This window comes from Zootoca vivipara, chromosome 13 (assembly GCF_963506605.1).
Source record: "Zootoca vivipara chromosome 13, rZooViv1.1, whole genome shotgun sequence".
NCBI classification, from domain to species: domain Eukaryota; kingdom Metazoa; phylum Chordata; class Lepidosauria; order Squamata; family Lacertidae; genus Zootoca; species Zootoca vivipara.
Window position 1 is genome coordinate 27,577,502 of NC_083288.1, and position 67,972 is coordinate 27,645,473.

A 67,972-nucleotide genomic window follows, 5' to 3' on the forward strand; every position below is an offset into this window, starting at 1 on the left:
TCATTCATTCATTCATTCATGTCTAGGTACTTAGTTCAGTAAGTAACTAGGTACTTAGCTATAATTATGTGAACCAGTCAAGGCCTTGGCACTTACATGTACCAGCCACTTATTCACACCTGCCACTTTTTGCCTGAATTTTCAGAGTTGTGAGCTCATAGCTCCATGAATATTATGGAATAACCTGCAGAGTTTGAAATCTGTATCGTGGATAAGCACAGCTCATTGCACACATCGCTCATGGCCCCCAAGGAAAGCACAGGCAAAGGGTTATGGTTTGAGAAGTTGCCCACTCATTGCATCTGTGTCGGAGGTACCTTTACTATAGATGAGTGGACTTGATATGGGATGCTGATGGCATGTTAGTAGGACTTGTGCACTTGGCCCAGATCTCAAATCTTTTACATGGGCTCAATCCACTCACCACCTTTCATCAGCCTGCAAGGTGTTGGGTGTAGACATTTCCGATGCAGAAATGTGACAAACTGAAGACTTGGGGTGGGGGAAACTGAAATTGACAGATTTGTCCATCTGTAAGCAGTAGTAATATTGGTATGGCTTCTTAATAACTAACTTACTAACTAACTACTGTAGGCAGCAGATTTATATTGATTCCAAAGCTTTATATCGATGCTCTGTTTCACTTCATAGCGGATGTTGAATGTCCTGACTTGACAAGTAAACAGGTTGTCTCTCTGATTGATGCCGGCCTGCTGATAAACACTGCTTACCCATCACTTCTTCAGTCTCAGAGGAAAGTGAAGCTGATCCTCTCCTTTGACTTTAGTGCCGGAGATCCTTTTCTGGTAAATTCATTTAATTTAAAGGGGCAATCAAACATGGCTAAAATTCTGGTCAAAGGATAATTCTGTTAGGATTCATTAAGCAATATTACATAAACTTTGGTATCCATGTTTTAGGTTTAAATAAAATAAAATTTATTATGTTGTTATCTAAAACTTCCTTCTGAAGATACCTTACCAGTGTCGACCACAGCATTACTCCTTTTCATGCCACTCTGTGATATCAGAAGTGCCCTCCCATCAGATGTCAAGGAGATAAAGAACTGCACAACTTTTAGAAGACATCTGAAGGCAGCCCTGTACCAGGATGTTTTTTTAATGTTTGACATTTCATTATGTTTTTATATGTGCTGAAAGCCACCCAGAGTGGGACTTCCTAAAGCAGCTTAGGAGGGAGCCTAACTGTATCACTTCCCATGTCATGATGGTAATGTCTGAAGGGTCCCTAACTGCTACCCAGGAAGTAGCCATGAGTATTCTTTTCAGCCAACTGCTATTTACCCAAGTGGATATGACAATTAACTACAGACTTCCTCCTTCGGTTCAGACCATTAAGAAAGCCATTAAATACTGTGAGGAACATGGAATCCCGTTTCCCAAGATAGATGAGAAACAGCTGCAGGACACGGATGATTTGAAGGATTGCTATATCTTCAGAGGAGATGCAGAATGTGTCCCAACTGTCGTGCACTGTCCGCTGTTCAACAAAGTCAACTGTTCAGGTAATGTGTCGATGAGATCCATTTGGGAAGTGTGCAGTTGATCAGATAGTGGAGTTAAAAAATTACCAAGACAAAATAATTGGATACTTCTAGTGCTGAATTCCTTCCTTATGCTTAAACTGAACCAATCTCCCTGTAGTGTTTACTTCCTTTTGCTAGCAAGGTTTCTACAGTTCCAACATTTGAATTTCCCACACCATCTTCCTTTCTCCAGATTCATACAACTCTTTGACCCACCAAACAGATTTAATTTTATTTGGCTCAGCAAAACTCCAATTTTCATTAGTGATGGTGGGGAGCAAATTCAGAATTAGAATATGAACACTTCCTAGGATCACTGGAACCAGAAGAAGTCTTGCTCGGCGTTGTATTTTTCCCCTACAGTTAATGGGTTGTGTTTTCAATTCCTTCTAATTCATTAATACACAACAACTCTCATTTTCAGATAAAATTCATGAATACAGAGAACAGTTTTCTACATTCAAGATGAGCTATTCCAAGGAGGAGATTGAAAAGTTGCTCACTGCAGCAAAGCAAAATGTAGCAAATGTTCACGAAAAGATCTTGGAAGAGATCAAGAATGTTGTATGTCCTCCTTCATAAAAGGCTTAAGTAAAGTTTTTTTCCTCTTCAACATTTGCTTGAAAACAAAGTTCACATAACAAGGATTTTTCCTCTGCTAGAGTTCTAACTTTTGTTAGCATCATTGTTATTATCGGCTCAATTTGTATCCACTATTCTAAAAGTATCTGATCAGTATATATATTACTGATCAATAAAAACATAGCATATAACAATGGCCTCATTTGGACACAATGCTGAAGTTTGACTTGAAATTAAATTAACAAACGTTGGGATTTATTGCAGTTAGGAGGGGACCCAATATTGAACTAACTTCAGTTTATTATTTCTGAAACTACAAACTGTGGTTAGTACCTATACAGCTGTACCTCTGGTTATGAACTTAATCCATTCAGAACCGGAAACTGCTCATAACATGAGGCACGCTTCCGCTAATGTCGCCTCCCACTGCTGCCGCACCGCTGGAGCGTGATTTCCACTTGCATCATGGGGCAAAGTTTGCAACAAGGGACATCTACTTCCGTGTTAGCGGAGCGCGTAACCCGAAGAATTAATAAGGGGCACAGTTTGTAGCACGTGGTACCACTGTGGTTCAGGGAAAAAAGAACATCTCAAATTGCCATTTACGATCCATCTGTGGTCAGGAAATGGAAATCAATCAAATAAAATTGGCATTCATTTTTGTCTTTAAGTCCTCAAATGATGTGTAATGAAATACCTTTAACAAATTGTTTTGATGTATCCTTTCATTTAGTGTGATATAAGTTACATGAGTTACATAGTTACATGAAATAGTGATTGTGAGATGAGTAAATGAGTATTTGGTGGTAACTGAACCACAGCGAGATGGAAACACAGATTGTGATGAATACAGGTTGGAACGAAAATGACTGCCTTCTTACATCTCTAGTTCACAATGAAGGACTGGCAGTAGTGGACAGATACATTTGGACCAAAAGCTATACCTCAGTCTCACTCAGATATATAACATCACATGTGCTCTATTCACACATCACTCACATGTAGGGCTTTGCTGTGTTGAAGGAGCAGCAGGACCATGCTTTTAGCCTTGCCTTTACGTCAATACTGCAAGAACCATGTGCAGTGTGTGTTTGAGCTTTCTCTGCGATGTGTGAATACCTGCTCGTGACTCCCACATGACTGGGAGACCTGCATAACTGGTTGTCCTGATTGGGGGAAATATTCATATGCTACATAGGAGTAGCATGTGAATAAGGACTTTGCTATTCATGTATACCACTACATACACTCACCTCCCCCCATGAACTCAGGCTACCCCTTGCCATTCAAAAGTTAAGGACAATGTTTGCAAGGAAATATGCTCCTCATAACTCAAGCATGCACCCAGCCAGCATGTGACTGAGTTAGACAAAGACTCCTTGTGGTTACAGTTTTTTTTCTTGTCACACTCTTAATTTAGCACCAGTACTATAACAAAAAGCAAGCATTTTTAAACAAATAATTTGCCAAACGTTTAATGGGGGAGAGAAAGAGCAAAAAATGTGAAGAATCTTAAAGTTATGTTGTGGAACATATCAACATCAATTCATCCACAAACAAATGACATGCTGTTTAAGCAAAAAAGAAAAGAGTTCTTTGATGTACAAGTTTAACACGATCAAACATTGAACACATTTTCCACTGGAAAGTTGTGTTTTCACCACCATCCTGGGATATCTGAAACAACCAGCTGGAGTGGACCCTCAGGAGATATGGCAATTGATTTGATTAGTAATTTAATCAAACACATTTTCTAGGCACTGAAGTTTATTGTTGAGAGCTGCAAATTTGGACTGCACCTGGACTAAAAATTGTTGCCTAGGGCTTTCCCTCTGAAATTTGAGGGTTTCCATTAGTGGTGATGTCGAAAACCTAAGTTTGGGGAAAGGCTTGAAGATTTGGGATGGGGCAAACATTTTGGGGTGGGAGGATACTTACACAGTGATGAGCAGGAGCGGCCAGCAGGGAGGGATTGTGGTGTGCCCCTGTTTCCCCATACTGGAGTTGGTGTGGCTTACCAGGATGGAGAGAGGAATGGGTGAGACAGTGGGGAGGTCAATGCTGTATGGAGGCACAGGCAAAGTAAACCTGGCACTTTTGTTGACCTTTTCAAAGTGTGAGGAGCTCAGGATATGCTTAAATGGCTTTCAGGAGACTAGGCTGGGGTTGGACTTATAGCAAGGTCACCAGAAGGTTCAAGGTGGGGCATCTGTTGTCATATTAAAACTATGTTGATATCGTACACCCTAGGGACGCGGGTGGTGCTGTGGTCTAAACCACTGAGCCTCTTGGGCTTGCCAACCAGAAGGTTGGCGGGTCGAATCCCCGTGATGGGGTGAGCTCCCGTTGCTTGGTCCCAGCTCCTGCCAACCTAGCAGTTTGAAGGCACACCCCAAAAGTGCAAGTAGATAAATAGGTACCGCTCCAGCAGGAAGGTAAACAGCGTTTGCATGTGCTGCTCCGGTTTTGGTGTTCTGTTGCGCAAAAAGCAGCTTAGTCATGCTGGCCACATGACCTGGAAAAACTGTGGACAAACGCCGGCTCCCTCGGCCTATAAAGCGAGATGAGCACCACAACTCCAGAGTCATCTGCGACTGAACTTAACTGACCAGGGGTCCTTTTGATCCCCTACATATGTCATGATCTGCAGAGGTAAACCATATCATAAGTTCACATTCACAAACATCTGTCTACCTCCCTGCCGCTTCACTCTTTCACATAACAAGCCACAGCAATGCAGGAGCTGGAAGGCTAAGTGCATGCCGCTGTTCTTCCCCATTGGCGGTTCTTGGCACCAAGTGCTTTTCCCTCCATTTCCCCTTTCTGTTTTTATAAACTATAAAAACACAACTTCTCTTCAATACAGCAGCATATTGCTGCTGTAGCAAATTGTCAGAAGTGCCCCTATGACTCTCTGGTGCACAATGCCTCACCTTGCATGACTGCACAGAATCTTTCCTCAGAGCAATGCATTGTGGAGCAAGAAACTGCAGAAGTGTTGCAATCCTTTTGTCAAAGTCCCCAAACAACTCCCTCTGTTTTCCCTTCACAAGCCTACTCCCATCTAAGCAGAGCATGCCTCCTAACCTCTGCAGCCCAGGCGTGTGGATGAAATTTTGGAACAGCAGTTATCTACTTATTATTTATTTCATGAAAATTCATACACCACTTGATTGAAAAAGAAAATACCTCAAAGCTGTTTACAAAATAAAACATAAAACAATATTTAAAACAATTTACTTCCGTGAGAATGTGTGATGATTGCATCTGTATTTATTTGGTATGTAACCTCAGGTCAGAATTTAAAGAGCTGTATTGGTATGTTCAGAATTCAGAAGGGTATTTTAAAAATGAAGTCCTGCCCAAGAATTGATCGGGGATGTGTGGCCTGGGCAAGTTCAATTATAAATTTATAGGAGTCAAATTTCTCAAAGCAAATACTAACCTAAATCCTATTGATTTCAATGGGACTAGATCATGGGCGGCCAAACTGAAGTTGCTGTTCTCCCATCATCCCAGACCATTGATGGCTGGGGTTGATGGAAATTGGATTCCTGAAACATCTGGAAGTCCAGGCTCCTCACTCCTACACAATAAACAGATATTCTGTCTCCAATATATTCAAGTCTAATGTATTCTCCTGATCCATCCCATTATTTCTGGTCAACCATACTTAAGACCTTGTAGAAAATCACTCTTTTATGGCACACAGGTTTGGCTGATGTTCCCTTTGTTGCCTCTTAAACACTGAATAGTAGTTTATTTTATTTTATCTTATCAGGTCTTTAAATTGTGGATTTAAATATCCAGTTGTTGCTTTTTATGATGTTTGTACCAACTGCTACTTTTAAACTCCATTGTTCTTTTCATTATCTGCTTTTATTATGGTAAATTGTATTACACACAGAGAGAAACACATGCACACACACATTTAGTGTATTTCTACTGTAGGTTACCTAAGGAAAGTTTTTGAAGAGTAGCATATAAGAGTCTGAGATAAATATGCATATCATGGCTTTATACAATGCATTTTGCTAAGTACCTATCTCAGAGGTGTTTCTGCATAGACCAGGGGTGGCCAATAAGGTGTCCTCCATTGTCCCTGATCATTGGCCATTCTGGCTGAGGGCTAAATTGTATTCAAAAACATCTGGCTACCCCTGGTTTGAACAAATAATCTCCTAAAGGTGGTGTGTGTGTGTGTGTGTGTGTGTGTGTGTGTGTGTGTGTGTGTGTGTGTCACAGAGAGTAGCCCTGCCAGGAACCACAGGGGCAAAACCCTGATAAATACATTTTTGCATGGTCCTGTGACAAATCATGCATCAACAGAACAGTTAAATCTTTGTAAACACAGAGCTGTTTGTCTCTCTGACATCTACTTTTGCTGAATCATTCATTCAGATCCAATTTTCATCAACCCCTTAGATTTTCAGTTAGGCCATTTATTTTAAGCCACACCAGCCTTGGTACAGTAACTATTTAGGATGGCTACATGACATTAATCTACATTGACAGGCACACAATCCACATACAAAAGCTGTCTGGGTTAACAGCTGAAGCTTATTTCAACACTTGCAATGGAAAGGGTATCAGGAACAAATGGGTCTTCTTCCTCTTCTTTGGCGATCACTCGTAGCCAAGTAAGATTGTCTTCCATAAACACGGTTTTAACAATAAGTCTGTAAGTGACTGTGGAAGCCAATTCTGGATCCACATGTCCTTCCACAGTGGGGACATTGGTTTCTGGGCGGGAGTTGATCATGGTGTGGATTTGCCAAGAGTGCCTTCCTCTTAGCATGTTTCTCCCTTGCGTATTCTCCTGATCCATCCCATTATTTCTGGTCAACCATACTTAAGACCTTGTAGAAAATCACTCTTTTATGGCACACAGGTTTGGCTGATGTTCCCTTTGTTGCCTCTTAAACACTGAATAGTAGTTTATTTTATTTTATCTTATCAGTCTTATGAGTTTGAGTGTCTTCAAAGCCCATGACACCTTTGGTAAAGGCTATTCTCCAACTGGAGCGCTCACAGGCCAGTGTTTCCCAGTTGTCAGTGTTTATACTACATTTTTAAATATTTGCCTTGAGACAGTCTTTCAACCTCTTTTGTTGACCACCAGCATTACGCTTTCCATTTTTAAGTTCAGAATAAAGTAGTTGCTTTGGAAGATGATCACCAGGCATCCACACAACATGACCAGTCCAATGAAGTTGATGTTGAAGAATCATTGCTTCAACACTGGTGATCTTTGCTTCTTCCAATACACTAATACCGGTATTAGTTCGCCTGCCTTCCCAAGTGATGTGCAAATTTTTTTGGAGACACCGTTGATGGAATCTTTTGAGGAGCTGGAGAGTTGGAGATGGTGTTTATAAGTGGTCCATGTTTTACAAGCATATAGTAAGGTTGGTAGTACAATAGCTTTGTACAAGCGTTTTGGTTTCCCTGCGATTGTCCCGGTCCTCAAACACTCTGCACTTCAATCGGGAGAAAGCCTCACTTGCAGAGCTCAGGCGATGCTGGATTTCGGCATCAATGTTGGCCCTTGTCCTGCCTAGGTAGGAGAAGTGATCAACATTTTCCAATGTTACACCATTGAGTTGGATTTGTGGTGTATTAGGAACAGGTCAGCAATAACTCACACAGTATTAGTGAAGTTAACTCCCTTTATTCAAAGGAAGAAAACAGCTCCTGAGGCCAGGCCTAATGAGCACAACAATTCTTCCCAGCAGATCTTTCCCGAATTAGGCAACTGTGAGGAGTGAAACTCCCCATGTTCCTTCTGAATCAATTTGAGGCTCCTTCATCTTGCTTATCTTTACTCTGCCATCTTCATACCACTTCATGTTGTAGAAGACCAGGGAGGAGGGTAGCTGCCCATCACAGGATGGGGAGACAGCCTGGCTTCCTCATTAGCCTGACTCACTGCTGCCTCTTGGGCCCCCTTCTCTCAAGCCTCCTCTTCTGCCTCTGGTTCTGGACTGCTCTCTGCCACAAACTCTTCCTGCCCACTAAGCTCTTCCTGCCCTCTCCCATAGCAAAAATATGTGCTCATAGCATTACAGCAGCACATATGCTTGACACCAGTGCACAACAGGAGCGATGATCAATTGCGTTGGTAGAGTTTACCCCATGATTGCCCTTGTGACAGGGACTTAACTTTTTCTTGCCAACTTCTGTGTCCCCGCCCTCTATTAAAATTCCTTGGTTTTAAGCCCTTCAAGAGACACAACTGACAGAATCCTCTGTGCGTGGTTGAAGTTTTCTGTGGCTGGTCAATAAATGGGTAAGTTACATTTCAACTTGCTTTCTCTCTTGTCTCCACTCTCCACAGTTAGCTGCCCTTTCTAGTTCAGGCCCAACCTTCCATACCTCTGCAAAGTACCGGTAGTACTTCTTTTCTTTTTTTAAGAAGAGGATTCAGAATATCAGTGTTTCTACATCTCCACCTCCCAACGTTTTATGTTGGAATTTGTATTGGTGAAATAAGGAGTCCTGCACATCCTCTGAAACAAGTTAATATTTAGCAAAGTCTGGGGGTATTCTCCTGGTGATAGTGAGAGAGGTTCTGGGGTGAGGCTGGCACAAATTAAACTCTCTGCTCCGAACTCCTCCATCATATAAGCCCTTACCTTGAACCCTAGCCTGTTCTTAAGACAGCATGCCAAGCCAAACTGGGATCTCTGCACCAGCTGAAGTTTTTGAACAGTGCATTAAGCCATCTAGTTGTGAGATTCGAAAGCCAAGAACAGCAGAAATGCTTAAGGGATATTACCATAACTGCCAGGATGAAGCCCTCTTCCTTTTCTAGAGTCTCAGGGTAGTTCCATACAGCAGCTTATTGCGGATTCAGTGCCCCTTGTGCATGGAAAGCTTGTGAAGTGTCTACATTATACTATCGCCAACATGCCACCCTATATTATTTCCCCATTTAATTTACATTTATTGTTTCAATGAAAAATCCAGTAATTGAATGAATAAATACTTGCAGCAACAGTAAATCTGGATTAAATGGAGAGGGGGAAATGGCATTGTATTTTGATGAGGATGATTGTGTGTGGATGCTGGGAGAAATTAGCTAATAAATAATTTGAATCCACAATAAGATGCCATGGGAAAGTGCCCTCAGTCTCCCTTGAAGGGAACGACTTTGAAGGTGGGATTCAGCTGATGTTTGTGGGGGAAGGGAGTGTTTTTTACTGGGGTTTTGTGAGGTGATGAAGGGTCTTCTTTCTTCACTTCTATTTACATAAATATTAGAAAGCAAGGACAAGCCAGCTTTGTGTGACATTTGACAGCTCTGTTTCTATAGGCTTTGTCTCGTTATCTGCTCTGGAGAACGAAAGATAAATGTGAACATCGCCACCTCATAAAAAGCCAGTAAGATTCCACATCCCAAAGTGCCAACCCACCTGAACATTGCCCTCCCTCCTGATCTTCAGAAAGGTTTTCACCCACACCCACTCCTGAAATCTCTTAAATTGGGCTGGACTGAACATTCAGCCCAGCCCAACTTATAACCCAACAGCAGGTTCCTTCCTGCCCATTTGGCATCCAGTGCTATTTAGTAACAGGAGATGAGTTACTGAACGGTTTCCTCTTGTCTCACCAAGTAGCTGTTTGTTGCCCTAAAGTAACTGGAGAAAAGCATAAACAGCAGGAAACAAGAGGTGCTTTTGTTTTCACCATATTCAGGACCCCCTGCTTTTGCTTCCTCATTTTGAGCATCAGTAAAGAAGAGGAGATGAACATCTTTCCACCTAGGACGGTAAGTGATATCTACCTTACAATCAACAGTGCCTGATGGTTTCTGCTCCAAACAAAAATAAATTCTACTCGGTAACAGTCCTCTAATTCTAATGCATGCTAAGCTACAAGCAACAATTCGTCTATACTATTCTTTGCTGTGCCTCAAACATGGCAAGGGGAAGTTAAGACCAAAGCATCTCAGATTATCTAAGAAAGGGTAAGTCCATTTAGATATAATGCAAAATGATGAACTGAGAAGCTTGAAGGCTGAAGAGAGGGAAGCCAGATTCCCTCTCCCTCTTTTAATAATGCAAGAAAAAACAAAACTCTGCTATCTGGTCCAATGGATTAAGATTTCAATTTCAGGGAGGTTATCTTGTCACTTGGGGAAGGGACATAGTTCAGTGGTAAGTATTGTATGCTGTAGCTCCCAGGTTCAATCTCTAGTTTCTCCAGGTAGGGCTGGGAAACTTTCCTGCCTGCAACTCTAGAGAGCCATCAGTGGAGACAATGGTGAGCTAGATAGTCCAATGGTCCAATTCAGTATAAAGTTCTGAATTGGACCATTGGAAGGAAGGAGGAAGTGCAGGGAATGTGCAAGAATGTGCTCACTACCAGAAAGATCAACTGATGTATCTGAACTAGCCCAGTTTGGTTTGACTTAATCCACTGATGAGACCGTTATACTGGCCTGAGAAACTAGAGCCACTGAAACAATTTTCCCAAGTGATGGTTTGGTTTTCATAGTCAAAAGATGGCATCATTGCATTGTCCTAGCATGAGAAACTCCCTCCCCCCCCCATTTCATTTTTCAGCAGGAAAAATCTGAAGTCCAGATCACTCAAACTCTCTCAAAGGGTGAACAAGCAGCTGTCGCTTCTAGAAAAGAAACAGTGAAGAAATGCCTTGCCAAGCTTGGGATTCCACATGATGTGGTAGGGGTTCATTAATTATTAGTAATAACAATTAATTGTAATGCTCAAACAGAAGCTTAATCAGGCTATGTAACACAAGTATGCTTTGTGTATTGAAAACACACACTTTATTATTTCATTCCTTGATTAAACAGAGATTTGTTAAGTCCCCTCCCTTTTCTTCCACCAGGACAAAATCCCAAATATTGCTGTCCTGGGGTCAGGAGGAGGACTGAGGGCCATGATTGCCCTTTATGGGACACTGGCAGAGCTGAAGAAATATGATCTCCTGGGCTGTATTATGTACTTGGCTGGGGTATCAGGTTCAACCTGGTAAGTGAATGTAAATGGTTAATGAGAACAGCAAGCTGTGGCATGTGGTAAAAGCTGCAATATCTGACACCTTATCACAACTGATAAAAATCTGTGTGCCATCAACATTTACAAGCTCAAACCCAGCCCATGGCAGCAAGGCAAAAGCAACATGCCTAAGAAAAATAGCTACATTTTTCACCAGACTCAGTTGGTAATGACAAGCGGTTGTAATTCACATGTTAAATTACAGAAAAGACAGCTATTCCACAACACAGAATAGAACAGGTTCTATTCATGGGCAAAGGATCTTGGAAATGCAAGATATAGAGGCTTCACAAATCATTTGTGCAAGACAAAAGGCACACATTCCTCCCCACAAGAAAGAGTGGGTGGTGTTGGCATAGTGAAAAATTAGTTTTCACTATCCTGGCATATAGGGAGCCATTCTACAGAAACATCCTGCAACACAGAGAAATAACAAGAGTCTTGCTTCTCCCATAGCTGCAGCCTTCTATCCCAACAGAAATCAGGCATGGGTCTATTTCTTCCAGCTGCCAAGCTTCTAGCACACATCACTCAAGTCTCAACTCTGCCTTTATTTTTCTACCTACCAGCGGGTTGAGGAAGGGGTCCCCACCCATTTGTTATCTGACCCAGAGCCACTTTTTTGTTATCTTAATGACTCATACTTAGAGGGCCATGACCTCACAGGAAGCTAGCCTGCCTAGTCCAGGAATTGAATCCACCCAGGAATTAGATGGGGCCCCCAGACATACAGCCTACACCCCCCCTCCACAAACTCATGATAATATTTATACTGTTTCATGAAAAGGTGCATGTCAGCTCTCTACAAAAATGAAGACTGGGCTGAAAAAATAGAGGCCTTGGAAAAACTTCAGAAGGAAACACTTGTAAATGGCAAATGGGATGTGAAGAAGGCAACAGAAGCTGCACTGGAGGCCTCAAAAGATGAACATTACTCTTTGACTGATTTCTGGTCCTATTTTATTGTGTATAAAATGCTAAAGGAGGTAGGTGGAGATTTTTTTTAAAAGGTTGAATCCAAAACCACATGAGACCTAAACCGAACCTAAACTGAACAAGAATATAAAGAAAGTTAGCGATTACCCAAAGTGACCAGGACAGTATTTTCCCCCTCAAGGCCCTACCATTATCTCTTATATATCATATGAAACATATAAATCCATTCGTATACAGTATTCAGAAGCACTAAAATTAGGTAGATAATTTTGTTTTCATCCCTGGATTATTATGTGGTAAGGTGTTGTCTGGAGCTAGACAGGAAGGGTTTGAAGAAGAGATTTTGCCTGCAAGGTGGCCAGCCATGATCTGATGCATCCACAGGAAGAATGAATGAGAGTCAAGTGTGGGTTGGTGTCAGGAACCGCTGACCACTTCCCTATGTGACAAGCAGTGTCATTACAGCTTCTTAATCTAGAACCATGTGGATTCACTCTCTACTTAGAGTGGTCAGTAACCTTATGAAAATTCTTCAGCATTTTAATGCAGATTTCTCCTCATAATTTTTGTATGGAGTTTTGACTAATGCATACATTTTTGCAAGCAATGCATCCTAATACAGTGGTACCGCAGTTTATGAACACAATTGGTTCCGGAAGTCTGTTCATAAACTGAAGCGTTCATAAACTGCAGCGAACTTTCTCATTGAAAGCAATGGAAAGTGGATTAATCTGTTCCAGACAGTCCAGTCCGCAGAGTACTTAAACTGAAGCGTTCATAAACTGAAGCGAACTTTCCCACTGAAAGTAATGAAAAGTGGATTAATCCATTCCAGACGGGTCCGCGGAGTACTCAACCAGAAGCGTACTTAACCCGAAGCATGGGTGTAATTGGTTCCGGAAGTCTGTTCATAAACTGAAGCGTTTATAAACTGAAGCGAACTTTCCCATTGAAAGTAATGGAAAGTGAATTAATCCGTTCCAGATGGGTCCGCGGCGTTCGTAAACCGAAAATTCGTAAACCAAGGTGTTCATAAACCAAGGTTTCACTGTATCATGCATTCTGCATGATATTTTCACTTATATATATTCATTTTTATGCACAGTTCTAACTAATATATGCATTTTTGTGAGCATTTGTTATTGAAGAGGTACATTGCAAAATTCGGACAAGTGTGAATTTTGTGTGTGTGTGGTTTGGTTCTCATGTTGCACTCAGAAAGTGCAGATTTGATCAATTCAGCTTCAAATGCAAACTGAATCAAATTTCTCCCCCATTCCTGAATGTTACACACAAGTAAACCCTGAGAACTGGGAACAGGTAGAGTAGCAAATTCAATTAACTAAACCCATGCCTTTTCAGCTTGATGAACGCAACTTGACTGACCACAAGAGATCATGTGAGAATGGTAAAAATCCTTATCCCATCTATGCAGCTGTGGACAAGCACAGATACGAAGGATACCACATAGGTAATAATTTGACGATATCATTTTCTCTTATTATTTTCTCCCACCCATTGGTATTATTCACTAAGGCCTTTCTCCACTTGCCCCACCCTACAGTGTTAGCCAGCTGGCTACCAGTGAGTGCTAAAACTCTGCTAGCTTACCCAGGACCACATCAGATTTGATTTTAAAATGAGCTGATCCACCTCCCTCCCTGCCAAAATAAAGAAGTAAATCAATCAATCAATCAATCAATCAAGACTAGCAGCAAAATGAATTCAAATTTTCCAGAGGGCAGCTCTTCAATATACCCACATGGGCAAAACAATCGAGATGACCTTGTCTGTGAGGTTACATTGAAGATCTGTCCCTGGGGAAACTGAGAATGGTTACCAAAATCCCTAGCATCACCATGGGGGGGGGGACTTTGCAGCCCCAAGGGTTACACTCAGATTGCTGTGTATTTCTGTGGGTAAAACTACCCACCCTGATATTGAAGCAGAGATTAGCAAGTTCATCTGAGCAATTGGATATTAGCATGTCCCTGCTTGCCCAAAGAATTTCATGGATATTGCTAACTTCCTTTCAACTTCACCTCGAAATCCCTCCAAGTGTTTCCCCTGCACAGCGCCATCCAAATCGCTTTGCATTCTGCTTTAGATGGAATTTCTTGGCAGCTCTTTCTTTGCTGATTTGTTTCCCCTTCATTTGTCTTCTGGGCATTCTGTTCTCATTAGCACTTCGGGGATTTCCCCCCTCATATCTCTCTTTCTAATTTTCTTTTCTTTTCTTTACTCCCAGGCAGCTGGTTTGAATTTACCCCACACGAATCTGGGGCTCCTGGCGTAGGTGGGGGTCATGGTACAGCAGGATATGTCGACACCAAACACTTTGGGAGTCTATTTAGAAATGGAGAACTAAGCAAGAAAAAAAAGGAGAAAGATATTACCTACCTTCAAGGTTTGCCAACCTAATTTTGCTTATTTGAAGCCTGTTGTTCTCATAATGCCAAGTAGAATAACCTCCTCTGAACCAGTGGTGGCTGGGACAGGTGGGGTGGAGGGCAGAGGCACCAGCAGTAAATGAAGCTGGATCCAATGACTGTCAGGACTACCACCCAACTGGTGGCAAGACAGCAGGCAGATGGGGGCGGGTTGAGTCTATTTTAAGGTTGATGGACAGTCCTCTATTCATGCTAGCCTCCTCTGCTCTGAAGGTGTTCTAAAGATGTACAAGAAGTAACTTAACATCATTTAGCTTAATGCTGTTTCAGCTCAGTACTATCTCCTCCTCTAGCAATCTGGGTCCCCAGATGTCACAGGCTTTCAACTCCAATTACAGTGGTACCTCGGGTTACAAACGCTTCGGGTTACAAATGCTTCAGGTTACAGACTCCGCCGACCCAGAAATAGTACCCCAGGTTAAGAACTTTGCTTCAGGATGAGAACAGAAATTGTGCGGTGGCGGCGTGGTGGCAGCAGGAAGCCCCATTAGCTAAAGTGGTGCTTCAGGTTAAAAACAGTTTCAGGTTAAGAACGGACCTCCGGAATGAATTAAGTTCTTAACCAGTGCACTGTACTGCACATTCACAAGTATAAGGTTTGTGCGCATCCTTGGCTGATCCATCAAATCAGCACACATAACTCTTCCATATGGCTGTGAATAAGTATTGTGGCTACAAGTCAAGCTTAGGAATTGTTTTTTTAAAGGCAGCAACCCTTTGTGTGCTTAAAGGTAAAGGGACCCCTGACCATTAGGTCCAGTCATGACCGACTCTGGGGTTGCGCGCTCATCTCGCGTTATTGGCTGAGGGAGCCAGCGTACAGCTTCCAGGTCATGTGGCCAGCATGACAAAGCCACTTCTGGTGAACCAGAGCAGCACACAGAAATGCCGTTTACCTTCCCGCCGGAGCTGTCCCTATTTATCTACTTGCACTTTGATGTGCTTTCGAACTGCTAGGTGGGCTGGAGCTGGGAGCGAGCAACGGGAGCTCACCCCGTTGCAGGGATTCGAACAAGCCCTAGACTCTGTGGTTTAACCCACAGCGCCACCTGGGTTAAAGTGGTGCTTCAGGTTAAGAACGGACCTCCGGAATGAATTAACTTCTTAACCAGAGCTACCACTGTATCTCCAAACATTGCCTATGCTGGACGTGGCTAGTGAGAGTTCTTTCTATGATGATCTGGATGGTTAGAGGTTCCCCATCCCTGGTTTATACTGATTGGCTACAGCTCTTCAAGGTTTCAGACAGGAGTCTTTCCCCCCTCAGCTTTACCTGGAGACGGCAAGGATTGAAATTGGGACAGTCTGCATGCAAAACATGTGCCATGGCCCTTACTCTCTTTTTGCATGATTAAATAATAGGAATATAGAGTGGGTGGGTGATCAATTGTGAGGTTTAGCAGTGGAATTCTATCCATGCTTACTCAGAAGTAAGTTCATCTGGAACTTGCTAGGGACTGTGTTTGGAACTGTAGCCTTAACATGCATATTTACAACACTATAATGTCGAAACATGCTAGGTTTATGGGGTACGTAAGAGGAGCTCATGCAGCAACATGTCCTGGAGCAGACAAAATGAGAAAATGTATAACCAAGGAGAATATAATGTGTGCATTGTTATCTTTATAATCTTTCAAAGGATGGAGCCCTTTCAAACATGGCTAGTTAAATGCTAATCTGTATGAGCATTAAACATCAGGTTTTGGACATTTAGACTTACACCAAAGACCAGTGTGTTTTTCTTTTCTGGGGGGAAGTCGGGGTATGCATACCCCTAAACATCTTGCAAATTTAAGCTTGGCCTCATTGAGGGGCAGTATTTCAATATGTGTAGAAAAAATAGAGTACCCCTGAATATTTTTTAGGGAAAAAAAAGTACTGCCAAAGACTGTTAAAAAGCCATCTCTTCCTGATTTTCAGGTTTATGGGGAAGTGCCCTTGCAAGCGAGCGAGAAATTAAGAAGGAAATCCTTGGTAAGTTGCTACATTTTTGCCTCTGTTGCTCAATGAAGCAAAATTCTTCATTGTGACTCAACACATTTCTGAGTTAAGAGCTCCTTGTTCAGGAGCTATAGACAGAAACAGACAACAATAGTACTATGATTCTTAAAAACATATCTTGAGTTGCATGCATGCTGTGGAAAGTCTTCATGGTCCAAAAATCTTTAAAACACATGACAAAAAATAGCTTTCCTGAAGGCTTAAACCCTTTTTATACCGTAAGCCACCCCTATGATCCTTGGATGAAGGGTGGTTTGATAATTAAATAATTATAATAAAACCCATGTCAGACTATTAAAAGATCCAATGATGATGAAACAGCATTTACCAGGTACTAAACTCAGATCTTTGCCATGAAATCGCAAAAATCTATTTGTTCTCCTAAACAGCACACATAATTTATCTTAAATGTAAACATAGGGTGGTATGTAACTAAATAGATCCACTAGCACAGGCACCCCCAAACTTCAGCCCTCCAGATGTTTTGGACTATAATTCCCATCATCCCTGACCACTGGTCCTGTTAGCTAGGGATCATGGGAGTTGTAGGCCAAAACATCTGGAGGTCCGCACTTTGGGGATGCCTGCACTAGCACAAGGATTTCTGCTTGCTCCCACCCCTGCACCCTCTCCAAATGCACTCCAGAGGGCTGGGGGACTGGCCAGAACAGATATACAGTGGAACCTCGGTTTATGAACACCTCGGTTTATGAACATTTCATTTTAAGTACTCCGCGGACCGCCTGGAACAGATTAATCCACTTTCCATTACTTTCAATGGGAAAGTTCGCTTCAGTTTATGAAAGCTTCAGTTTATGAACAGACTTCCGGAACCAATTGTGTTCATAAACCGAGGTACCACTGTATAGGGGCATGAGGAGTATGCAGGGAGAGAAGAGTTGACAGAAATCCCTTTGCACAGCCAAAAGTCCTTGTACTAGCAGATCTATTTCACTAGATGCCTCCCACAATATTTGTTTCACTGAGCACCTGAGCACTACTGAGGCTAGCTGGGTTCTGGGAGATAGAGGGTCTGGAATGCTTTCTAATGACAATGTGTCAGCCGGGTGTTGTTCCAGCTGTCCCATGATTTTCCAGCTTTCCCCCTCATCTGCCTCTGAGCTCAAACCCCTTTTGTAAATCTATACTGTCTTCCTCCTCCCTGGAAGGGTCAGGATGAGGAGGTGGTCTCCACCATTCCTCCTCCTCTGCCCAGTCCCTGACATCTTGTAGTAAAGCTACTCTGGGCCTCCTTTGGGAGGAAGTGCAGGGTAGAACTTTAATAATGTATTAAATGAAACACCGATATATACGAGAAGGTAAGCCTTACATGTGTGTTAACATAGGGATTTGTCTTTCAAGGTGCTTTACTGGATTTGCTAAAAAAGGACAAAGAAGCTTATTTTAAAGCCCGTGAATTGAATCCAGGTAACTCCCATTTCCATTAATCAGTTTTCTTTCCTCATCTTTATGATATCCCAGTCATCACCATAAACCAGGGGTGGACAATATTTTGAGGGCCAAAGAATGACATTCTCTTTGGGTAAAATGGTTGTTGTTGGGGGGGGGCACACTTTCTTCCTCTGTCACCCCTTCACCACACGGAGGGAGATCAACAAACCAGGGAATACAGAGAGACAACAATGGACACCTTTTTGTTTCTCTCTCACCCATCTCCTTTCTTTTGCGTGGACAGGCGGAGTCCCCCAAACCCCAGGCGACCCCCTGAGTGGAATAATGACTCAAGACAACGTGCTATGGGATTAAAATTGGCCACAACTTTATTAAGATTCAGATGTAGGGAGACCTTGGCTCAGGCCTTGGGCGTTTGTCCTTCCCAGTCCCCAGCCGGAGTTCGGGAGGCTTCGGGGTTATCCAGAATGTATGGGGGGGTTGGGCTGGCTCTGGAGAACATATGTTCAAGCAGAGAGAGCCTGCCCCCTGTTCATCGCCACTGGAGGGGGAGAGCAATGACAACCTCTTGGTGTACGGTCAATGCCTCCTCCCAATACCCCTTTAACGGGGGGACCCCAATCTTGTTGCCACAAAGGGGGTGATGTCACCGCCTCATGCTCCTTCCTTCAGGAAGATAGCCTAAAGGATTCCGCCCAAGGCCTGAAACTGCCAAAGTTGTGACGTATTGCTACGGGAAAGGCTAAACCTGCCAATGCAGGAAAATTCCTTTCCAGCCTTTCAACAGTGACCTTGAGGTAGCAGCACTTGTGTACCTGTGGAAAAGAGGTTAACCTGCAAAAGAAAACTTCGATGAGGGTGTGGAGGGTGGGAGAAGCTCTGGAGCTGACTGGTGCTTGGCAGGTAAGATTCAAATGCTATTGTGTGAGCTGGACAGTCCCTACGCTTACCTGGCTAGGCCCCTGGCAACACCTCCCCAGGCAGGATTGGACGATTGGCTGGGGTAGGTGGGGACCCAGGTAGCCTGCCTAGGAAGCTAGTACCAGCTCCGAACAAACAGGGAGCTGCTCTGGGATCGGGGGGCTGCGCGCAAAAGTCACCCTCCCCCATTTGATGTGGGGAGCGGTCATTCCTCCCATTCTTTCACATCCCTGTACAGATACCTATTGTCAGCTTTTCATGCCATTTGTTGTTCTAAGGGAGAAATATATAATGGGCTGGTCCTGGGTCTTATTGACCTATGGAGATCTGAGGAAATGTTAAAGGCAAATAATGAAAAGGGGGCCATCCCTTCCCCACAAAGTTCTGTTGTGTTTATGAGGTGGGGGGATAGCAGTTGCTGGACATCTGAACAAAAAGCTCATTTAAAATAAATAGAGAGCAGGCCAGCCTTTGTAACCAACTTTCCTCTTGTGTTTCATTCTCAAGAGTACCAGGCACTTAGTTTTCTTTGCAAGGCGTATGAGTATATTTTGGAGTTGCAACTGTCTATATTAGATGCTTCAGCAACAGCAGCAATTGGATTTTTTGATCTTTTGGAGAACCTCCTGAAAGGTAAGTGATTTCTAAGCAACATATTTTCTTCCTTTTGAAAGCAGTATGGTGCTTTGTGAATGAATTGCTGGGCACTAGTTCAGAGTAGGCCCCCTGAAATTAATGAATCTAAGTTAGATATGCCCATTAACTTTTTAATTTTCTTTATTATTGTTGTTGTTGTTGTTGTTGTTGTTGTTGTTGTTACCATCCATCAAAATTCAAGTTTGCCAAAATATAATTACAACAAAAAGTGTGGGGAAGAGAAATGTTAATGTTATAACTAAGTATGGCTTAAATAAAAACAGATTGCAAGAAAAGCAACAACACTACTTTCCAAACAGAATATATACCATTACTTAAGTGATTTAAAGGTAAAGGGACCCCTGACCATTAGGTCCACTCGTGACCGACTCTGGGATTGTGGCGCTCATCTCACGTTATTGGCCGAGGGAGCCGGCGTACAGCTTCCAGGTCATGTGGCCAGCATGACAAAGCCGCTTCTGGCGAACCAGAGCAGCACACGGAAACGCCGTTCCCCTTCCCGCTGTAGCGGTACCTATTTATCTACTTGCACTTTGATGTGCTTTTGAACTGCTAGGTAGGCAGGAGCTAGGACCCAGCAACGGGAGCTCACCCCGTTGCGGGGATTCAAACTGCTGACCTTCTGATCAGCAAGCCCTAGGCTCTGTGGTTTAACTCACAGCGCCACCTGCGCGCCACACCTTAAGTGACTTACAACACCCCTAAAGTATATATTTAAACTTGTGGTTTCCTGCACTCCATTGCACCATTATGTTATGAGCATGCTCCACTTCTCTACAAAGCAATTATGAGACTGTATCCCAGTGTTTCTCAACCAGTGTGCCTCCAGATGTTTTGGGACTACAACTCCCATCATCCCTAGCTAGCAAGACCAGTGGTCAGGAATGATGGGAGTTGTAGTCCCAAAACATCTGGAGGCACACTGGTTGAGAAACACTGCTGTATTCCTTCTCTTACTCTGAGAAGAGTGATTAATATTATTATATTTATATGTTTCCCAAGTTTTGATAATCGATTCTTTCACAATCCCTCATTATATAATAGAATCTTACACACACACACACACACACACACACACACACACACACACACACTGTATATTACAGGTAGCTATCCATTGGGAGTAAATAACCCATCATTTCCCCTTTGTTGCTTAGTTTTTCATCCTGCCTTTATTCACCATAAAAAAAATTCCTTCCAGCAGCACCTTAAAGACCAACTAAGTTTTTATTTTGGTATGAGCTTTCGTGTGCATGCACACTTCTTCAGATACACCATGTCTCTCTATTTTCCGTGAAGTCCATAGTACCAGCAAAAGCTATGAGGCGCTGAAAGAGATGCGTCAGTCCTGGAAGACAGCAGATGAAAAAGCAAAAGAGGAAGCGTGTTTGAAATTGTGGGAAGCTTTGCACAAAGATTTTGGAGGTGAGTGCCATAATGCCCATATATTGCCTTCTAATAGGGGTTCGCTACAACGTTTAGGGAATCGGGTTTTGGTAATATAATCTGTGCTAGTTCTCACTTTATTATTTGTATAAGAATTATCCTAATAGCAAACTCAGGTGACAAGTGCTAACACTATTGCACCCAGACAAAATACACTTAAAAGAGAGAGAGAGAGATACCAGTATGGAGTTTGCAAAAAATACACATGTACACAAGCATGTGTGTGTGTGTTGCTTAGAAGTGAACTTCCCACTCCACATGAAAATTGTTTCATTTTTGAAAATCCCAGAGAAATCCTGAGCCAATTCAAAGGCTCAGAAATGTGTCATTCTGCCTGCCATGTGATGACCTCTCCTGTCACACAAACATATCACTGGCAATCAAAGATGGTGGATGTTTGTAAGCTTTCACAATCCCTGTCTGGAAACCACAATTTTGGAGCTAGGTGGGGCTGGGGGTGTTAAGAGGGTGTAATTGGATTTTCTCCAATAAACCACACAGCTTCCTATTTAGAGGGACATGGATCAGCTTATTTTTAAGCCAATCTAACAAATGTTGCAGGGACAGGACATTGTTCAACTTTTTAGAGAGTGAGTCCCATTCAATGAAATGGAACTTACTTTTGAGTTGGGATGGAGGAGGAATTCAGTTCACTTTGCAATTAAAAGTTGAACCTGTCAAATTCACAGAAAAGTGCATATGTTGGTGAAATAAACAGCCATGTTGCTTCTCTTCTAACACCCCCACCTCCAAAAAATGTGTCCATGGGAATTTAAGAAGCTGAAGATATGTCTTATCTCCCTGCGGTGTCTTCAAGCTGCTTGTTGAGATGGTCTATAGTTCTCAAATGGTTGTTTTCCTTCCCAAAACAGGAGTTATAAAAGTGATATCTATCAGCCCTTTTCAAGCCATTAAAAGTAAGTAATTGCTTTTTTATTTCCATTGCCTTTCTATTCTCTGTAGCCAGTGCCATTCAGAAGATAGACATAGAGTTTGTTGTTGTTTAGTTGTTTAGTCATGTCCAACTCTTTGTGACCCCATGGACCAGAGCACGGCAGGCACTCCTGTCTTCTACTGCCTCCCGCAGTTTGGTCAGACTCATGTTGGTGGCTTCAAGTACACTGTCCAACCATCTCATCCTCTGTCATCCCCTTCTCCTTGTGCCCTCCATCTTTCCCAACATCAGGGTCTTTTCCAGGGAGTCTTCTCTTCTCATGAGGTGGCCAAAGTATTGGAGCCTCAGCTTCAGGATCTGTCCTTCCAGTGAGCACTCAGGGCTGATTTCCTTCAGAATGGATAGGTTTGATCTTCTTGCAGTCCATGGGACTCTCAAGAGTCTCCTCCAGCACCAGAATTCAAAAGCATCAATTCTTCGGCGATCAGCCTTCTTTATGGTCCAGCTCTCACTTCCATACATCACTCCTGGGAAAACCATAGCTTTAACTATACGGACCTTTGTCGGCAAGGTGATATCTCTGCTTTTTAAGATGCTGTCTAGGTTTGTCATTGCTTTTCTCCCAAGAAGCAGGCATCTTTTAATTTTGTGACTGCTGTCACCACCTGCAGTGATCATGGAACCCAAGAAGGTAAAATCTCTCACTGCCTCCATTTCTTCCCCTTCTAACATAGAGTTAGATTTGGATCTTTAATGCCGAAATAAAGCCCCATTTTAGACTCATTGAGTTGGATCCAAAGAACTATGAACAGAAAGAAAACAGCTGCTGGCAGTGTTCCACAAGCACCAGTACAAGAGATTCTGTTTCATGCTTACATTGGGCAAGTGCAAAACTCTTCAACATGTTTCGCTTTAATTTCATTTTTTCTCTTAGAATGCTCTGGCAGAGGGATGGGGAATGTGTGACCTTCTCAATGTTGTTAGATCCTGCATCTCATCAGCTGTATTGCCAACAGTCAGAAATAATGGGAGACACCGTCCAATGATATCTGCATTTCCCTATCCCTACTCTAGAACAAAGCACAAAACTGTGCATATGTGAACAGAAAGTACCTTCTGGAGTTAGCAATGTTCCGTTATGTGCCTTTGGGAGAACCACTGTCTCTCAACTTTGCACCTCTAAGTAGAATTAAGAATATCAGCATGGGGTTGGTACTGATGAGCACTGCAAAGGCTATTAAGCTCTTAACAAATCAAGAATGCTATCAAGTAGTAGCAATGACCATCTGTTCTCTGAAACATCCCTATGGAAGTGCCTGAAATTTATTTTTCATATGTCTGTATTTACTCAAAGTGCATGAGCTGAAAAGAACTTATGAGACTCTATCCAGGAAGCCTCTTACTAATGCAGTTCCATTTCAACTGGAAACAAGTGGAGTGGTTGTTGTCAAGAGCTCAGGCTGCTGCCTTGATAACACAGCATGCAAGTCATAATTAGCTAGAAGATTTATTGCAAAACAAACCATCAGTTTCGGACTCTCTATCAGAGCTTCCATACCTTACAATTCAGTTGACCCTTCTGAGGAGTGCTTCCTGGTTCTGCAGAATATCCTATTCCCCTTACGTTTCTGGGTTTGTTTCCTTTCCCATATGTCTACTCCTTGGGCTCAGGGGATTAATTGCCTCCTCTTCCGGTGAGGAAATGCTCCCCCTCCTGCTTTTCAAGCCTGCTTGTGCTTCTTGAGCAAGTTGGCTTCTCTCCATCCCGCTCTCTACTAACGTCTTATCAGCATTTCATTCTGTGTTAGGGGAATGGGGAGTTCTTCTTCTGTGATCACTCGTAGCCAAGTAACATTGTCTTCCATAAACACAGTTTTAACAATGAGTCCGTAAGTGACTGTGGAGACGGCCGACTACTCCCAGCTGTCTGACTGCTTCCTAACTCATGCTGTGCTTCTCTACTTGGGGCAGATGTGTTTATGACCGTTGTTCTATTTCAGGCATAGGCAAACTTGGCCCTCCAGATGTTTTTTGCCTACAACTCCCATGATCCCTAGCTAGCAGGACCAGTGGTCAGGGATGATGGAATGTAGTCCCAAAACATCTGGAGGGCTGAGTTTGCCCATGCCTGTTCTATTTCATTACCATTGTGTTGAAACAGGAAATGTGTTGCATAAAACCTCATGTCAACATAGAAGCAGATCTTCTTGGTTAATAGCACCCATCCTTTGTAATGCCTTGTCCCGGGTAGTTTGAGAGGTGAAATAGTAATGAGTGAAATGAAAGGTGAATTTTTTTTTTAAAAAAACCTACTTGTTATATGTATTTTTAGAAACTGAACAATAAGAAATCCTCATATACTTCCACCCCCCAATAAACATTCCATGGATATAAAATGTAAATTATACAGTCAAACATGAAGTTTGTAAGTACTGTAGCTTAGAATTGAATGTACTCCCTGTTTTAGCAGATTGTCCCAACGTGAGCCATGGGTAACTGGTGGTGAGAGGGCAGCATTGCCCTTTCCAGTGAACTCAATAAGTACCATACAGTTTCACAATCACATTTCATATTTGTTTTCCTGAACACTCTCAGGTGCTTTTTTAATTTCTCCATAAGGGGATATGTTCTTTATTCCATCCCACAATGCCTCCGGAATTAAATTAGTTGCTGCTTCCCAATTTTGTGTAATTCTATTTCTAGCTGCAAACAATGATTAATAGGTGCTTAAAGAATAAATACTTATCATCATCTATAAACAGATTTAATAAAGCTACCCTTGGACCAGGTTGTATCACCTGTGCTGTAGCAGAAGAAACTTATTCAAAGATAATTGAAAGGTGTATGCTTTATCCAATCTTTTGTGCACTCTTTGCTTCTGTGTGAACTGTTCAGTTGTATTTGCTTATATAATTTTGTTCTGCTTTTCTTTGGTTTTCAGGAAGCCTTATCAAATGCTATTTTTTGTTATTTATTTATGTGCCATTCTTAGCTCTGAATCTCATTTAATTTAGACTGGATCATGCTCATCTACAAAACCAATGTATGTATTCTGAAGTGGACTTGGGGAAGCACCGACAACTTCTTTCACAACGACCGTAAGATTGTATTGCAATCACATTCATAATTGTTTACTCATAATTGCAAGGTTTTTATATTTTACAGTGGAACCTCGGTTTTCGAACGTAATCCGTTCCGGAAGACCGTTTAATTTCCAAAACGTTCAAAAACTGAAGCATGCATTTCCGGATGCAATTACGTCCGGAAACTCAATATGGAAGCTGTGTGGCACGTTTGGCTTCTGAAAAGCATTCAAAAATGGAAGCATTTACTTCCGGGTTTTTGGTGTTTGAAAGCCGAAACGTTCAACTTCTGAGACACTCAAAAACTGGACTGCGACTGCCACATCATCATGCCATGGGGATACTGTCGAATAGGGATATGTTTAGAGATGGGGCAAGGATTTGGACTAAGGATGGTCAACTATTGGTTGACTTGTCATGGAAAGAATCAAGTGGTGATGGCCGTGTCCCCTCCCCCAAAGACAAATTATCTCACTTTGCAGAAGGGGATGGGTCATACCTATTAGAGGGGCTCATTGTGAGACCGCTTCCTATGTTATGCATTCCTGCTCCTAAGAGAGTCAGCTAGCAAACAGCATTTAAAAGTAAAATACTACTTCCAACTCCTTTCCAAATAAGACCTTTTATTTAAAGTAAAAAGGAGAGTCCTGGTAAAGTAATTCTTGAATTGGTAGATTCAGCTAACAAGTCATAGAGCCAAACCTCCTCCTCTCCACTGGCGTTTTCCATTAATGGAGAACTTAGAAGTTCATGTGGCAGCTTTAGCTATATTTCAAATTAAGAAGGGGAAAAAATGAAATCCTCAGGAACAGTATGCTTCACCTTGGAACACACTGGAACAGAGTTGCCTTGCAAAAGATATTTGCATGATCTTTCTCCAGAGCTTTATTAAAAATCAACCACCAGTAGGTTTGTGTTGGTTCAAACATTTACACTAAAGTTTTGTGTTCTTAGCTGATGTTAAAGTCCCAGCGCTAAAAGGGAAAGATGTCGTGTCTCTGATTGATGCTGGCCTGGCAATAAATACTGCTTACCCACTTATTCTCTACCCTGAGAGAAATGTGAAGCTGATCCTGTCTTTTGACTACAGTTCTGGGGACCCTTTTCAGGTAATTCATTGTATGAAAGGGGCAGACAGATAGGCATACAAGGCTAAAATATGTCTTGTCTCCCTTTCTAATTTTTCTTGGCAACAGGAATTCAGAGTAGGATGATGAAGTGAAAGCTTGTAATGGATGTGACTAACTTATGACCATTAAATTCAGTGAGACTACTCTGAATATAACTTAGTTGGAAACAACTCTTTGACTCATTTCCTGACCAATCAATTGTTGTCAGAAACACCCCCTCTCTCTGTGAAATAACTATGATACAGCCTCTTCTCAAGCATTATCCCAGTTTTCCATAGATGACATCGCTTGGGACTCTGGGTGGGCAGCTATTGCAGCATAGCGTGGCCATGGTAGTTCCAGGAGGCTGCCATATTCCAGTGTGGCTGGAGAGGTGATGGCTGGCACTGCCCACCTCCAGCTACATCGGGCCCTCAGGTAAAGGTGGGCAGTGCTTGCTTAGCCAATCAAAGACAGGAGCCTGCCCCCAGCCTATTTAAGGGGGCAGACAGGTGTTGGCTGCCCTCATGGCTGGCTGGGCCAGATCAAGTGGCAAATAAAGCATTGGGCTGGATCCTTAGTCACAGGGGTACCCGATTAGAGGGGTATAGGAGGGCTGACTCTGTCTGGGAGTCCATGGGGGGACCAATGGGCAATACACCACTATAAATGGCAGCCTGTGTGGGGTCATAGCATTCAATCCATGTTGTGGGTCACTCCCAAACACAAGTTTGACCCCATCAGGTTTCTTCCAGGTAGCAGGCTGGCCCAAAGCCTTAGCCAAACCTACTCTTTTCTGTAATCAATAAACTTGTGGCCTAATTCAACCCAATACCAGTTTCCTGTACCATTCTCGGGGTGGAGGGGTGGGGGCTTCCCCTGCCACAGCCATTATGCTCCTGTGCTGGCAAATATCAATCCATGCAACACTGAGAATCTGATGTTAACAGAGCACTGGAGGAAGGAGCAATGTTACATCACTTCTCAAGTTGCTGAGGTAATGTTAGGGGGAAAAGATGTTTAGGAAAGAGACATATAGAAGCTTAGTGGCAGAACACCATTTTTCATGCAGAAGGCCCCAGGGACAACCCCTTGCATCTTCTGGTAGAGCTGAGAAAGATTCCATGCCTTCAATCCTAGATATTGCCAAGAGGTGAAGACAATACTGAGCTAGATGCGCTGTTGATCTGACTTGATAAAAGCCAGCTTCCTATGTCCCTGTGAGCCCCTAAAAGCAACACAGGAAGCAAAGTGGCAGCTATTTTTCCAAGTGGATTTATCAACACATTAAATAGTTTTCTCTTCCTTTTGGCACAGACCATCACAAAAGCTGCTGACTACTGCAAAGTCAATGGAATCAAATTCCCCAAGATAGATGAGAAAGATCAGCAAGAGAAAGACAACCCGCTGGATTGCTATATCTTCAAAGGAGAGGGCCTAACTATCATGCATTTCCCACTATTCAACAGGGTCAACTGCCCAGGTAACTTGAGAATGGGGCCCATTTGGTGTTTTTTGTTTTGTTTTTAATGATCAGAGATTAAAATGATTGAGAAGTAAGAATTCAGTGGGCCATTTCCTCCCAACATTAAATTGCTCTGGTAGCATTCACCCTCATGTTTAAATTCATCTTCCTTATTCCTTTCTTTCTGAGACATTTCCCCTTTTCCTGACTGCTGAACATTGCCTTCCTTAAGGTTCCTTTCTCCATATCAGATACATCCTACTGGGGCCTCATTAAACATCCCTGCCACATACATCCCAACATTTCACAACTGAAAATAGGGACAGACCTCAAAGCCCCTATTCACAAGCCACCTGATTGCACATTGTTCTATGCAGTTTACTACCATATATCCATAGACTGTCCTTCATTCGTTTTTCTAAAAAGGACAATAGAACATTTCCTCTTTCAGCTATACTACAAAAACATAATTATCATAGACTCATGGAGTAAAAGCAGGCCTTGTAAACCACCCTGTCCTGCTGATTTCAGGAAATTTAGAGCTTGAACATCCCAAACAAGTAGCTCTCTAACATTTTTTTTTTTTTTAAATCTATCACAAAGATGCCCCAAAAATTTCTCCAATTACAGACCTCCAAGTACAGCAGACCCCATGTTTTTCAAAAGCCTAGCAATGGACCCCCTACCTTTGAAAATTTTCGTATTTTGGGATGCGGGTGGCACTGTGGTCTAAACCACAGAGCCTCTTGGGCTTGCCAATCAGAAGGTCGGCGGTTCGAATCCCCGCGACGGAGTGAGCTCCCGTTGCTCGGTCCCAGCTTCTGCCCGCCTAGCAGTTCGAAAGCACGTCAAAGTGCAAGTAGATAAATAGGTACCGCTCCGGCGGGAAGGTAAACGGTGTTTCCGTGTGCTGCTCTGGTTCGCCAGAAGCGGCTTAGTCATGGTGGCCACATGACCCGGAAGCTGTCTGTGGACAAACGCCAGCTCCCTCAACCTGTAGAGCGAGATGAGCGCCGCAACCCCAGAGTCATCAGCGACTGGACGTAATAGGGTTACCTTTACTTTTACCATTGTAGTTTTTGTTATGTGATTCTCCTAATGTTCGGATGAAACCTCCCCTTCTGTAACTTAAGCTTTTTAGATCTACTCTCGCCCTCAGGGTAATTTATTATCAATATGATATCAATAATTCAAAATCAACATCACTGATGTAAAACAGGAGGCATTGTACTACATGAGACATTATATACTCTAGTCTAGTGCATGTCTTTAGATGCCTGTGTATAAACATTAGCTGCATCTGTGCAACCAAACACTGAGTTTTAAAAGCTAGATATCAAGGGAATGCAGTGAATCCTGCATAATGCAACTCTTGCAGTGTGCTCAATGAGCAATTCAATGTTTGGCTGTGATCCTCTTTCTGTAGAAGAGTGGGGGGTGGGGGTGGAGAGTAAAGTTACATGCAATATTCTGTTTTTGCCTTTTTATTTTATTGATTTTTTTATACCTACACCAACACAGAAAACACTCACAAAACAAACTAACAAAAAGTTACTACAACTACAAATGCAAAGCAGATGTTACAGATACATCCCTAATTCAGTTCTTATTCATTTCTGTTTGACTTCCTTCATCCTCAACGCAGGTCCGGTTGTATACTTAGCCAACTGTTTCTTTCACAATTCCTCTTCTCTATTTTTCTCTTTACCTTACATTCTTACACCATAATTTGTTTTGTGGAAATTAGTCAAGGCAAGTCCAGGTATTAATTTGAGGGCACTGCTTTTTCAGATAATCACTATATTTTCCCTATTCTTTTTGAAATTTTTGTTTGGATTGATCTCTAATTGCCTCTGTCAATTTAGCCAGTTCTAAATACTCAAATAACTTTCCTTGCCACACTTTTTTTTTGTTGGGATTGTCTCATTTTTCCAATTTTTGGCAATTAGAATTCTTGTTGCAGCTGTTGCATAAAGAAATATTCTCTTATTTTCCCTTGCAATATCTGACTCTAATATTCCCAGTAGAAAGGCTTCTGCTTTTTTAAGGTTTGTTTGAATATTTTATTCAGCTCTTCATAAACCATATCCCCCAAACCCCTAATTGCATCACAAGTCCACCACATATGCAGCAGTGTGCCTTCCGCTTGTTTGCACCTCCAACACATTTTTGATTTTGTTCTATACATTTTAGATAGTTTGTAAAGTGTCATTTACCATCTGTAGAACATCTTTAAATAATTTTCTTTAATTGCCTCACATGCTGTGAATCTCCAATTCTCTTTCCACAATTTTCCCCATGCTGCTAATTGAATAGGTTTACCTATATCTATTGCCCATTTCACCATCACTTCCATTACTTGTTTGTCTTTCACGTCCCATTCCAGAAAGGTTCCATACACCCTAGATATTACTTTGATCTTATTTTGTATTAATTCTCTTTCCAATACATGCAATATTCTCAAACTCAACAGTAATGGGATATTTTATAGTCATCCTCCAATGTGCCTGTTTTTCAGGTAAAATTGATGAATACACTTCAACGTTTTCAACCTTCAAGTTGAAGTATTCGGATGAAGAAATTGAAAAGCTACTCACTGCAGCAAAGATGAATGTAGCAAATAATCATCAAAAGATTCTGGATGAGATCAAGGATATTATGGGTTCTCCTCAAAGGCCTTAATCAAACATTTTTACAGGCCTACTAACTTGTGAAGAGCCTCAAAAAGCTGGCTCTCCTCATGAGATTTTGTTTGTCTGGTGAACTTAAAATCACTTTTGGGTATTGATTGGGTGCAAAACTGTAATGTCTGCATTAAATATAAAATTTCCTTTTTGAACGTGTGTTTCAAGCATTGTCTATTTATACATATGTGATTCTCTGCTTCAAGAATGTGGAACTTTGATCCTCCAGATGTTGTTTGGACCGCAACTTCCAGCATACCTGATCATTGGTCATGCAAGCTGAGACTGATCAGAGTTGGAGTCCAACAACATCTGGAGGGCCACAGGTTCATCATGCCTGTTCTAGATGGTACCGGTACAGTACTAATAATGAAAAATATAATGATTTTGATAAAAATTACATGCATAATACTGTTGACCAAACAAGTTCATATTGCATATCATTGTAGATATAACACTCTCTGGTTAATGTGTTATATGGATTAAATAGAATGGTGTAGTATTAAGAGTGATATGTATAAGACAAGATTCAGATTAAGTTACTTTTACAGTTGTACCTCCTTTTGCATCCGCCCCATTTAGGGTCCATTTTGTCCAATGTCCGCAGCAAACCCAGAAGTACCGGAACGGGTTACTTCCGGGTTTGCCCCTCATGCATGCACAGAAGCACTAAATCGCGCTTTGTGCATGCACAGAAAAGCGCTTTGTCAAGCATACTTTCGTCAAGCGTCCAGGGCTCTGGAACAGATCCTGGACACAAAAGGAAGTATGACTGTATCTGAGTGCCACTGAAGTTGCAGCCAACTAGTCCCATTGATTTCTATTGGAGAAAAGCACATAGGGAGCTGTCTAATTCTGTGTCAAATCATTGGCCCATTTTTGCTCAGTGTTGGCACTGGTTGTCCAAGATTTCAGACCAGGAGCTCTCCCAGCCCTTCCTGGAACTGTCAGAGATTTAACCTGCAGGCAACGTGGATGCTCTTCCACCCCCCAATTAAATCTATCATAAATAAGTGATATACAAGGAAAGCTTTGCAAAGGAAACCAATCTCACTGGTCTCCACAGCTTCTCAAGAAAATAAGCCCTCTCTGAAAGAGAAGAAATCCAGTCAAAGTATGACTAAAACGAAGAAACAAAATAAGATCACTGTAATGAATGTAATATGTAGAATGTAATGAATCTAATAAAGATAGCACCTAAATGTTCTTTAATATGTTGTCAGATTTTATTGGTAAGTACAAGGTTTTGAAAGACAAGTAAAACGTAAAAAAGGTAAAGGACCCCTGGATGTTTAAGTCCAGTCAAAGGCGACTATGGGGTTGTGGCACTCATCTCGCTTTCAGGCCAAGGGAGCCAGTGTTTGTCCACAGACAGCTTTCCGGGTCATGTGGCCAGCATGACTAAACCGCTTCACAACAGAACACCGTGACGGAAACCAGAGCACACAGAAACACCATTTATCTTCCCGCCGCTTTACTTGAACTGGTGTGCTTTCGAACTGCTAGACAGGCAGGAGCTGGGATAGAGCAAAGGAACTCACCTTGTTGTGTGGATTCAAACTGCCAGCTTCTGATCAGCAAGCCCAAGAGGCTCAGTGGTTTAGACCACAGCGCCACCTGCAAGGCAAGTGCTGGTAGTATGGCCAGGCTGTCAAAGAGCTAAGAGCTGCACCTCATCCTCACTTTTGTATTAGGAGCTCTCTCTTTGTGAATGTGTGGATAGAGCTAGACAGAGATGAAAGTGGACAGATCAATAGATGTAGCTCATGTATTTTTTGGTAGAATACATTCCAGCCACACAGAAGTCAGTGGTTTATACACCAAGCTTTCAACTTATGCTCACTTTTCTTATGTGATCGTAACCTTACATTAGGGTTTATTTCCAGAGGTAAAAATCTGGACAAAAGAAGTTGTTTAGGTTTTTTTACCCACAATCACACAAAAATATGCTGAGCTTCTCTGCTGAGCCCAAGCTTCCCACACCAGAGCCCATGCCTGAACCCGAGCCACACACCCGCCAACATACAGAAACACACAAATTTAACCCCCAGTTAATGGTAAAAATCCTCCCAGGTGGGCATGTAGGCCCCCCAAAAGAGGACCTGTCTGGTTTTTCTTGGACATATGGCAACCCTACCTTACAAGGGCAATAAAAGAATAAGAATAATAAACTGGAAAAATAAGGGGAAATAAAAGCATGCTGTAGAAAAAATGTCAAAAGGAAGTGGAGGAGTGGGAAACAACTGTTGGCAATCCCATCAGCCATTGCACTCACCCTGGGAGAGTATTCGGGTATTGTCAGAGAGTTGGAGAGTGAGATAGCGCCTAGCAAGAGCATGGAAAGCAAGTGGAGGTCATCTGAGTGAAGAGAAGATGATCTGAGCCTTCCTGGCTTTATGTGTTTTTGTGGTTGTGTGCAGTTCCTGGGAATTGAACCCTCACATAAGTTGCAGGCTTACTATACTGTACACACACCCTCTCCTTTTCTTGCCTCTGCAAAGAAGTCATTTTCAAAGAGCATCCTGCAAAATTGAGCTTGCCGCCAGTTGGGAGTGGGGTGGAGAGCAACATCCACTTCCCCCTCTCATCTGTATGTTTAATTAGGCATTAGACATTCATTAAACATAAACACCACCCTCCAAACTACTTTGGGACTGGACTCGGCGTGCAGTAGGTTAACCAAGTTAACCCAGGGAGGGTTGATGGAATGGAGGGGAGGTGCACAGCCATATTATTTTGACTTTTAAATCCACACATTTTAGTTTCTCTTGAAGTCTCTCCCCCTCCTGGTAATTTGCATGTTTTTCTGACTTTCTTGTTCTTCTTATTATGATTAATTTTGTGAATGGGTTTGATACAACTTATCAATGTTCAGACACTATGCCTGAATAAGGAATAGTAACCATGGCTTCCCTGTGTGCTCCATACTGACCATCTTGCTTTGAATGTTTCCTTACTGCACAGTGGTGTCTAACAGGTTCACCAAAATGTACTTAGAAAATGCCTGCAGACATTCCAATTCAGTGCTGGTACATTGGGTGTGCAGCATGCAGGGGACATTGCAGGCATGTGTACATACCGATCCACACACCCTACTCCTGTTGACTTCGGCTTTTAAGAGGTCACACATGAATTTCACTTCAGCTGAAATTCAGTGGCAGTCTAGGGAGGGTGTGGGAATCCCATGAGAAATTCTGGTAGTCAAACACTTTTGCCTTCCCTTGAAACCCTTTGTTTTGTCTACTTAGACATTCCCCAAAGAGATTTACAAGCAATACTTTTTATTACTTATTCAGAAACAAAGAATCCCTCAAACATTTCCTAAGACATTAATTAGGACATGAATGCCTGCTGCTTCTCACATTCTTCTTAAGCCTGATATAAGAAGCCCTGGGTACTAAGAGGGAGTCAAGTACTGTCACTGCTCTGATCCCCGAGAGCTCTATGAAGAAACATCATATCTATGCTTAAAGAATAAGACTTTGAAAAATCAAAACAGACCACATACAACTTTATGTTTTTACTCACAGATCACTCCTTACCATATAAGCATATTGTGATATATTTTCCTGGATACCTGTTTTCATTCATCATCTTCAACCTTTCATCTCCTAAGTGGATTGATGATAGGAAACTATTTGTCTACTCGTATTTGCAGAAGGTGAGTTAACAAACAGAATACAGTATACTTTCTTGTATGCTCAGACTCTGAAAGAGGTGGCAAATTTTCAGGGTTTGTTGTTGCAGGGTTGATATGAACTGTTTGTGTATTGCCTTATGGAACATTAACTCCTGACTCCTCCTGAAGCTGCCCAATTCTTCTATCAAATCAGAACACATTTCTGCCTGTTTGCCTCCTTCTCGTGTAATGCTTCTAATGCAATGCTAATCAAACAGATTGCATTTCTGCTGCTAAGCTGATGAAAAGGATGCAGAAACTAGAGGAAAGTAATGAAACCATCATTACAGAATTCATCCTTCATGGCTTTGGAGACCTACGTGATCTGCAAATTCCTCTCTTTGTGGTGTTTTTAGTTATTTACATCATGACTATAGTTGGGAACCTGATCATTGTTGTACTAGTTGTGAGAGATCAGCACCTCCATACCCCCATGTATTTCTTTTTGGGCAATTTGTCTTGCTTGGAGATTTGTTACAGCTCAACCATCCTCCCTAGAATGCTGGACAGTTTCTTAACTCGGAACCAAACTGTGTCTATTTATAGCTGTTTTCTTCAGTTATGGGCTTTTGCGGTTTTTGCGGCTGTAGAATGCTACCTCCTGGCAGCAATGTCTTATGATCGCTACTTGGCAATTTGTCGACCCCTGTACTACTCCACACTTATGAATCTCAAGATTTGCCTTCAGCTTGTTGCTGGATCTTGGATCGGCAGCTTCGTGATAAACACAGCCTCTTTTCTCTTTATATCACAGCTATCCTTTTGTGGCCACAATGTCATTGAACATTTCTTTTGTGATTTCACTCCATTGATTAATCTGGCCTGCAGTGGCGCACGACAAGTTAAACTGGTATCAGCCGTTCTGGCTTCTTTTGCCACCCTGCCACCATTCATTCTGACCGTAACATCATATGTGTACATCATTGCTGCCATTCTTCGAATCCCCTCCACCACAGGAAGGCAAAAGGCCTTCTCTACCTGCTCCGCTCACCTCATTGTGGTGACCATTTTCTATGGCACCCTCACCATTGTGTATGTTTTGCCAGATACCAATGAACTGAAAGAGCTGAACAAAGTGTTCTCTGTTTTTTACACCATCTTGACACCTTTGGTCAATCCCCTCATATACAGCCTGAGGAACAAAGAGGTGAAAGAAGCCCTGAGAAAGTCAGGCAGCCAATTTTGTAATTCACATAAGAGTGCATTGACCTCTTGTTTTCAAATCTTATGATGATGTTTCTAAACAATTTAAGCACAAGGAGGCTTGATCATGTTGAATTCTAACATCACTCGGAATATTCTCCCTGTATAGCTAAGGAGGGATACAGCAGGGTACCATCTGGATTGGAGATTAATAGTGAATCTCATATATCACATTTGGAGCTTTCCAGAGGAACCGCAATATATGAATTAATACAGATGAAAATTGATAATTGAATTTTGTTCTTGTACATACACAACTTCCAAGGAAGTTACCAGTATTTAACTTTCCTTGGTCCTTTCCAGTTCAATTATTTTGAAAGTCGATGTTTGTTTCAAGATAAATTGTAATGAGGAATGAGAGGGCTTCTTCTTCAAGAAATTAAAACACTTAAAAGGATTCTGCTTTTGTTTTGGCTGCATCGAACGCCTTGGGTACTCCTTCCAGTACCCTCTACATTTTGGCCAATGAACATCAGAGATGGATATCATGAATCACATACAGTATAACAAATCAACTTTCTTTTTGCAATACCTTCTCCTAATGTTCACACACTTAGTCACACTTATCACCTACCCCTCTTTTAATATTATCATCACTCAGTCCTGAATCACATTACTCTGTCACATTCATTGTATGTTTCATACAGTGGCTGGCCATGTGATTACAGGCCTTTTCAGTAGCGGACCCCCATTTGTGGAATATTCTGGCCAGGGAAGTGCATCTGGTTCCATCATTGGTGTTTTTTAGGTGCCAGGCTAAGACACTTATTTTTAAATGACTGTGACAATGATATAATCTCTATGGCTGCATAGATATGGATAAACTATAAACAATAAACAATATACTAATAAAGAAAGGAATAGGGTACGATATAAGAAAGTACCAAAAAAATGCAGTAAGAATAAGATAAGAGTGTAAGTACTTTCAATATTGCAAAAGTTAATTACATTGGGAATTGACGGGAAGTTGTTTATGTTTTTGTTTCTAATTTGAGTTAATGTTTAATTTTTATATGATTTAATTTACTGGAAGATAAAGTATTGTAGTTATTAGTTTGTTACTATGTCAATTAAGTATAAAGAAGAATAAGATGTCATATATGTGTAAGTACCAAAAATTATGTATGGATTAAAGTCAATAAATAAAGATTATCTTTTTTATAAAAAAGACACTTATTTTTACCCAGAGCTTTGGTAGAAAAAGTAGCTTCTACTGTGGTGTTCATCTGGTGGGATAGGATATCTCCTTGCTGTGTCCTTGGATGGCCATCTAGAACATTTTGTATTGTACATTAATTTTAAATTTTATGGCTTTTTAATGGTTTTACTTGTTTGCATTTTGTCTTGTTAAGTCACTTTAAGACTATTTTTTATAAACCTCAGACCCCGCAATCATCACCTGAGTTCCTTCTTCATGTGCCTTCTCCGTGAGAGGTCAGCAACACAAGAACGTACCTTTTCTGCAGTGGTTTCCCTCTTGCAGAATGCTCTCCCCAGGGAGGCTCCCCTGGCGCCTTCATATAATATGTTTAGGAACCAGGCAAAAACATTCAGAACCCAGCAGCTAGACTGGTGACTGAGAGTGGCCGCTGAGACCATATAACACCGGTCCTGAAAGACCTACATTGGATCCCAGTACGTTTCCGAGCACAATTCAAAGTGTTGGTGCTGACCTTTAAAGCCCTAAATGACCTCTGCCCAGTGTACCTGAAGGAGCATCTCCAACCCCATCGTTCAGCTGAGGTCCAGCTCTGTGGGTGTTTTGGCGGTTCCCTCACTGCAAGAAGTGAGGTTACAGGGAACCAGGCAGAGGGCCTTCTCGGTTGTGGCGCCCGTCCTGTGGAACGCCCTACCATCAGATGTCAAGGAAATAAACAACTACCTGACTTTTAGAAGACATCTGAAGCGAGCGTTTAGGGAACTTTTTAATGTTTGATGTTTTATCGTGTTTTTAATATTCTGTTGTGTACCGCCCAGAGTGGGTGGGGAAACCCAGCCAGATGGGCAGGGTATAAATGAATGAATGAATAAATTATATTATTATTATTATTATTATTATTATTATTATTATTATTATTCCTCTTCTCCCAGGCCTTTGGCAAATTAAACAATTTATGGCCTTTTAAACAGTGTGGGTGGATGTTCTTGTTTTGGTTTCTAACTATGTTATGTATTTTTGTGTTTTTATATTGTAAACTGCCCTATAATCCTCAGATGAAGAGCAGTATAGAAATTTAATCCATGATAATATTAATAAAATTAAAAGTATAAATAATCACAATAATAATTCTTCCCTGGGTCTAACACACCACATCCCCAATATAATAAATCAGCATACTGTATCACATGACTCTGGCATATATTCTTCTTACTGGTTACATACCCCTCCCTGTTTCCCACAAATACAATGTACACACTTCTTGCACAGCTGGTTAAAGTACTGCCCCATCTCTCTTGGTCACAAACCCCTTTCATATATTACTTTAATGGCCAAGCCAAAAGCAGGCAAGACCAGATAGGTATAGCCACCCCCATATAAATCATACACTCACATAGAGCATTGGTACAAATACACATGCTCTGTGGGATGTACTATATGCTAGTTGTGCTCAGAATGGACCCATTGTAAATAATGGACATGGCCGACTTAGATCCCTTAATTTAAATGGATACAACCACATCACATAAATGCTCACATACAATAACCCTCCCCAGCTACTTTCTCCAGAATATTGCCTCCAATCATAGCAATTAGGCTCAAGAGTTCATTAGCAAGCTTTTTTTTCAAATCAAATTGTGGTTTGGGGAGCTTGCAGTGCCCAGTGCAGTTGGAACCCCGTAAAAAGTCCCACTCCTGCAATTAGGCTTGAGGGAAGCATTTATGAATGGTCAAAAGCTTTCTGTATATTCAAAAACTTGATTCTTTCAGGGTGTAGGGAGGCACTTTAGGCCAAATGAGAAACTTCTGGAGATTGCATCTGGCTCACTGGTCAATTTCTCCCCACTCCTGGTTCATAGGATTGCAGCCTTAGTTACTCCTCTCCCTTATGCATTTTGCTATGCTTCCAGTCACCTTTGGGGCATAATAAGAAAATGCTTTTGAAGTACATGTTTTTATTTCTTTATTTAAAAGACCCTTGACTGAGGTGCTGATGGGTTAGAGCAGGTAGAGAAGGCCTGTGGTGGACGGGATGCCAAGAATGGCAGACATTATGTACGCATTTGATGTCATAGTCAGAATGAATGGGTGGCAGGGTTACAATGGAGGTGAGAACAGCTGATAGGAGTTTTACCTGATGTGCATCGTTACAGGCCAGGTTCATCATTAGAATGAAATCACAAAAGAAATGCTCAGTGACATTGTGGCCACAGAAATTTAACTGTCATCTAAATGTTAAAAATATTATATTTTTTGTGATAAAGGGAATGGCAGGCATGAAAAGAGTGACAGTGCTCTTGAAAAAAACACACACCGAGCCAAGGGAATCTTGGGTGACCAAGCTAAGTGGGTTCGGTAGAAAGAGCACCACCCATGGGTGGGAGCTTAGATCAGGATAAGATATTCCTTCATGAATCTTGATCTCAAGCTCCTTAGGGCTTTGAAGGTTAAGATTACAATAGCACCTCAGTTAAAATACAACTGTTTCAAATAAAAATACATACTTTTCTACTCTTCTACTTTGCTTGATTTTGATTTTGGGATTGAAGCTGAACAAACTCACTATCCAGGGACATCCTGGAGAGGGCGTGGGGGCCCCTTGGGTAATTTCTCTAATATTATCTATCATGAATTGTTTGGGCTTCACTTGAAATTCTTTGGAAGTTGATTTTGCAATGATGCTCCTCAAATAGATTATCAGTGATGTTTTTCAAACATTACTCCACTACAACATTAGAATATCCCAAGAGGTCAATTAGCCAATAAGTGCCTGTTTCTTCTTCATAAGAAATTATTCTGAGCATGAAGGGGAATCAGCCATTGTCACTGAAACTGATCCAGCAACGTGACTCATCTCACCACTTAAAATTATGGAATTGATAACAAACCAAAAGACCTTTTCTGATCAGTTCTAAAGAGTGACTCTAGATTATAAATCAAAGGTGAGTAGTCCAAGTTATCTATTGCTTTAGATTCCAGTTTTGAATTTCCAGCACATACTGAACACATGCTTATTCCAACCAGCATGCCATGAAAGCAAGTTCCCTATGGTGATCAGATGCAAAGAGGACAGGGCTTCCGTGCTCTTTAACTCTTGTGTAGAAGCAGCATTCTGTCTTCTCTCCAGCCCACACTATTGTGACATGCTCAGCTGTTTTTATTAGACAACTTCATTTTTTTGACAGGAGTCCTATCCTCATTTGCATCTAATCAGCCAAGAACTTTGTCACAAATTAAAAAGGAGCTTCTTTCATCTTTCAGCTATAAGTAGGGAAATGTTAGTGCAACCGGCTTGCAGAATTTTGGTGGAACAAATTCAGTGTGATATCAGTCACTCATTTACTGGGTGACCAATGCTTATTAACCAGCCACCCAGTAGGAAGGCTTATAGAGAGTTTATAGAGCAGTTTGGACCCAATTTTCAATCTTGGTGGGCACAGGGATAACTTTTCTGGACAGAGCGAATTAATTTAATGTGGCCAGTTATGAAAGGAGAAAAACCAGTAGATGCTGATGGTTTTGCATAGTGCAATGGTGGCTGCCCTCCCAAAACTGGTGTCACTGCAGTTTATCTGAGTGGGGGGAAGGACATGGTGGCAGTGAGTTTTTGGCTGCAAGGGTACACCTATGGAACGAACTGAGTTCTTTGGTCATTCACAGTTCATAATACCACTTTAGTATTTCTTAAATTATGGAAAGCCTAACCTCTTAATGCAGTTGCAACAGAGTTAATTCTGGGCTCTGTGAATGCAGTGATCACATGAACATACAAAGCTGCCTTATTTGGTATGTGGTTCCAACAATAAAGAGCCAGTGTGGTGTAGTGGTTGAGAGCTGTAGACTCCTAATCTGGAGAACCGGGTTTGCATCTCTGCTCCTCCACATGCAGCTGCTGGGTGACCTTGGGCTAGTCACACTTCTCTGAAATCTCTCAGCTCCACTCACCTCACAGAGTGTTTGTTGTGGGGGAGGAAGGGAAAGGAGAATGTTAGCCGCTTTGAGACTCCTTTGGGTAGTGATAAAGCGGGATATCAAATCCAAACTCTACTCACCAGCTGACTTGTGGAAACATCTGTCCATACACTTCAGCACTTCAACATTGTATGACCACACACAATATTCTTGGTGAGACATGGAATGCTGGAGCAGTGATTTGCTGCCAGATCATAGCATGGCATCATCTGTATGGTGAGGACTCCCAGCTCCATTTCTCTGTTACATCTGAATCAGGAGAGGCTGCGACTATTTTCAACTGGTGCCTAGCTGCAGTGGTTGAGTGGAGGAGAACCAACAAACAGAAGCTGAATCTTGTCAAGATAGAGACACAAGGTTCCACACCATCTGAATAAACAGTTGGTGTGTAGTTGGTGAATGATCCTCAATCCACCTTTGTCACTGGAGGGCCAAGTGGCCTCTGTGATGTGCAGCACTTATTATTGGCTTAGGGTGGGATGCCCACAATGCCCTTTCCTTGGTCACTCTGATTCATGCCTTGACTATTGTAACACTCTTTTATGTGGAACTTTTATTGGAATTGTTCCAGAAGCGCAAGTGGTGCTATTGCACTTGAGTTGAAGGAATGGCAATGCCTGACAATCAGCTACTGGGCCCTGTTCAATATCTTAACACAGAAAGCCTTGAAGAATTCAAGACCAGGTTACCTGAAAGACTGCTTGCTTCTGCATGGGACAGTAAGAGCACTTAGATCATCTAGGGAGCTTCTAGTCATGGCAGTGCACCCTACACAGTATCATAGGGTAGAGACAAAAATATATATTATATTTTCTGCTCTTGCCCTTGTATTATGTAACGGCCTTCCCTGTGCCATATGTGAAGCTGGAGCTATCAGTAGCTTCAGATATCTTGTAAAGACTTACTGTATCACGATGCTCTGGTTTTCCCTGAAGCATAAGATTTTACCCAGTTACAGGTATATGTGCTTGAGCCCCCTACATTGTTTTATATACTCTTATATGGATACTTTCATGATTTTAAGCTCTGCTTTTAAATTAAGAAATTTCAAAATATAAAATATACTGTATTCTTTCTTCCTGTTGACTACCTCCCTATTTTTTCCTTTCTTTCTTTAAGTGAACAAATTGATTGGACGAATTCCATTCCCCCCCTTCAACTGAAAAAGATGCAGAAACCTGCAGGGCGTAATGAAACCATCATTACAGAATTCATCCTTCGTGGTTTTGGAGACTTCCATGACCTACAAATTCTTCTCTTCACTGTGTTTCTAATGATCTACATCATGACCATGCTTGGGAACTTGATCATTGTTGGACTAGTTGTGACTGATCGGCACTTACATACACCCATGTATTTCTTCCTTGGAAATTTGTCTTGCTTAGAGACCTGTTACAGCTCAACCATCCTACCCAGAATGCTGGCCAGTTTATTAACACATAACGATAGTGTGCCTATTCATAGTTGCTTGGTCCAATTCTGGGCTTTTGGGATTTTAGCAGGAACAGAATGCTATCTCCTGGCAGCAATGTCTTATGATCGCTGCTTGGCGATATGTCGACCACTGCATTATTCCACACATATGAATGCAAAGGTTTGCCTCCTGCTGGTGGTTGGATCTTGGATTAGCAGCTTTGTGATGGACACAACAGTATTTATATTTGTATTGCAATTAACATTCTGTGGCCACAATGTCATTCAGCATTTCTTTTGTGATTTCACTCCATTGATTAATCTGGCCTGCAGTGACACACGGCAGGTTAAACTCATATCAACTGTTCTGACTTCAATAGCTACTCTGCCACCATTCATTCTGACCTTAGCATCATACATGTACATCATTGCAACCATTCTTCAAATTCCATCCAACACAGGAAGGCAAAAGGCCTTCTCTACTTGTTCTTCTCACCTCATTGTGGTGACCATTTTCTATGGCACTCTCATCATTGTATATGTTTTGCCAGATACCAATGAACTGAAAGCGCTGAACAAATTATTCTCTGTTTTTTACACTATCTTGACACCTCTAGTCAATCCCCTCATATACAGCCTGAGGAACAAGGAGGTGAAGGAAGCCCTGAGGAGAGCAGGCATCCATATGTGCAAATGGGCATTCAACTCTGGCCTTCAAATCTTTAGATGTTGCGTAAGGTAACTAGATTTCCATAGCTAGAAAAAAGGGAACAATCTGGAGTTTGTGAACCTCATACACACTAAGAAAGGCAACATTCAAAAGTCATTTAGGCTATGTTCTAAGACCTTGGAGATATGTTACAGAGCCCTCTGTATTGTAGCTAATGAAAATTATAGGTGAACATCGTAAGCCACATATGACAAATCAATTGCAATACCTTTTTGCAGCCATTCCTAATGTCCACACAATTAATCACATACTCATACCATTCATGAAACCCCCTTTCTAACATTCCCATTGCTCTGCCCCTAAACAGATTATGCTCCCCTGTGTCAAACACATCCCATTCACGTAATGCATAGGGTCTTCTGGCGGTTCCCTCACTGCGAGAAGCAAAGCTACAGGGAACCAGGCAGAGGGCCTTCTCGGTAGTGGCGCCCGCCCTGTGGAACGCCCTTCCATTGGAGGTCAAGGAGATAAACAACTACCTGACATTTAGAAAACACCTAAAGGCAGCCCTGTTCAGGGAAGTTTTTAATCTGTGATATTTTAATGTATTTTGGTATTTATTGGAAGCCGCCCAGAGTGGCTGGGGAAACCCAGCCAGATGGGCGGGAAATAAATAAATAAATAAATAAATAAAAGCACATCATTTCCACATGCACTTCTTCTTACTAGTTACATACCCCTCTCCACTCCCTCTAAATACAATGTTAAACCTTTCCACACACCGACTCAAGTGCTACTCCTTCTTTCTCACACACAAGCCCCATTGACCAAGCCCCATTACTCACATGACCAAGACAAATGTAGGCTTGGTGTCAGAGGGCCTGGTATGGCTACTCTAGAGTAACGACTCCAGCATGGTCTTTTAAGGCTTTTATTAAGTGCTGATTATTTACAGTGTTCAGAGCAGTAAAAATGCATCCTTAAGGTGAGGTGTCAGAACTCCCGAATGGCGATTGGCGCGTTTTCTTCCAGCACCACAACTTTGGCAGACCCAACCTCTTCCCCCTACGTTTGCGTCGCAATTCGGGAGTTGGGGGGATTGGCCTCCCCCCCGTGCGTCCAACTTCCTGTCCCACCTGAGGCATGGGCTCCACAACCCTGCCTGAGCCTCGGACACCACTTCCTGACTCTCCGCTGGAGGCAGAGCTCTCCTTACTCTCTCCAGCGCTTGGTGATGGGCTGGAACTTAAGATGGGAGGGACTTCCCTGTATCCCTTGTCCCTCACATCCACCCCCCTCCCAGGCTCCTCTCTCCTCCTCCCCAGTGGCTCTCTGCTTGCTGGGGACGAGTGAAATCCCAAGAAGTCTGTGGCATCCGAGCCTGTGGGTGTGAAAATTTCCCCCCAATCCTGCGATCTCTCTCCTTCCCCCTGAGAAGACGGAAATCCCAAGAAGTCAGTGGCATCAGAGCTGGTGGGAGTAAAAATGTTCTGCCAGTCCTCTCCTGCCTCTGACGTCGTTGACCTCGGTGAAACCCACACCTCTTCTTCCGTGTCCTCAAATTCCGCTTCCCATCTCCATGGGGAGCTGCTGCCTGCTATCCCTTCCTCCTGCTCCTCCCCCTCTCCCTCCCTTTCCATGTGCCAGGGCTTGGGCCTGTGGGGGAACAGGGCGTGGAATTCTTCCACTAAAAATTCCTCAGGTACTTCCGTGGCCGGTATCCACTCATTGTGGGATGGCGGAGTGTCCTCCCATGCTATCAGGTACTCCAGTCCTCTCACCCCTCTCCTTGAGTCTAAAATCTCAGTTGCCTCATTGAGCTGTCGGGCGTTTCCCGTCTCCCCCCCTCCCTCTGGAGGCTGATCGCTGTCCCTGAACCTGGTACTTTCCCTGTACGGCGACAGCAGTGATCTATGAAACACTGGGTGCACTCTCATGTCCTCCGGCAGTGCTAGCCTGAAGGCTACCGGGTTGACCTGTTGCGTGACCGTGAAGGGGCCCAGCCTCCTGTGTGCTAACTTTCTGCATCGCCCCCTGGTGGGAAGACCTTCCGAGGATAACCAAACCTTGTCCCCCACCCTTATGACCTCTCCCGGCCGCCTGTGGCGATCTGCCCCCTTCTTATACGCTTCCTTGGCCCTCTCCAAGTGTTCTCTGAGCTGTTGGTGCACCGTCTCCAGGTCCTCTGCCCACTCCTCGGCCTGTGGGCCCTCTTCCTCCTCCTCCCCCTCCCTCTCCGGGAAAGATCTGAGGTCGCGCCCATAGTTGGCCTTAAAGGGCGACACCCCTGTGGAGACGTGCACCGCATTGTTGTAGGCAAATTCTGCCAGTGGCAGGCGATCCACCCAGTCCGTTTGCCTCTGGCTGACGTAACATCTCAGGTACTGCTGCAGAATGGCGTTGACCCGCTCCGCCTGTCCATTGGTCTGCGGGTGCCGAGCCGTCGACAAGCTGACCTCCACCTGCAGGAGGTTCATGAGCCGTCGCCAGAACCTGGAAACAAATTGGCGGCCACGATCCGAAATAACTCTTAAAGGCAATCCATGCAGTCGGAATACGTGGTCCACAAACAGTTTGGCCGTCTCTTCTGCCGAGACCGCCCTGGCACACGGTATAAAGTGGCACATTTTGGACATGAGGTCCACCACCACCAACACTGCGGTCTTGCCCCTGGACGACGGCAGGTCTGTGATGAAGTCCATGGACACTACTTCCCACGGCCTGTGCGGTGTGGCTAATGGCTCCAGCAAAGAGTGTTTGTTGTGGGGGAGGAAGGGAAAGGAGATTGTTAGCTGCTTTGAGACTCCTTAGGGTAGTGATAAAGTGGGATATCAAATCCAAACTCTTCTTCTCTTGAGAAGAAGAGGAGTTTGGATTTGATATCCCACTTTATCACTACCCTAAGGTGATTTGATATCCCACTTTATCACTACCCAGCAACATTTCAGTATTGGTACATGCTTGGTTGTGCCCATTACAAATTCTTTTTTTGACAAATGTTCTAGGTAGAAGTGACCATGCCCTCTTTCACATCTAATCAATTGGAGGTCTGTTGGGATTTAAATAGGGGCTTCTCTAAGCTTACACCTGGTAGTTTTAAATACCAAAATGTCTCTTTGTGAAACAGATTTGCAGAATTTCATTTCAAGACATTCAGTGGGAAAGCAGTCACAATAATTACTGTGTGGACAATGCTTATTAATCCTTAATGAGTAGAGGATTTTTGAAGAAATCATACAAAGGATGCCACTTGGGACCACCTAGAAAACTTGCTGAGCACAGGGAAATGATTCTGTACAAGACAATGCAACCCCCCCCCCAACTTGGCCAGCTGTAAGAGGAGAAACACCAGGAGCAGCTGAGTCTGTGCCAGAGAGCCATCCTTACAGCTGCCCTGCCTCCCCCCAATCTGGATTAGCTGAAGTGATGTAGGTGTTAGGAAGATAGATCCACCACAATGTGCTTCTGACTAATGCCTACCATAGAATCATAGAGTTGGAAGAGACCACGAGGGCCATCCAGTCCAACCCCCTGCCAAGCAGGAAACACCATCAAAGCATTCTTGACATATGCCTGTCAAGCCTCTGCTTAAAGACCTCCAAAGAAGGAGACTCCACCACACTCCTTGGTAGCAAATTCCACTGCCAAACAGCTCTTACTGTCAGGAAGTTCTTCCTAATGTTTAGGTGGAATCTTCTTTCTTGTAGTTTGAATCCATTGCTCCGTGTCCGCTTCTCTGGAGCAGCAGAAAACAATCTTTCTCCCTCCTCTATATGACATCGTTTTATATATTTGAACATGGCTATCATATCATCTCTTAACCTTCTCTTCTCCAGGCTAAACATACCCAGCTCCCTAAGCCGTTCCTCATAAGGCATCGTTTCCAGGCCTTTGACCATTTTGGTTGCCCTCTTCTGGACACATTCCAGCTTGTCAGTATCCTCTTGAACTGTGGTGCCTAGAACTGGACACAGTACTCCAGGTGAGGTCTGACCAGAGCAGAATACAGTGGTACTATTACTTCCCTTGATCTAGATGCTATACTTCTATTGATGCAGCCCAGAGTTGCATTGTCTTTTTTAGATGCTGCATCACACTGTTGACTCATGTCAAGTTTGTGGTCTACCAAGACTCCTATATCCTTTTCACATGTACTGCTCTCAAGCCAGGTGCCTCCCATCCTGTATTTTTGCCTTTCATTATTTTTGCCCAAGTGTAGTACTTTACATTTCTCCTTGTTAAAATTCATCTTGTTTCCTTTGGCCCAGTTGTCTAATCTGTTAAGGTCATTTTGAAGTGTGATCCTGTCCTCTGGGGTATTAGCCACCCCTCCCAATTTGGTGTCATCTGCAAACTTGCTCAGGATGCCCTCAAGCCCATCATCCAAGTCATTGATAAAGATGTTGAATAAGACTGGGCCCAAGACAGAACCCTGTGGCACCCCACTAGTCACTACTCTCCAGGATGAGGAGGAGCCATTGATGAGCAACCTTTGAGTTCGGTCAGTCAGCCAGTTACAAATCCACTGAATGGTAGCATTGTCTAGCCTGCATTTTACCAGCTTCTTTACAAGAATATCATGGGGCACCTTGTCAAAGGCCTTGCTGAAATCAAGATAGGCTACATCCACAGCATTCCCTTCATCTAACAGGCTTGTAATTCTGTCAAAAAATGAGATCAGATTAGTCTGACATGACTTATTTTTCAGAAACCTATGCTGACTTTTAGTGATCACAGCGTTTCTTTCTAGGTGCTCACAGACCGTTTGCTTAATGATCTGCTCTAGAATCTTTCCTGGTATTGATGTCAGGCTGACTGGGCAGTAATTGTTTGGGTCCTCTCTTTTCACTTGCTCCTAAATCCTGCCACTGTATGTCCCCTTCACCTGGTAAACTAGCAAGCAGGAGTGTCCAAAAGGCATGGGAGAAGAAATTCAAAGGAGCCTCACACAAGGGAGGAAAGAACTTGGGAGACATGCATGGGAGGATGACTTGTCCCACCTCCCATAAAACTGGTGAGTGGGCTTTGAAGTGGGGTGTGCAAATCAAGAGTTCTCTCCTGCTTCGTCTGACCATCTTGGGGGCTCTGTTTACACACAAGAATGAGGACATTGTTGGGGCATTGGCCCTTTGCTGGTCATGGTAAATGCCTGACATTGCTATCTTCCAGAAATGGCCCTAAATAACCTATTGAAACCTTTGAATTTACTTGTCTTGCCCATATCTTGCTTCTTTTACATAGGTTGACCACAAAGGGACCATTATTTTATCTCATATCAAGAAGCTTGAACACACATTTATACTCTATACATAACTTCTCCGTGTATAACCTGAACACTGCTAATAATAACATATTAACAAAATTCCAAGTTTCAATGTCTTCCTGCCCCCTACCCAAATTGTTTAGCTCATGGTGATGTCTAGCAGTGAGAGGTTTGGGTTGTCAACTAGCATCAGAGGGGTTAAATAAGAGCACAATAGCATATGGATATCTCTGATGAATCTTACTAAAGGTCTATCTAGTGACTAGTCAGTGTCTAGTTTCCCATAATGGCCAACAAGATGTCTCTGGGAAGCCCACAAACAGCATATGAGTGCAACAGTCACCTCCTCTTGTCCTTTACCTGTGACTCGTATTCATGGGCATACTGCCTTTGATCCTGAAGGCAGTATACATCCCTCTTAACTACCTGTAGGAGGTTGTGATTTAATGGCTGTTGCTTACAATTGATGTGAAAAGATAACATTGTTTCCACAAACTGTATATTCTATCATGGATGCATAAGAATCCATAGAAAGACGGTCCTGGTGAATAAACAATACTCTTGTATTTCCTTCTGTGCAATGATATTATAACTTCAGCTATACAGCCCTTGCTTATGTGATATTGACTCTCCTGATGATTGTTCCTGTTTGTATTTGTACTTGCAAAACAAAGAAAACAATTACCACATTTTTTCTATTCCACCAGATGAAAACCATGAAGAAAGAGGAGGAGAGAAATGAAACCAACATGGCAGAATTCATTCTTCTTGGTTTTGGAGACATCCAGGAGCTGCAGATTTTTCTATTCATGCTGTTTCTAATTATATACATTATGACCATGGTTGGGAACATCCTCATTGTTGTACTGGTTGTGCTTGATCAAAGCTTACACACACCTATGTATTTCTTCCTTGGGAATCTGTCTTGCTTGGAGACCTGCTACAGCTCAACCATCCTCCCCAGAATGCTGGCCAGTTTCTTAACCAAGAACCAAAGTGTTTCGGTGAATGGGTGCATTGTGCAATTGTGGGTTTTTGGTTTCTTGATAGCAGCAGAGTGCTACCTCCTGACAGCAATGTCCTACGATCGCTATGTTGCAATATGCAGGCCCTTGCATTATCCATTTCTTATGAACTTCAAAATCTGCCTCCAGCTGGTGGCTGGTTCTTGGATCGGCAGTTTTGTGGTAAACATGACCTTGTTAATTTTTATACTGCAGTTAACCTTCTGCGGCTACCGTGTTATTGATCATTTCTTTTGTGACTTCATTCCAATAGTGAATGTTGCCTGCAGTGACACGCATCAAATAAAAGTTCTGTCACTTGCTCTGACCTCCATCTGCACACTGCCACCATTCAGTATAACAATAGTATCCTATGGGTGCATCATTAATACCATTCTTGGCATCCCGTCCTCCACAGGAAGGCAAAAGGCCTTCTCTACCTGCTCTTCTCATCTCATTGTGGTGACCATTTTCTACGGCACCATCATCGCTGTGTACATTTTGCCAGACACCAAGCAACTGAGAGAGCTGAACAAAGTCTTCTCTGTCTTTTACACAATATTGACACCTCTACTCAATCCTCTAATATATAGTTTGAGGAACAAAGAGGTGAAGGAAGCCTTGAGGAAAGTAGCTTACAAATATGCACATATAAGAGTTTATTAAAGCCATGATTTCAAACTGAATGATGAAGCCCTTTTCTATTACAACTCATTTTGTACTGGATGTAGGTCTTCTTCTGAACTAAAGAAGTGCAAACCTTGGAAGTAACTGAATGGAACATTCTCAGGGGACTCTCATGCACTCAACTTTCAGCTCTCTGTTTAAAGATTTGGATCTAAGTAGAACAATATGAACGCAAATCTTTCTAAGTGTTGAAAAATACATGTTATGCAACCACTAAACAATGTGTACATACATTGCTTTGAACTAATTGTTATTCTTTTCATGCTATATGGAGGTTGAACTGGTGTTTGTTAAGCATCTGCAGTGTGACTTCAATGGACTACTGTTCTGACCAGCCAAATGAAACATGGAATCATAGAATTGGGAGAAGTCATGTAGTTCAACCCCTTGCAATGCAGGTATCACAAGATGCGGTCCTCCACCCAATTTGAAACCATACCGGACCCTGCTTAGCTTTGCAAATGTGCTAGTAGCTTTATTGCTGCACCACTGAAATGAAACAAGATGGCTATGTTCTAGCTCCACTGTTGGAGACAGTAAGCCTCTGAATATCAGTTAGAGTGCTTTTGTGCTTATTTCCTGCTTGCTACCTTCCCGTAGGTGTCTGGTTGGCCACTGTGACAACAGGATGCTGCACTCGATAGACTAATCCAGCAGTTTCTTCTCATGTTAATGTTTTGTTTTATTTTATTTTATTGACACACCAAGCTCAAAAGGTTGCCCATCACTGTTATACAGTATGTTATGAAGCAATATTGGGGGAAATGGAAAATAAGAATAAGAATAATAAAAAGTAGAAGTTGCAGGCTGGCTGCGCTCATGCCATCAGATAATGGTACCTAAGGTTGAATGTAGGTGTGACCACCTATTGCTGCAACAGTCCAGCTTGGAGAACAAGCCTGTGGAGGGGTGGCAGCTATCTAGCCACGTGAAATGTTTGTGTGCATGTTTAGTGCAACTCAGGACCTATAAGGACTTGTAAGTTTGGTTTATTCTCCTCAGGCTGGGTGTACTCAGGATAGCAAATCAGACATCTATTCACATAGATTCAGACATCTATTCACATTTTCCAGTCTATTCATATGCCCTTTTTGTGCTATGGTGGTGTGTTGAAAATGTAATGTTTCTCATTAAAAAAAAAAACCCCAAAACCGCAGATGCCAATATTGGGAGGAAGATTAGTTGGGAGGAAGATTGGGAGGACATTAGTTTACACCGCAATGCATACCGTATATTTTTAGCGCATACTAATGACTGGAAGAGTTTTTCTTCTAAGAATACGCCATTTCAGGTAATTTTGCTTTAAACCCCTCTTTGGATAGTCAGGTTCAGCATGTGATTAAAAAAAATGTTCAAACCAATTCTCAGAAAAATGTCTTCTGAGAAATGTTGGGTCTGTTCTAAGAAATGTTCAGATTATCATTCCTGATGAGATGTGCTTCATTGAGCTATTCCTCAAAGAGATATTCAATCAACACGGTGTTTAAAAACAAACTTTTCTTAAGAGACTAATTAGGGCATAATGCCTACTGCTTCTCACACATCCCCTTGGCAGCCGTAGCCTAAATAATAAGCTTTGAGCATAAAGAGCTGATCTGGTTTTAAATTCAGCTGATCCATGAGATTGACTGATGAATCTTAGAATCTCAATATCTAAGGAACATGACTTTGAAAAGCAATCAAGCAGCCATAGTCTGCCTTTTGACTGCCTTGAATTACATGCACAGGTTGAATGCATGATCATAGCTTCCAAGTTCTCCCTTTTTTAAAGGGAAATTCCCTTATGCTGAATAGGCTTCCTGGTGAGAAAAGGGAAAACTTGGCAGCTATGTGCATGATTATTCCCATCACTGTGATATAAAGGCAAGTGCACCATGATGACCTATTTGCTGTCAGACTCAGGTGTGATTTTGATCATCCATTTAGCATTGTGACATGCTCAGCAGTGGCATCACAATTCCTTCTTGGTTGACGCCTTGTGAAAATGCAAGAGCCCTGTACTCCTTTGTATACAATCAACCTTAGAGCACCACCAGGATTTATAGAGGGACCCAATTGCTACAAGAGCCTTGTTCTCTTCCTATCTAGGAACTCTAAGGTAGAAATGGGGAAGCTTTGGGTCTCCAATGTTGATGGTCTACAGCTCCCATCAACCTGATGTTGGTAGGAGCTGATGGGAGTTGAACAACATCTGGAGGATCAAAGGTTCCCCATTCCTATCCTTCCAAAATGGACCAATATCCAATCTGCCTCTTCAGTCACCTAAATCTCAGTGGATAAATGATAAGGCAGTGTTTGCTTAGATACACCTGGATCTGGATATATCTGGAAGGTAAGAGAGAAAGTAGATGCTATATAGCATAATAAATTATGTTGATGTAAGTGCAAGCTTTTAATAGTCACTTGCTAAAGCTGGGTAACAGCTGACAGTTCACTGATCCACAAGTGCAAATATTTGAGTTATTTGAATTATTTCACTGCGTCTGTTGGTAATTTATGCATGTTCTGATTATTCAGATTATTGATGGCATTGCATTTCAGGGGATAACTATTTCTTGCAGCCATCACTTAGAGTTTTTAATGATTAAATAGTATATAAAACCTGTTAAATAAAATAATAAATACCTTGCCTCACTTGACCAACCCAATTTATAACCACATATTTTGACATGTTTCTTCCATCAATAAATTAAAGTGGTTTCACCCCGACACAATTCAGAATCATCCAAAAGACAAAGTTATTTTGTTTCTCATGTTCTTTAGTTGTGGCAGCATGGTTGCATTTCCTGACTGATCCAGGGCGAGAGGGATCACTAAAATTCTGGAGCCATGATTGCCTGGTTGATACTTGAAAGCATTCAAGTTGGTCTCAGGCTACCTTATTAGCATAGCTATCAAGTTCTCCCTTTTTTAAAGGGAAATTTCCTTATGCCGAATAGGATTCCTTGTGAGAAAACGGAAAACTTGACAGCTATGCTTATTAGGAAGAAGGATGCTATCATTTGTATAGCTTTTATGCCAAAAATCTTAATATGCTTGCAATAGCAGAAAGGCAGCAATCTTTGCATTACGGGTTTCTGTCCACTGAGTAGCTCCCTCAGCCATTATATAAAGCTCACCTAGGGGTGCCTTATTTCCAGAAAAAGAAGGCAGGTTAATCTAAGCACTCAAATTCTAAACAGTTCACCTCTGTGAACCAGTTTTTCTTATACCATGGGAATAATTTAAGCGAGACTTGGAGGAACAAATACAGTGGCACCTCGGTTTAAGTACACAATTGGTTCCGGAAGTCTGTACTTAACCTGAAGCATACTTAACCTGAAGCGAACTTTCCCATTGAAAGTAATGGAAAGTGGATTAATCCGTTCCAGATGGGTCCGCGGAGTACTTAAACTGAAAGTACTCAAACCGAAGTGTACTTAAACCGAGATATGACTCTACCTGAATAGGACTATTGGGAGACTTGAATCCGGGGCAAGATCCCTTTAATTCAGATGGGGGCAAATACTGGAATAACTTGAGGGGAGAGTAATATTGATTGCACAAATTGTTCTTCTTCCCCTTCGACAGATTAAAAAGGATGTTGACATTGGAGAGGAGAAATGAAACCATCATTACAGAATTTGTCCTTCGTGGCTTTGGAGAGCTCCAGGAGTTACATATTCTTCTCTTCATACTGTTTCTAATTATCTACATCATGACTATGGCTGGGAACCTGATCATTGTCACATTGGTTGTGACTGATCAGCACCTCCACACCCCCATGTATTTCTTCCTGGGCAACTTGTCTTGCTTGGAGACCTGCTATAGCTCAACCATCCTCCCCAGAATGCTGACCAGTTTATTAAGCAAAAACCCAGGTGTATCCGTTAATGGCTGCATTGTGCAATTATGGGCATTTGTATTATTAGCAGTAACTGAGTGCTATCTTTTGGCAGCAATGTCTTATGACCGTTACATAGCAATATGCCGCCCCTTGCATTATTCTGTCCTTATGAATTTCAAGGTTTGCCTCCAGCTGGTAGCCGGGTCTTGGATTGGCAGTTTTCTCATAGACACAATATTGTTAGGTTTTATACTACAGGTAACCTTCTGTGGCCACAATGTGATTGAGCATTTCTTTTGCGATTTCATTCCAATGATGAACCTGGCCTGCAGTGATGCAAGTCGGGTGAAACTGGTATCGGCTGTTCTGACTTCTATCTCTACCCTGCCACCATTCGTTCTGACTATAGCATCATACGTGTACATCATCACTGCCATTCTTGGCATCCCATCCGCCACAGGAAGGCAAAAGGCTTTCTCTACTTGCTCTTCCCATCTCATTGTGGTGACCATTTTCTATGGCTCTCTCACCACTGTGTATCTTTTACAAGACAACAATCAACTGAGAACACTCAATAAGGTATTCTCTATCTTTTATACCATCTTGACACCTCTGGTTAATCCCCTTATATACAGCCTGAGGAATAAAGAGGTGAAGGAGGCCTTAAGGAGAGCAGTCAACAAATATGCTAACTGTATAAGAGTTCATTAAATTCTGTTTTCAAATTCATACGCTAATTCCTATCAAGTTGGTTCTGGAGCTGTGCTACACTTGGTCATTTATTTTTAAGTTTTAAAAAATTGTATCCTGCGAACCTTAAGAAAAAATAATGATGGTGGTAAACAGCAACAAATCAATAATAAAATTACAACCGTAAAACAAATGCAAAATGCCATGGAGACTCATCCCCACTGCTACTTCTTCCTCCACAAGATCTGTCTATATGTCTTGTCTCTTTTTGTCTGGTTCTGTATACAAAATATCCAATGGCCTGTTCTATTCAAAGATTGTGGAAGCAAACATTTTTTAATAAAAAAAAATCAAAGCCATTTTCCAGCAACCTAGTGTAGTGTATCATGCAATAGTTGAAATTAAAAGAATCAGCAATAGATATTATGCTAAGATAATAAGATAATAAGATAAGAGAAATAAAAAATAAAGAACAAGGAACATGATAGATGGCAATCTAAAGTTTCTGGTATATAACATTGCAAATATTTTTTAAGGATCTTAGTGTTATAATGGAAATATTTAAAACTGAATGAAAAAGGAATCAAGTGATGTATGTACCTCCACATACTGTATTGCCACTCAGTCTACTGTATATCAGGTGAAATCCCATGTGACGTAGTGATTCTTCCTTGAAACTTTTATCAATTGGTATTCTATAGAACACTTTTACACATAAGCAGTAAAATACACATGCATTCCTCATATACACCCAATAATTTTCTTCTGAGTTTATTAGACCCCTGGGAATAGAGAAACGGAATATAAATAAAAGTAATTACTTCATCTCCTTTATTACATTAGTTAGTGTGGAAAACTGTAAGAGAGATCACCTCTCAAACAGTAATGGAGAGCTAAAGATGTGATAAATCAAGGAATAGACAAATCATACTGGGAGATCAGAAAAAGCAGAGAATGAGCAGGCATAAAGCAACAACAACAACAAACACCACCACATAAAATCGTATTAAATTCTCCAGGATCTGCCCATGAATAGTTTGGTAAGTCAGTTTTTATGGATTACTTCTCAAGTAGCTTATCGACTATCAACTTGATAAAAAACCAATTTATCACAAGTTAATTATACTGAGGGCAATTCTGGGCAAACCTTTAAGGTTCAGGTGTGCTGAGAAGTTAACATGTTACCGATATCTGTTTCGATATTTTCAATAATTTGCATGTTCCATCACACACACTCTCATTTCACACAGAGCACTGAAGAGTGTGTAGCAGCTGCAGATTCCTTTTGCTGGAGCATGCTGGAAACCCACGACATGGAAAAAGGCATCGAATGATGGGGACCACTGTGGTCTCTTTGATTATGATGGGAATTGATGCCTGCTTTCCACACACATACCCCTGACAGTGGAAAAGGACAGTACTACCAAACAAGCAGGTTCTCAGGTCAGAATTTCGTGCCTCCACTCAGCAGTGTGAGCAAATGCACCCTCCCCCCCCAAAAAACCAGCACCCCAGCCAGGACTGATGCACCACTCCTAGAGGTAAATTTACCACATCAAGAGCTCCACCCCTTAAGGCACTTAGTGGAGCTGCAAATTTTCTAACTGCATCATTCTGGGAGGAATGATTTCAGATGTGATCTCCCACTCGCAGCTGCTCCAAAGTAGATCAATGCTCCAGTGGCAGAAACAGAATGAATAGTTGCCACTTTCATAGTGTTAGACTGGTTAACTTAGACCAGGGGTGACCAACTCCCAAGAGAATGCGATCTACTCACAGAATAAAAAACTGGCAGTGATCTACCCTCTTTTGGGGGGTTCAGGTCAAAGTTAGTTGTTGAGCTTTTTTTAGGAAGGAAGAAGGCCCATGGGGGGGGGGGTTCGGGTCAAAGTTGTTGAGTTTTTTCAGGGAGAAGGTAAAATGTTGAGCTTTTTTAAGGGGAGCCACAGTTGTTCAGCTTCTTTGGGGGGAGCCAATGATCTACCAGTGATCTACCACAGACGTCCAGTGATCTACCGGTATATCACGATCTACCTGTTGGACATGCCTGACTTACACCATCTCTACTGAATGGTTGTTGCAGGAAACACTCATTGAAGCCTGAGACACTTTAGAACAAACAATCTGATTCAGTGAAATGTCTTGAGACTAATGTTTGAATGTTTTTGGCACTGTATTCAGCAGGAAAGCCCTGCAGCAAGATGGCTTGTGGAGGGTTTCTGCTCAGGGAGGCAGCAGCTGCCTTCCATTCCCTCTCACCTCAGTTTCTCTGTTTCTTTCCAACAGTCAGTCAGCATTCCATGCTCAGTGAGCTTCCTAAATAGTCCTTGAACTGTTTTCCACATTATTCCCCCTTCAGTGGCCACCCCAACTTTGGGTGCTGGTTTGTGTTCACTAGTTTCATTTAATCCTTTCATGCCTCCACTGAGGAGCATTTATGTCTCTCTTCTGTCCCTGTGGAAACTGAACCAGGAACTGGCCTATCCAGATAATGAAACGTGTGTGTGTGTGTGTGTGTGTGTGTGTGTGTGTGTGTGCATTGTTGCATGCCACCCCAATCTCCAAGCAGTGCAAGTTTCCAGGGGCTCCAAGCACTTCCCCAGGGATTGTGTTTCTTTCTGAATGAGGCTCAGCGGAGACTATGGCGTCTTTATGATGCATGTTTTATTTATACACATCATAGAATTGTAGAGATGGAAGGGACCCTGAGGATCATCCAGTCCAAACCGCTGCAATACAGGACTATGCAGTTGTCCCATATAGGGATCAAAACTGCAACCTTGTCATTATCAGCACCACACTCTAACCATCTGAGCTGTCCAGGCTCCATTAATATATTCAACCTGAGCCTACGATGGAGGGGCACACAACATTAACACCTCAAGAGGACAAAGGTTCTCTGGAACCACAGCCTATGTTTCAAATAGACATCAAACATTGCTCTGATTCTCTGGTATCCCAGCTTGCTGCTTTGCGTCTAGCTCACTCTCTGCTCTCAACTATGCCTTTGTCCTTCTAACTAGCCACAAGTTGAGGGAGGGGCCCCATCCACAGTGCTACTTTGAAGATTGCTTGTGAGATTAGTAAAGCAAACAGTCTAATTTGTCAGCGCCTAAATGATATGGAGGGTCAGAACAACTTGGCAACAATAAGGAAATTTTGCCCATGGTCTGACTATTTTCCACCTTCCCATTTCGACTCTCTGGCACCCTACCTCCATAACCTAGCAATTCCAAAATATAGATGAGCTTTTAGCCTCGCAAGATTGAATGTATTGCCCTCGGCTGTACTTGAGGGACAATTCCAACAGATTCCATACGAAAAACGCTTATGTCCCTGTGGAGATGGCAGTACCAAATCAGTGGTGCGTGCCCTTCTGGCTCACACTCTTTATAAAGACTTGAGGAATGAGATTATGACCACTCTTTTATTGTCCATTCTGGGTCGCCCAACCACTGCCACAGTGTCCTTTCTCTTGGCAGATCAAGATGACCAGATGACAGCAAAGGTTGCAAGGTTTTTAGCTGGGGCAATCAGAATAACGTCCACTATTTGACTGCTGATTCAAGATCCTAAAGTGTGTTTTATATCACTGACTTTTTATTTCTCTTCTTTGTATATCACATTGTTGTTTTGTTGCTATGGATGATGGCTGATGCAAATAAAGATTCATTCATTCATTCATTCATTCATTCATTCATTCAGTATATGCAGTCTGGTGATGTGGAAAAGGTGCTTTCAGCTCTAAGGATGGCCTCTTGAGCCTCTTGGTTTATTAAACTGAGCAGAAGAAATTTGACTACCTGGGTTTGGAGCATGTTCAACACTTTGTTGCATGAAGGAATAGTCCCTCTCCAATTGAGAGAGGCAGTGGTGTAGCCACTACTAAACAGCCGGTCCAGGATGCCTTGATTTGGGACTCTCCCTGGAATCTGACTCCTCATCTATAATACTAAATAAGGGTGACGTCTCTGCCTCTTCAGCCCCAAATACAGTCTGCCCTAACACCCTGGGCCCCTCTACAGGGTTGTCAGCAGGAAGCTCTTCCTACCCTCAGTCCTGATCCAATTAGCCCAGGGGTCCCCAGACTTACCGGGCTTTGGGCCGGTGCCCGCCGCGCCGACCGCGCGGCAGGCCAGAGAGCAGGGGAGTGCGCGCGCAGCGGGCCAGAGGGCGGGGGAGTGCGTGCCCGTGCGCACACGCACACGGTCGGAAAAAATCGCCGAAAATCGCTTGTGCGCATGTGTATGGGCCTCCCCCGACCCGGAAGTGCATCGGAAATGACCTCTTCTGGGTCGGGAGAGGCCCATACGCATGCGCACATAGCATTTTCGGCATTTTTTTGCCGATTTTGAAGATCGCCGCCGTGCCGCGCGCCATAAGAGCGGGCGGCGGCAGCGGGCGGCGGGGGTCGCCGCGGGCCGGATTGGGAGGCTAATTGGGCCGCATCCGGCCCGGGGGCCGTAGTCTGGGGACCCCTGAATTCGCCTCTCCATCAGACTCATGATGGTTTCAAGTAATATAATAGTGCTTTAAGCCTATATTTCAAGCTCTGAACTCCCGCTCTATGAACAATGTTGTTTAGTCATTTAGTTGTGTCTGACTCTTCATGACCCCATGGACCATAGCACGCCAGGCACTCCTGTCTTCCACTGCCTCCTGCAGTTTGGTCAAACTCATGTTTGTAGCTTCAAGAACACTGTCCAGCCATCTCGTCTTCTGTCGTACCCTTCTCCTTGTGCCCTCCATCTTTCCCAACATCAGGGTCTTTTCCAGGGTCTTTATGAACATTAGGCAGGGGCCATTGCTGGATTGTTTTAGATGTCGGCTAAATCGTGTCCTGCCTAAAAAGAGTTTGTGGTGAGACCTGGAGACTGACCTCCCGGTTGTGGGTGGGTCTATTGGATAGCCACAGCACCCGATTGTTAGGTCCCTCATTGCTGGGTGAAATCTGGCCAATAGGGCGCAGTCCAAATAGTTCGAGGGACCTGTTTAATCCCTTGCATGTGATCCAGCGCTTCTCTTTCTGCTAGTGCAAATGGAACATCCACCCACCTCTCCCTATATTTAGGGTATTTTTGCTATTGACCTTGCTATGCCATCGTTGGGACAGGGGCACGGCAGGAATTTTCCCCACTTGGCTGATTGGCTGTTGCCATTTGGGTTTTGCCTGCCACGTAGCAAATAGTCACAACTTGTAAGGTTGCGGATAGGCACTGGTTCATGTGATAGGGATGGGGGAACGGTCTCACCATCCCTATGTGAAGGGTATTCCGTTAAAGGAATCCAGGGACTCAACTTGGTTTGGTCAACCCCCAAGAGGGCGTTGGGCCTGTGCCTGAGTCCAGGGGAGCATCTGGGGGAGTGGATAGAGTCCATGCCCAGGCTCTTCACCACCTCAGGTGTTCACCCTTGGCTGTCCTATGCTGGTGCCCTGGGTCAGCGCTACCTGCAATGGTGTAGGGAGCTAGTCAAACCAGAGCCTATGCAACCACTCACTTTGATGTAACCATGTAAGTTGTGGCCTAAATTCTGCCAAAAACCAAAACTAAAAATTGAGTCAACTGTGTTTTTATTTAGTGGGGAGGTCTCTGGGTCTGAACACAGAAAACATTTTTCTTTCATCAAGGCTAACCAAACAGGTAGGGTTTTTTTTTGTCTAGGAGTTTTAATCTTTAATTGTTTTTATCTGTATATAAAAATAACTTTTTATAGGTTTTATCTTTATATATTTTTATAATATGTAATACTAACCACTTAGAGATTTCACTTTTTAAAAGGTGTATACTTTTTATTTTAAGATGAGCAACAAACAAATGTTTAATGAAAGAGTGTTTACTCTTCTCCTTTCTAACATGACTTTGTTTTCTCTTTGCAGGTACCAAATACCCACACAATGTTCAACCAATCATCAGGACTGACAGAATTCATTTTGCATGGGTTCTCTGATACTCAGGAGATCGAGACATTCCGTTTCATTGCTTTTCTACTTATTTATTTGTTGGCTCTCATTGAAAACCTTCTCATCATCACAGTCATTTCTTACAGTCCTCAACTTCACAAACCTATGTACTTCTTTTTGGCCAATCTGGCATTCCAAGACATTGGCTCAATATCTGTCACAGTTCCCAAATCCTTGGCAAATTCCCTGATGAACACCAAGACTATTTCATACAATGGATGTGTCTGCCAGGTTTTCTTCCTCATCCTTTTTACTGGATCTCATTTGCTCATCCTTGGAATTATGGCATATGACCGCTACATTGCCATCTGCTGCCCACTCCACTATGAGACTATCATGAATAGAAAGAGATGCATCCAAATGGCAATCTGTGCATGGGTTGGTGGGCTTCTGTATTCTACAACATACACTGGAAGCACATTCACACTTGAGTTCTGTTGCAATGAAATCAACCAGTTCTTCTGTGAAATCCCACAGTTATTCCAAATTGCTTGTTCTGATTCACATCTCATTGCATTTTGGGTTGTTTGTGTTGGTATATCTCTAGCCATTACTTACGTTGCTCTGATAGTTTATTCTTATGTTCAGATCTTCAGGGCAGTTCTCAAAATTCCTTCTACCCAGGGAAAGGAAAAAGCCTTCTCAACTTGCTTGCCACATCTTATTGTAATATCCTTATTTTTTGCCAGTGGTTCATTTGCTTATCTAAAGCCATCATCTGGGTCCCCATCAGTCATGGATCTTGTGCTTTCTATGTTCTATTGCATGATGCCTCCAGTTATGAACCCAATAATCTATAGTATACGGAATAGGGAACTGAAATCGGCATTGTGGAAGTTGACTGCAATTTTTCCCACCCAATTCTTCCCCAATTTGCTATGGCCACCACATGGATTACGTTTCTCTTCCTGTAAAAATATAGTAAAACATTTTCAAACATACAGATAAAACCTATGTTGAAATCACTATTTCCATTTCAGTTCCAAATCTTTTGAGAACACACTTGCTTAATTAACAGCAATTAATGCGGCGTTATATAGATCCAGAAATTGATCTTTAATTCCTGTGCTCCATTAGATAGTGGAAATAATTAACAACAATTCATAAACTGTTATATAGGTTCAGCAATAGATCTTACTATTTTCATGCTCTGTTGCAGAGTGGAATTTTTTTTTAGTTAATTTACTTGTTTTGTACTTATTTTCACACATATTTTTATGTTGGTTCTTCTGAATTGTGTCAGGTCCATGGCAAGTCAGAACTATGCTTTCAGCTTGACTGTATGTGTGACTTTGCAGGTGTGGGCCCACTTTGGCCTAATAAATCTCTATTCAGCAGATTTCCGCAAGTAGAACACCTCCTTCAAATGATACATTCTGCTGTTTATATATATATATAAAAATGTAAAAATTGTGAAAGTGTGGGCTCCACCTTTCTCCCTAACCGCTTGACCAATCGTCCTGAAATTTGGACACAACGATCCATGCCACTCCCCAAGTGTTTGCAGAAAAAAAATCCCTCAAATCTCACACTTGCGCAGGTAGAAACCTGCTTTTCCACCAAGTAAAACAGCGCCCTCAAGTGGAATTCCTACACCACACAACAAACCAAAATAATGACATCATCAACCAAACAACTGAAACCACCAAGGTGGCCATTACCAGACCCCTAGGCCCCTGCCAGGCTGTTAGGCCCCCACTAGGCCCGGGGGGGGGGAGAGGACGAGCACCCGGATCGTAGGTCACAGCACAGACTTTGTTTTATGTAGGCCCCTGCCAGGCTGCCAAGCCCCCACTAGACCTGGGGGGGGCAAGTGCATGGATCGCAGGCCGCAGCACGGCCTTTGTTTTATGTAGACCCCTGCCAGGCCCCCAGGCCCCGACTAGGCCCGGGGGAGGATAACCCACAGGAACGCACTTGGGGGCACGGCAAGGGGTTTTAAGTAAGGGCAGTCATGCCCCTTTTAACCTACACTTTATACTATGACTGATTGCAAGCCTCCGCGTCTTTAAAAAAACAACCATGCACTTTCTCTCCCCAGTTTAAGTCCTCAGATATTTGCAGTGTCCAACCCCCCCCCATTTACAATCTCCTACCTTCCCCTTGCCACTTCCTGGGTTTTTTATAGAACCGAACAGCTCGGGTGCTTTGGAACTCGCCTTCTGTTGCTACGGGGCTATGGGACTTCGCTATTTGATTCCCGCCCCCGGTCGGGATTATTAAAGTAGTTCTCTAGGTTCTCTGGGTCACCTACTCCAAAACTAGAAAATCCAAATAACAAAACACACACAGACACACACACAAACCAAAACACGCAACAACGCCCAAATCATACAATACCCACCAAAATAAATGACAACCCCCAAAATAAAATTAAACAATAATAACTTCTGCTTCTCATGTTCCTATTTCAAAAATAAGAAAATAAGAAATGTTCATGTATAAAATAAAATAAGAAATGTACATGTATAAAAATGTTCATGATGTGTGTGCAGGGGCCAATGTATGGCGATACAGGGGGGAGGGGACAACATTCCCCGGGGAAAACAGAGGGAAGGGTGTCCTACCAAAACACAGGGATGAGCCAGGGGGTTGGAGGGAGGAGGGGTGGGATACGTCATGGATCGGGACAGGGTGGGGGGAATCACAGGGATGACCCACAGCAACGCGTGGTCGGGCCAGCTAGTATATAATAATATGTTATCACATTGTTATACTTCTTGTTCTCTGTAAATAAAATTGTAAATGTTTATTTAAATCCTGCCAACGAGTCATTGTTATACTTCTTGTTCTCTGTAAATAAAATTATAAATGTTTATTTAAATCCTGCCAACGAGTCCATTTTTTTTGTTTCTGCAAATATACTGTAAAAGGTTCCCATTCTTTTTCAAAATCACTTGTTCTTTTGATGGTACTTCTCCAGTCTTCCAATTTTGGGCTATTAAAATTCTAGCCACTGTTGTAGCATACATAAATAGTGGCCATTTCCCCTTTAACAGTTGGTTAGAGTGTGGTGCTGATAATGCCAAGGTTTCAGGTTCATCCTGGATGATTCTCCGGGTCCCTTCCAGCTCTACAATTCTATGAGCTACATATGGGATGTACACAAGCACTGGTGGAGGAAGAGGAGTTGGGGGAGCGCAACACCCCCGGCAGTACAATCCCGGTGCATAGCTGTCAAGTTCTCCCTTTTTAAAGGAAAATTCCCTTATGCTGAATAGGCTTCCTCGCGAGAAAAGGGTAAACTTGGCAGCTATATCCTGGTGGGGTGCCATCACGGCTGCCCCCCGCCCGTGCTGGGCGCCACGCCCCCACAGGTGGCATGCCATGCCCCCAGGACATGCACCCCCCCGCCTGCTCTCCACCACTGTACACAGGCCCCAAGATTTGTCATTTCACTGTGTGTTTTGTTTTGTTTTGTTTTGTTTTGTATTGTTTTGTTTTGTTTTGTTTTGTTTTGTTTTGTTTTGTTTTGTTTTGTTTTGTTTTGTTTTGTTTTGTTTTCAAACTGTTTCTGAGTTACCCTGAACTCTCTCCACATTGATCTGTGTATTGATTTCCAAGCCACTATGTTTAAAATGAATCTGTTTGTTCTCCATTCAATATAATGGGGAATATAGCCTTTTCCCTGGATGAATTTTACAAACACAGTGGCCTGTTCAGGGTGGATTAAGACCACCAGATTGCCAACACTTTGGTCCCAAAGCTTTTTGTGCAGAAACTAAAAGGGATTCACTTTGCTTCATAATTTATGTTAGTTTCACCTAGAATGCTAACAGCTGGGTTCTGAAGAGCTATGGACTGCTCAATCAGAGCACTTTAAGATCTGAGTGCAAGAGCAAAGTCCCTAGTAATAAATAAACATGTAACAATAACAAGCAGGTGGCAGCAGATAGCAACAGTCAGAGAACCGACAGTAACCAAAAAGCACACAGCTAAGTCATCAACACAGAAAATTACTACATCTTAAACCTTAATTTTCAAAGCAAAGTGCTATTCCTTTTTAATTAATTTCATGAGGGACACACATCCCTCAAGGAGTTAAGCAAAATTATTGTGGATACAAACATTCACCAAAGGGATTCATTAGAAGAACATGAAAACTGGTAGTTTCTAATTAGGAAGTGTGTTTTCTAACCACTTGCATCTTTGTCAGAAGAAACAATGACTAAAAATAACGTTCAGTTTCAGACACATTTATAAAACTTAAGTGGACAAAACCCAGAAATGTTTGGTTTTATTAAAAAAAGTATTTATTCTGTAATGGTTTTAATAAAATATTAAGTAAATGTCAAGTTCCCCCCCCCTACAATCCAGGAAAGGGGATCTGGATGGTGTGCCAGACATGCTATCTCCCCCTCCCATCATGCTCCAAGACAGAGCTTCCCATCTGTCAATCATCTTCTCATCTGGCAATCTCAATGGCATGCGGTGACCCCTTTTTTGCCTGCAAGGGTCTTGCAGACTCCCCTTTCAACATGGTATCTTGCACAAAAACTTGAAATGGGCTTTTGATTATCTGACAGCATTACCTTTCATAATGCTTTGCAGGCCACCTTCGAAAAACCCCTTGCAGCTGAGCAAGATTTCTACCCCTCAAGTCATATCTGAGGTTAGATGTAGGTTAGTTGCAGGGCCGGTGCTAGGGTTTTTTGTGCCCTAGGCAGATCACCTTCTGGCGCCCCCCAGGGGGTGAGAGGGAGAGAGAGAGAGCGCGTAAGGGTGGGAAGGAGGGAGGAGCGGGTGAGAGGGAAATAGTGAGAGAGAGGGAGGGAGGGAAGAGAGAAGGAAGGAAGAAAGGAAGGAAGGAAGGAAGGAAGGAAGGGGTGGGAGAGAGAGAGAGAGAGAGAGAGAGAGAGAGAGAGAGAGAGAGAGAGAGAGAGAGAGAGAGAGAGAGAAGGGGGGAGCCTGCTCTTGCGAGAGGCGGCAGCGGGATGAGTGCCCCGAAAGGAGCGCTTTCGAGGCACTGATCCTGTCGCCACCTCTTGCAGGGGCAGCTGTGTCTCCCTTCTCCCCAGCTCCTGTGGGGCGGGGGGAGGGAAAGTGGCCCAGACAGAGCCCTCCCTCGCCGCCCACTTGCTTTGGGGCGAGCGGCGAGGGAGGGCTCCATCTGGGCCACTTTCCCTCCCCCCGCCCCGCAGTGAGCTGGGGAGAAGAGAGACGCGGCAGCCCGCCCCAGCGAGAGGTGGTGACAGGATCAGCGCCCCGAAAGCGCTCCTTTCGGGGCACTCATCCCGCCACCGCCTCTCGCAAGAGCAGGCTTCCTCCCCCCCCCGGCAGGCTGGCCAGCGGCCCCCCCCATTTTGAAGCCCTAGGCAACTGCCTAGTTCACCTAAATGGACACACCGGCCCTGGTTAGGTGAGTGTGCCTTTGCCAAAACAGGGTCAAATATGGAGGCTTGCTGAATAATAGCTGGCTAAGAATTTGGGGAAAATACTAGCCATCAAATTCCAGAATGCCATTTTCAGTTCCTTATTCTTAATAATCAATAGGTTCATTACTGGTGGAAACATGCAATGGGACACAGAAATCATGAGTGCCATTGTTTATAAAGACCCAGGTGTGGGCTAGGCAAATGAACCACTTATGAAATAAGGTGTGACAATAGGGTGATGACTTTTTTACAACCTCATTTCCCTGTATCATAATTTGATGAGCTTTCATTAAAGATTAGATAAAATCTTACTTTAGAAGAGATTTGATAAAAAAAACTCACACACAAAATGATTTTAAAAATTTTATTTATCAGTTTTTTGACCATTTTTAAAGTCCCTGTAAGCAGATGTAAAATTGAACCCAAGCGTTAGATTCACATATATACAACATTATATAGGGTCATCAAACACGCAAGGAAGCTTTTTTTAGCTGCAGTAACAGTATAGATGCCGCTAGAGGACAATGTTTTGCTACCTCTCCTGTAGGTTCTTTTCCCAGCATGCCTGGCAGGGACGGCTGGCTGAGTTTTGAGGTCCCAAATAGGGGCTTTACCTTGTGCAGGTGTGACATTTGTATACCCTATGTTGCTAAGAACACTCCCCGTTGTGAAATGTGGTGTTGTGTCCAAATTTGATACGAAATATATATAGAATTGTTAATACAATTTTATGAAATGGTAAAACGGCACACACAAAAATTTTAAATGGTTTGTGCGTAACCTTTTTAAATATTTCAATGGAATATACCTCATTTTAGTCATTAATAGGCAAAGGTTCATCCATTTGTGCTACAGGAAATAATTTTTGAGGGGAAAAATGAAAAAGTCATCACCCTAGTGTGGCAAGCAATTTTCAATGGCATTTTGATTAGAACAAGAACATTCCACAGACCCGCCAATTCAGACAACACATAATTTAATGTGATATGAATCAGCTAAAGCAATTTTGAATCACTGTGGAATTCCACATACTATTATTGACACATAACTTTTTTCAGACTATTTCCCATGTATGTAGTGGAATGGAGAAGCTCTGCAGTCTACACACTGATTGCATTCACCTATGTGCAGAAGGAATTCTTTGAACTATCCTTAAGATATGGACATAAGAGCAACCATTAAAGAAGGAGGACAAACCTAGACAGCATCTTACAAAGCAGAGACATCATCTTGCCGACAAAGGTCTGTATAGTTAAAGCTATGATTTCCCCAGTTGTGATGTATGGAAGTGAGAGCTTGACCGTAAAGAAGGCTGATTGCTGAACAATTGAATTATGGTGCTGGAGGAGACTCTTGAGAGTTCCATGGACTGCAAGAAGATCAAACCTCTCCATTCTGAAGGAAATCAGCCCTGAGTGCTCACTGGAAGGACAGGTCCTGAAGCTGAGGCTCCAATACTTTGGCCACCTCATGAGAAGAGAAGACTCCCTGGAAAAGACCCTGATGTTGGGAAAGATTGAGGGCACTAGGAGAAGGGGACAACAGAGGATGAGATGGTTGGACAGTGTTCTTGAAGCTCCTAATATGAGTTTGACCAAACTGTGGGAGGCAGTGGAAGACAGGAGTGCCTGGACTGCTCTGGTCCATGGGGTCACAAAGAGTCGGACACAACTAAATGGCTAAACAACAACAACAACAATTAAAGAAGGGTTAGTACGGGCCATGGATTATAGATTCATTCATTATATTTGTTCCTTTTACATCTCTCATTGTTCTGTTGGTTTCTAGCAATACAGTGGGATTTGTCATTTTCTCCATTTATCACATGTTCCTCTCTCCACATTTGTTTGGGAGGTCATCACATTTATTCTTCTTTCTATTGGCTGAAGTGATTTGGACTGAATCCCTATATAGTTATTTTACCCCCACAAATGTAATCAAGTGAAAAAAATTCTAAGAAAGAAGTGTATTTTCTGAAGATTTAGTTGCAAGATTTCAGACAAGTGACAAGTTCCAAAATCTTTTGATATGTAGAGGAGAAATGGTGCCCAGCTTAATAATGATGATGATGATGATGATGATGATGATGATGATATTTATAATTTTAGAAACATTTCAATAACATTGAGGGAACTTTGCATATACTAAGACCTGTCCACTAGTCAATGACAACCGGATAGGAACTCAGTGGAAAGATTGGCGGTCAACTTCCAGAATGCCATTTTTAGTTCCTTATTTCTAAAGCAATAGATTAATGGGTTCATAAGAGGTGGCAACACACAATAGAACAATGAAGCCACAAGATCCATGGTTGATAGGGACCTCGATGTTGGCTTTAGATAGGCAAAGGAACCACTTATAAAATATAAGGATATTACAACAAGGTGTGGCAAGCAAGTTGAGAAGGCTTTTTTCTTCCCCTCAGCAGAAGGAATTTTTAAAACTACCCTGAAAATCTGAACATAAGAAAAAACTATTAATGTAAGGTAAATAAAGGCCACAAAAGTTCCAACCCAGATAGCCAAAAATGCAATGATATGTGAGTCAAAGCAAGCAATTTTGAATAGCTGTGGAATTTCACAGAAGAATTGATTGATATTATTGGTACAGAACTCTATTGTGAATGTACTCCCAGTGTATATTGTGGAATAAAGAAGCCCAATGCTCCATACACTGATTGCCATTTGGATGCATGCTGTCCCATTCATCACAGTCTCGTATTGCAGTGGATTACAGATGGCAATATAGCGATCATACGCCATGATGCCAAGGAGGAAAATGTGAGATGCAGTAAAAAAGACAAGGAAGAAAACTTGACAGATGCAGCCATTGTAAGAAATGGTCTTGGTCTTCAT

The 67,972-nt window shown here is 42.5% G+C and overlaps 6 protein-coding genes across 10 annotated transcripts in view; all 6 read left to right on the forward strand.

The window, feature by feature from the left end:
- The window catches only part of LOC118094149 (cytosolic phospholipase A2 gamma), a 15,082-nt gene extending 12,245 nt beyond the window's left edge, over positions 1–2,837 (forward strand). The window contains exons 12-14 of the mRNA XM_035134200.2: positions 652–806; positions 1,351–1,525; positions 1,971–2,837. Coding sequence (XP_034990091.2) covers positions 652–806; positions 1,351–1,525; positions 1,971–2,128 — 488 coding nt within the window. The 3' untranslated portion in view covers positions 2,129–2,837. The remainder of the gene's footprint in view (positions 1–651; positions 807–1,350; positions 1,526–1,970) is intronic.
- Positions 2,838–8,352: 5,515 nt separating this feature from the next.
- On the forward strand, positions 8,353–31,420 carry LOC118094147 (cytosolic phospholipase A2 gamma). 5 transcript variants are annotated; one of them, XM_060281535.1, is made up of 16 exons: positions 8,353–8,417; positions 9,827–9,899; positions 10,699–10,815; positions 10,985–11,127; positions 11,942–12,140; positions 13,453–13,561; positions 14,339–14,497; positions 16,461–16,514; positions 17,904–17,969; positions 19,383–19,508; positions 20,832–20,957; positions 21,851–21,895; positions 24,888–24,971; positions 25,911–26,065; positions 27,383–27,548; positions 30,049–31,420. In XM_060281535.1, exons 2-16 carry the CDS (start codon positions 9,876–9,878, stop codon positions 30,210–30,212), a joined length of 1,737 nt encoding a protein of 578 aa, XP_060137518.1. In that variant the 5' UTR covers positions 8,353–8,417; positions 9,827–9,875; the 3' UTR covers positions 30,213–31,420. The 5 variants fall into 5 exon arrangements, with proteins under 5 accessions (XP_060137518.1, XP_060137516.1, XP_060137519.1 ...); XM_060281533.1 differs by having other exon boundaries at positions 8,361–8,417; positions 10,696–10,815; XM_060281536.1 differs by lacking the exon at positions 9,827–9,899 and having other exon boundaries at positions 8,366–8,417; positions 10,696–10,815.
- A 2,643-nt stretch (positions 31,421–34,063) lies between these two features.
- On the forward strand, positions 34,064–36,121 carry LOC118094152 (olfactory receptor 5P50-like). Its single transcript, XM_035134203.2, has one exon. The coding sequence runs from the start codon at positions 34,135–34,137 to the stop codon at positions 35,122–35,124; it is 990 nt and encodes a 329-aa protein (XP_034990094.1). The 5' UTR covers positions 34,064–34,134; the 3' UTR covers positions 35,125–36,121.
- Positions 36,122–41,395: 5,274 nt separating this feature from the next.
- Positions 41,396–42,382, forward strand: LOC132593104 (olfactory receptor 11A1-like). The gene has a single exon (XM_060282116.1). It carries the CDS (start codon positions 41,396–41,398, stop codon positions 42,380–42,382), a length of 987 nt encoding a protein of 328 aa, XP_060138099.1.
- Positions 42,383–48,289: 5,907 nt separating this feature from the next.
- Positions 48,290–49,243, forward strand: LOC118094513 (olfactory receptor 6B1-like). The gene has a single exon (XM_035135024.2). It carries the CDS (start codon positions 48,290–48,292, stop codon positions 49,241–49,243), a length of 954 nt encoding a protein of 317 aa, XP_034990915.2.
- Positions 49,244–52,844: 3,601 nt separating this feature from the next.
- On the forward strand, positions 52,845–56,586 carry LOC132593105 (olfactory receptor 6B1-like). The gene is made up of 2 exons (XM_060282117.1): positions 52,845–53,777; positions 56,491–56,586. The coding sequence occupies exons 1-2, from the start codon at positions 52,845–52,847 to the stop codon at positions 56,584–56,586; spliced, it is 1,029 nt and encodes a 342-aa protein (XP_060138100.1).
- The last annotated feature ends 11,386 nt before the right edge of the window (positions 56,587–67,972 follow it).

What these genes read in the sequence shown, in the direction of transcription:
- LOC118094147 (XM_060281533.1), top strand. Translation starts at nt 9,876, where the DNA reads ATGAACATCTTTCCACCTAGGACG. An exon ending in GTTCTGGGGACCCTTTTCAG is followed by an intron (nt 26,066 to 27,382) that starts GTAATTCATTGT and finishes CTTTTGGCACAG; the next exon opens with ACCATCACAAAAGCTGCTGA. An exon ending in CAACAGGGTCAACTGCCCAG is followed by an intron (nt 27,549 to 30,048) that starts GTAACTTGAGAA and finishes CCTGTTTTTCAG; the next exon opens with GTAAAATTGATGAATACACT.
- LOC118094152 (XM_035134203.2), top strand. Translation starts at nt 34,135, where the DNA reads ATGAAAAGGATGCAGAAACTAGAGGAAAGTAATGAAACCATCATTACA.
- LOC132593104 (XM_060282116.1), top strand. Translation starts at nt 41,396, where the DNA reads ATGCAGAAACCTGCAGGGCGTAATGAAACCATCATTACAGAATTCATC.
- LOC118094513 (XM_035135024.2), top strand. Translation starts at nt 48,290, where the DNA reads ATGAAGAAAGAGGAGGAGAGAAATGAAACCAACATGGCAGAATTCATT.
- LOC132593105 (XM_060282117.1), top strand. Translation starts at nt 52,845, where the DNA reads ATGTTGACATTGGAGAGGAGAAATGAAACCATCATTACAGAATTTGTC. An exon ending in GGAGAGCAGTCAACAAATAT is followed by an intron (nt 53,778 to 56,490) that starts GCTAACTGTATA and finishes AGGGACCCTGAG; the next exon opens with GATCATCCAGTCCAAACCGC.